This window comes from Entelurus aequoreus, linkage group LG26 (genome assembly GCF_033978785.1).
Source record: "Entelurus aequoreus isolate RoL-2023_Sb linkage group LG26, RoL_Eaeq_v1.1, whole genome shotgun sequence".
In the NCBI taxonomy this organism is placed as follows: Eukaryota; Metazoa; Chordata; class Actinopteri; order Syngnathiformes; family Syngnathidae; genus Entelurus; species Entelurus aequoreus.
In genome coordinates, this window is record NC_084756.1 from 6,735,028 (window position 1) to 6,803,515 (window position 68,488).

At 38.9% G+C, this 68,488-nt stretch overlaps 2 protein-coding genes across 2 annotated transcripts; one reads left to right on the top strand and one right to left on the bottom strand.

The window, feature by feature from the left end:
• Nucleotides 1–9,279: 9,279 nt before the first annotated feature.
• On the bottom strand, nt 9,280–11,078 carry LOC133643054 (potassium voltage-gated channel subfamily A member 3-like). Its single transcript, XM_062037463.1, has one exon. It carries the CDS (start codon nt 10,987–10,989, stop codon nt 9,649–9,651), a length of 1,341 nt encoding a protein of 446 aa, XP_061893447.1. The 5' UTR covers nt 10,990–11,078; the 3' UTR covers nt 9,280–9,648.
• Nucleotides 11,079–35,004: 23,926 nt separating this feature from the next.
• On the top strand, nt 35,005–58,746 carry LOC133643624 (potassium voltage-gated channel subfamily A member 2). The gene is made up of 2 exons (XM_062038292.1): nt 35,005–36,907; nt 56,527–58,746. The coding sequence occupies exon 1, from the start codon at nt 35,206–35,208 to the stop codon at nt 36,685–36,687; it is 1,482 nt and encodes a 493-aa protein (XP_061894276.1). The 5' UTR covers nt 35,005–35,205; the 3' UTR covers nt 36,688–36,907; nt 56,527–58,746.
• The last annotated feature ends 9,742 nt before the right edge of the window (nt 58,747–68,488 follow it).

The following is a 68,488-nucleotide window of genomic DNA, read 5'->3' on the forward strand; positions in this document are numbered from 1 at the left end:
TGCATTTATCACTTGTATTATTAATAATAACATGCATTTATCACTTATATTATTAATAATAACATGCATTTATCACTTATATTAATAATAATAACATGCATGTATCACTTATATTATTGAAAATAACATGCATTTATCACTTATATTATTAATAATAACATGCATTTAGCACTTATATTGATAATAATAACATGCATTTATCACTTATATTGTTAATAATAACATGCATTTATCACTTATTTTATTATTAATAGCATGCATTTATCACTTATATTATTACTAATAACATGCATTACTGGGCTCCATCTTGTTTGCTGCTAGATGACCTCCTGAAAGTCAGTCAATAATTCATATTTGATTTCAGGAAGGTAAATAAAACACTTATCAATTATATTATTATTAATAACATGCATTTAGCAATTATATTAATATTGATAACATGCATGTATCACTTATATTATTAATAATAACATGCATTCATCACTTATATTATTAATAATAACATGTATTTATCACTTATATTATTAATAATGCCATGCATTTATCACTTATATTAATAATAATAACATGCATTTATCACTTATATTATTAATAATAACATGCATTTATCACTTATATTGATGATAATATTAACATGCATTTATTACTTATATTATTAATAATAACATGCATTTATCACTTTTATTGATAATAATAACATGCATTTATTACTTATATTATTAATAATAACATGCATTTATCACTTATATTGATAATAATAACATACATTTATCACTTATATTATTAATAATAGCATGCATTTATCACTTATATTATTAATAATAACATGCATTTATCACTTATATCATTAATAATAACATGCATTTATCACTTATATTGTTAATAATAACATGCATTTATCACTTATTTTATTAATAATAGCATGCATTTATCACTTATATTATTAATAATAGCATGCAATTAGCACTTATATTATTGATAATAACATGCATTTATCACTTATATTAATAATAATAACATGCATTTATCAATTATATTATTAATAATAACATGCATTTATCACTTATATTAATAATGATAACATGCATTTATCACTTATATTATTAATAATAACATGCATTTAGCACTTATATTATTAATAATAACATGCATTTATCACTTATATTATTAATAATAACATGCATTTATCACTTATATTAATAATAATAACATGCATGTATCACTTATATTATTGAAAATAACATGCATTTATCACTTATATTATTAATAATAACATGCATTTAGCACTTATATTGATAATAATAACATGCATTTATCACTTATATTGTTAATAATAACATGCATTTATCACTTATTTTATTATTAATAGCATGCATTTATCACTTATATTATTACTAATAACATGCATTTATCACTTACATTAATAATAATAACATGCATGTATCACTTAAATTATTGATAATAACATGCATGTATCACTTATATTATGAATAATAACATGCATTTATCACTTATATTATTAATAATAACATGCATTTATCACTTATATTGTTAATAATAACATGCATTTATAACTTATATTAATAATAATAACATGCATTTATCACTTATATTATTAATAATAACATGCATTTATCACTTATATTAATAATTATAACATGCATTTATCACTTATATTATTAATAATAACATGCATTTATCACGTATATTATTAATAATAACATGCGTTTATCACTTATATTAATAATAATAACATGCATTTATCACTTATATTATTGATAATAACATGCATTTATCACTTTTATTATTAATAATAACATGCATTTAGCACTTATATTGATAATAATAACATGCATTTATCACTTATATTATTACCTTGCTCCTGATGGGTGCTGGTTAGTGCCTTGCATGGCAGCTCCCGCCATCAGTGTGTGAATGTGTGTGTGAATGGTTGAATGTGGAAATACTGTCAAAGCGCTTTGAGTACCTTGAAGGTAGAAAAGCGCTATACAAGTATAACCCATTTATCATGTATTTATTAATAACAACATGCATTCATCACTTATATTATTAATAATAACATGTATTTATCACTTATATTATTAATAATGCCATGCATTTATCACTTATATTAATAATAATAACATGCATTTATCACTTATATTATTAATAATAACATGCATTTATCACTTATATTGATGATAATATTAACATGCATTTATTACTTATATTATTAATAATAACATGCATTTATCACTTTTATTGATAATAATAACATGCATTTATTACTTATATTATTAATAATAACATGCATTTATCACTTATATTGATAATAATAACATACATTTATCACTTATATTATTAATAATAGCATGCATTTATCACTTATATTATTAATAATAACATGCATTTATCACTTATATCATTAATAATAACATGCATTTATCACTTATATTGTTAATAATAACATGCATTTATCACTTATTTTATTAATAATAGCATGCATTTATCACTTATATTATTAATAATGCCATGCATTTATCACTTATATTAATAATAATAACATGCATTTATCACTTATATTATTAATAATAACATGCATTTATCACTTATATTGATGATAATATTAACATGCATTTATTACTTATATTATTAATAATAACATGCATTTATCACTTTTATTGATAATAATAACATGCATTTATTACTTATATTATTAATAATAACATGCATTTATCACTTATATTGATAATAATAACATACATTTATCACTTATATTATTAATAATAGCATGCATTTATCACTTATATTATTAATAATAACATGCATTTATCACTTATATCATTAATAATAACATGCATTTATCACTTATATTGTTAATAATAACATGCATTTATCACTTATTTTATTAATAATAGCATGCATTTATCACTTATATTATTAATAATAGCATGCAATTAGCACTTATATTATTGATAATAACATGTATTTATCACTTATATTAATAATAATAACATGCATTTATCAATTATATTATTAATAATAACATGCATTTATCACTTATATTAATAATGATAACATGCATTTATCACTTATATTATTAATAATAACATGCATTTAGCACTTATATTATTAATAATAACATGCATTTATCACTTATATTATTAATAATAACATGCATTTATCACTTATATTAATAATAATAACATGCATGTATCACTTATATTATTGAAAATAACATGCATTTATCACTTATATTATTAATAATAACATGCATTTAGCACTTATATTGATAATAATAACATGCATTTATCACTTATATTGTTAATAATAACATGCATTTATCACTTATTTTATTATTAATAGCATGCATTTATCACTTATATTATTACTAATAACATGCATTTATCACTTACATTAATAATAATAACATGCATGTATCACTTAAATTATTGATAATAACATGCATGTATCACTTATATTATGAATAATAACATGCATTTATCACTTATATTATTAATAATAACATGCATTTATCACTTATATTGTTAATAATAACATGCATTTATAACTTATATTAATAATAATAACATGCATTTATCACTTATATTATTAATAATAACATGCATTTATCACTTATATTAATAATTATAACATGCATTTATCACTTATATTATTAATAATAACATGCATTTATCACGTATATTATTAATAATAACATGCGTTTATCACTTATATTAATAATAATAACATGCATTTATCACTTATATTATTGATAATAACATGCATTTATCACTTTTATTATTAATAATAACATGCATTTAGCACTTATATTGATAATAATAACATGCATTTATCACTTATATTATTACCTTGCTCCTGATGGGTGCTGGTTAGCGCCTTGCATGGCAGCTCCCGCCATCAGTGTGTGAATGTGTGTGTGAATGGTTGAATGTGGAAATACTGTCAAAGCGCTTTGAGTACCTTGAAGGTAGAAAAGCGCTATACAAGTATAACCCATTTATCATGTATTTATTAATAATAACATGCATTTATCACTTATATTATTAATAATAACATGCATTTATCACTTATATTATTAATAACATGCATTTATCACTTATATTATTAATAATAACATGCATTTATCATTTATATTATTAATAACATGCATTTATCACTTATATTATTACTAATAACATGCATTTATCACTTATATTGTTAATAACATGCATTTATCACTTATATTATTAATAATAACATGCATTTATCACTTATATTATTAATAACATGCATTTATCACTTATATTATTAATAATAACATGCATTTATCACTTATATTATTAATAACATGCATGTATCACTTATATTATTAATAATAACATGCATTTATCACTTATATTATTAATAACATGCATTTATCACTTATATTATTAATAATAACATGCATTTATCACTTATATTATTAATAATAACATGCATTTATCAGTACACATGTGTGTAATGATGTCATTACACAGGCGTGTCAACTGGGTTTAATATTTGTGATTATTTAAGTTCTTTATGGGTAAAAAGTGTTTGTGTTGTGTCATGATTGAGGTGGCAGGTGTCACAGTGTCACCTGTCCTAGTGTGCTCACCTGTGTGCTGAGTGGATGTGTTGAGTCACATGGTTGGCGTGACACTTGTGTTGGAAGTGACACATGTTGGTTCCTGGAAAGAGGCTAACGTGCCTCTGCTGCTATTTTGATCCTCTGACACTTGTGCTTCACTCTCCACTCTCCACTCTATTTATTTATTTCTTTATTTATTTCATTCTGACCAGCAGCAAAAGAGGTCAGGAGGTTTTTGGCGTCCCTTTAAGAGGATTTTCTCCCAGAGTGTTTGCTGCAGCAGCCTTTCTTCTTACTGCCATATGGAGATGAAGATGTTGCACAATGGACTTCTTTCAGTCCCCTGGGGACTCATTAATGTTGGTCACCATGACAACGCCTTTCATGCAACATCAAACAACATGTTGTGTTGGACTAAAGTGTTGCTGTGACGACAAGAAGTGGTGTGTTGTGTTGTGTTGCTGTGAGGACAAGAAGTGGTGTGTTGTGTTGGTGTGAGGACAAGAAGTGGTGTGTTGTGTTGGTGTGAGGACAAGAAGTGGTGTGTTGTGTTGGTGTGAGGACAAGAAGTGGGGTGTTGTGTTGCTGTGAGGACAAGAAGTGGTGTGTTGTGTTGGTGTGAGGACAAGAAGTGGTGTGTTGTGTTGGTGTGAGGACAAGAAGTGGTGTGTTGTGTTGCTGTGAGGACAAGAAGTGGTGTGTTGTGTTAGTGTGAGGACAAAAAGTGTTGTGTTGTGTTGGTGTGAGGACAATAAGTGGTGTGTTGTGTTGGTGTGAGGACAAGAAGTGGTGTGTTGTGTTGGTGTGAGAACAAGAAGTGTTGTGTTGTGTTGTGTTGGTGTGACGACAAGAAGTGGTGTGTTGTGTTGTGTTGGTGTGAGGACAAGAAGTGGTGTGTTGTGTTGGTGTGAGGACAAGAAGTGGTGTGTTGTGTTGTGTTGGTGTGACAACCATCATGTAGCCTTCAGCACCTTGGACAGCAGCGTGACAAGGAGGAGGAGGAGGAGGAGGAGGAGGACAAGGAGGAGGAGGACAAGGAGGAGGAGGAGGAGGAGAAGGAGGAGGAGTAGGAGGACAAGGAGGAGGAGGAGGAGGAGGAGAAGGAGGAGGAGAAGGAGGAGGAGGATGATGACACCATCTTGTCTTCTCACTTTTATCCCCCTACTGTCAGGTCACCTGCTACAGGTGTGACACTCAACGACCACACACTGTACGCCACACCCTCCTGTTTGCTAGGAACGAGGTTTGGCTGCACGCCACATCATCTTGATGTATATATGAACACACGCACACACACACACATATACAGTGTATGTGTATATATATATATATATATATATATATATATATATATAATATATATATATATATATATATATATATATATATATATATATATATATATATATATATATATATATATATATATATATATATATATATATATATATATACATACACTGTTTTTTCAATTATTTGGTGAAATAATCAATTCATTCATTAATTAGTCAGAGTGAATGGAATTGATTAGAGAACCTTTCAAAATAAAATCGTCTTGTGTTGTTGGAAAATTCCAGGAAATAAAAAAGTTAAATAGTTATTTTCTGTCAATTGTAACGCTAACTAAATTAACAAATTTAACTAATTGAAAATAATTGAGCATTTGTTTTTGTTTTAGGCGACTATGATGTCATGCCTCAGTGAATGTTTTCAATTCCATTTTCTGAAATGAGGTCACCCTGAAGTCTGCAGGTGTCAAACTGGTTTCATTGAGGATCATGTGACTTTAACAGACCATAATATTATCAAAAACACTAATATATGATTAAATACATTAATACATGATTAAATACACTAATGTATTATTAAATACATTAATATATGATTAAATACACTAATAAACAATTAAATACATTAATATATTGTTAAATACATCAATTATATTATTAATGACATTAATATAATTTTAAATACACTAATATATGATTAAACAACAATGTCAATACATTAATATATGCTTAAATACACTAATGTATGATTAAATACACTAATATGTTATGAAATACGCGAATATATGATTAAATACACTAATATATTATTAAATGCATTAATATATGCTTAAATACACTAATACATGATTAAATACACTAATATAATATTAAATACATTAATATATTGTTAAATACATCAATTATATTATTAATGACATTAATATAATATTAAATACACTAATATATGATTAAATACACTAATATATTATTAAATACATTAATGTATGCTTAAATACACTAATATATGATTAAATACACTAATATGTTATTAAATACACTAATATATGATTCAATACACTAATATTTATTAAATACACTAATATATTATTAAATACATTAATATATGCTTAAATACACTAATATATGATTGAATACACTAATGTATTATTAAATACAGTAATATATGATTAAATACAGTAATCTATGATTAAATACAGTAATATATGATTAAATACACTAATATATGATTAAATACAGTAATCTATGATGAAATACAGTAATATATGATTAATTACAGTAATATATGATTAAGTACAGTAATATATGATTAAATACACTAATCTATGATTAAATACAGTAATTAAGATTAAATACACTAATATATGATTAAATACAGTATGATTAAATACACTAATATATGATTAAGTACAGTAATATATGATTAAATACAGTAATATATGATTAAGTACAGTAATATATGATTAAATACACTAATCTATGATTAAATACACTAATATATGATTAAATACAGTAATTAAGATTAAATACAGTAATATATGATTAAATACACTAATATATGATTAAATACAGTAATCTATGATGAAATACAGTAATATATGATTAATTACAGTAATTTATGATTAAGTACAGTAATATATGATTAAATACACTAATCTATGATTAAATACACTAATATATGATTAAATACAGTAATTAAGATTAAATACAGTAATATATGATTAAATACACTAATATATGATTAAATACAGTAATCTATGATGAAATACAGTAATATATGATTAATTACAGTAATTTATGATTAAGTACAGTAATATATGATTAAATACACTAATCTATGATTAAATACAGTAATTAAGATTAAATACACTAATATATGATTAAATACAATATGATTAAATACACTAATATATGATTAATTACAGTAATATATGATTAAATACAGTAATATATGATTAAGTACAGTAATATATGATTAAATACACTAATCTATGATTAAATACACTAATATATGATTAAATACAGTAATTAAGATTAAATACAGTAATATATGATTAAATACACTAATATATGATTAAATACAGTAATCTATGATGAAATACAGTAATATATGATTAATTACAGTAATTTATGATTAAGTACAGTAATATATGATTAAATACACTAATCTATGATTAAATACACTAATATATGATTAAATACAGTAATTAAGATTAAATACAGTAATATATGATTAAATACACTAATATATGATTAAATACAGTAATCTATGATGAAATACAGTAATATATGATTAATTACAGTAATTTATGATTAAGTACAGTAATATATGATTAAATACACTAATCTATGATTAAATACAGTAATTAAGATTAAATACACTAATATATGATTAAATACAATATGATTAAATACACTAATATATGATTAATTACAGTAATATATGATTAAATACAGTAATATATGATTAAGTACAGTAATATATGATTAAATACACTAATCTATGATTAAATACACTAATATATGATTAAATACAGTAATTAAGATTAAATACAGTAATATATGATTAAATACACTAATATATGATTAATTACAGTAATATATGATTAAATACAGTAATATATGATTAAGTACAGTAATATATGATTAAATACACTAATCTATGATTAAATACACTAATATATGATTAAATACAGTAATTAAGATTAAATACAGTAATACATGATTAAATACACTAATATATGATTAATTACAGTAATATATGATTAAATACAGTAATATATGATTAAGTACAGTAATATATGATTAAATACACTAATATATGATTAAATACACTAATCTATGATTAAATACACTAATATATGATTAAATACAGTAATTAAGATTAAATACAGTACTATGTGATTAAATACACTAATATATGATTAAATACAGTAATATATGATTAAATACACTAATATATGATTAAACACAGTAATATATGATTAAATACACTAATATATGATTAAATACAGTAATATATAATTAAATACATGTGTGTACTCTACTGAAAACACAATCTGTAGATTTCACATTAAAAACTGATTAAAAAAAATGAAATGTCAAAATTCAGTGTTTAGTTTGTTTACAATTTAGGACTGAAATGGAAAAAAGTCCTGCTGTGTTTCTGTAACTATGGCAACTGTAACTATGGCAACTGAGCTGCCAGTTTTTGCCTGTAAGAATGTTGTACTGCTTCTACATTTACACGAATACACCATAAGAACGTTTCATTTCAACATAAAACTAATTCCAGCTCGGTAGTGTCAAAGAAATGTGACAGTGACAGTAATATTCTGTAAAAACAACTTTAATGTTGTCTTAAAATATATTGTCACAATCTGAGAAGATATTAAAGTATTTACTTTTATTTTGGAAAAAAAAGGAAAACATGTATTAACGAGTAAAATGTCCTTTGGTGCAGTACAAAAGTTTCCTGTCAAAAAGGAACATTTATAAAAAAGTGTTTCGGGGCCACATAAAAGGATGTGGCGGACCAGATTTGGCCCCCGGGTCCTGAGTTGGACACCCGTCATTTAGTGGCTGATTTCAGACTAAAATATCATTTAGTCTTATAAACTCCCTCCATATTTGTCCTGGGAAGGTTCCGGAACCATCAAAAAGGATTTTTAAAACGGATTCGTATAGTCACGTGACTAAAATAAACAAGTAACTAAGTGGACTACAAAATAAAGTCCTTGCTACATTTTACACGTCCGTGAAGACCTTGGGCACGCTGACGCAGTTGTGTGCGCGCACGTCGCCGGCCAAGTCCTCCTGGTTGGGGGCGCAGGGGGAGCGCGGCGGCGGCGGCTCCTCCTCCCCGGGCTCCCGAGCGCTGACGTCGGCTAGGCGAGTGAGCTCGTCGGCGTCCGTCTCGCGGTGGTAGAAGTAGTTGAAGTTGGAGACGATGACGGGCACCGGCAGGGCGATGGTCAGCACGCCGGCGATGGCGCACAGCGAGCCCACCACCTTGCCGCCGACGGTCACCGGGTGCATGTCGCCGTAGCCCACCGTCGTCATGGTGACCACCGCCCACCAGAAGGCGTCCGGGATGCTGCTGAAGCTGGAGGTGGGCTCGTCCGCCTCGGCGAAGTAGACCGCGCTGGAGAAGAGGATGACGCCGATGAAGAGGAAGAAGATGAGCAGGCCCAGTTCTCGCATGCTGGCCTTCAGGGTCTGGCCCAGGATCTGGAGACCCTTGGAGTGACGCGAGAGCTTGAAGATGCGGAAGACCCGCACCAGGCGGACGACCCTGAGGATGGCCAGAGACATGGCCTGCTGACCCCCGCCGCTCCCGGCCTCCGCCAGCTCGGTGGCCAGCGTGACGAAGTAGGGCACGATGGCCACCACGTCGATGACGTTCATCAAGTCCCTGCAGAAGCGCGTCTTGCTGGGGCAGGCCGAGAAGCGCACCAGCAGCTCCAAGGAGAACCAGACGACGCACAAGGTCTCGATGACGAAGAAGGGGTCCGTGAAGGGACTCGGCGCGTCCAGGGTTCCGCTGGCGTTCCGCGGGTCCCGCTCGTCGCGGAACTCCGGCAGGGTCTCCATGCAGAAGATGACGATGGAGATGAGGATGACCAGCACCGACACGATGGCGATGCCCCGGGCCGGACCCGAGCTCTCCGGGTACTCGAACAGGAGCCAGATCTGCCTCTGGAAGTCTCGGTCCGGCAGGACGCGCTCGTCCTCCCCGAGGAAACCTTCGTCCTGGCGGAATCTCTCCATGGCGTCCTGGCCCAGCTGGTAGAAGAGGATCTCCTCGGAGAAGACGTCGATGGGCACGTTGGCGGGTCTGCGGATGCGTCCCCCGGACTGGTAGTAGTGCAGGATGGCGTCGAAGCTGGCTCGGTTCCGGTCGAAGAAGTACTCGTTCCTCAGCGGGTCGAAGTAGCGCATCCTCCGGCCGGGGTCGCCCAGGAGCGTGTCCGGGAACAGGCTGAAGGTTCTCAGCTGCGTCTCGAAGCGCAAGCCCGAGATGTTGATGACGACGCGCTCGCAGCCGCCCGGCTGGTGCGGACCCGCGCGCACCTTCTCCGCCGTCATGGCGTCAGCAGCCCCGGGGCCGCGGGTGACAGGAGCGCGCCCGGGTGCGTACAGGTGCTCCCGCGGGGAGGCGGGGGTGGAGCCACGCCCCTTCCGGAGCCCAGGTCGACCCCCCCCCCCCCCCCCCCCGGCCCCCCCTCTCTCTGACGCGCGGGAAAAGACTTGGTGGCGGGTCAATACATTAGGGACACCTGCTTAAAAAACACCCGCCTTTATCTGCACGTTGGTAGCTTTTCTTTGGGGGCGTGGTCTGTGACGTAGTGTGACATAATCCTACAAGACCGCATGAAACATGTCTGACTATTAAATGTAGAGCTGAGCAAATATAAAACACACTAGTGACTACACCTCTTACTACACCTCTTACTACACCTTTTACTACACCTTTTACTACACCTCTTACTACACCTCTTACTACACCTTTTACTACACCTCTTACTACACCTCTTACTACACCTTTTACTACACCTCTTACTACACCTCTTACTACACCTCTTACTACACCTTTTACTACACCTTTTACTACACCTCTTACTACACCTCTTACTACACCTCTTACTACACCTTTTACTACACCTTTTACTACACCTCTTACTACACCTCTTACTACACCTCTTACTACACCTTTTACTACACCTTTTACTACACCTCTTACTACACCTCTTACTACACCTTTTACTACACCTCTTACTACACCTCTTACTACACCTCTTACTACACCTTTTACTACACCTTTTACTACACCTCTTACTACACCTCTTACTACACCTCTTACTACACCTTTTACTACACCTCTTACTACACCTCTTACTACACCTCTTACTACACCTTTTACTACACCTCTTACTACACCTCTTACTACACCTTTTACTACACCTCTTACTACACCTCTTTCATCACTGCTGTCAAAGTCAGGGCCCAGGGGCCACAACTGGCCCCCACCTCTTATCTCTTCTTATACTGCATACACTAATAAACTTTCATATTTATATACTTATACTGCATACACTAATAAACATGTATATTTATATACTTATACTGCATACACTAATAATGGGGGCGGCATGGCGTAGTGGGTAGAGCGCCCGTGTCAGAAAGCTGAGGGCTGCAGGTTCGCTCCCCGCCTCTTACCATGCCGTTGTGTCCTTGGGCAGGACACTTCACCCTTGCCCCCGGTGCCGCTCACACCGGTGAATGAATGTTGAATGAATGATAGGTGGTGGTCGGAGGGGCCGTAGGCGCAAATTGGCAGCCACGCTTCCGTCAGTCTACCCCAGGGCAGCTGTGGCTACGAAAGTAGCTTACCACCACCAGGTGTGAATGAATGATGGGTTTTTAACATGTAAAGCGACTTTGGGTACTTAGAAAAGCGCTATATAAATCTCAGGTATTATTATTATTATTATTATTAATAAAGATGAATATTTATATACTTATACTGCATACACTAATAAACATTTATATTGATATACTTATACTGCATACACTAATAAACATGTATATGTATATACTTAAACTGCATACACTAATAAACATGTATATTTATATACTTATACTGCATACACTAATAAACATGTATATTTATATACTTATACTGCATACACTAATAAACATGTGTTATGTATATACTTATACTGCATACACTAATAAACATGGATATGTATATACTTATACTGCATACACTAATAAACATGTATATTTACATAATTATACTACATACACTAATAAACATGTATATTTATATACTTATACTGCATACACTAATAAACATGTATATTTACATAATTATACTACATACACTAATAAACATGTATATTTATATACTTATACTGCATACACTAATAAACATGTATATTTACTGTATATACTTATACTGCATACACTAATACACCTTCATATTTATATACTTATACACTAATAATAAACATGTATATTTATATACTTATACTGCATACACTAATACACCTTCATATTTATATACTTATACTGCACACACTATTGCACTTTCATATGTATATACTTATACTGCATACACTAATAAACTTTCATATTTATATACTCATACTGCAAACACTAATAAACATGTATATTTATATACTTATACTGCATACACTAATAAACATGTATATTTATATACTTATACTGCATACACTAATAAACATGTATATTTATATACTTGTACTGCATACACTAATAAACATGTATATTTATATACTTGTACTGCATACACTAATAAACATGTATATCTATATACTTAGGGCAGCACGGTGGAAGAGGGGTTAGTGCATGTGCCTCACAATACGAAGGTCCTGAGTAGTCTTGGGTTCAATTCCGGGCTCGGGATCTTTATGTGTGGAGTTTGCATGTTCTCCCCGTGACTGCGTGGGTTACCTCCGGGTACTCCGGCTTCCTCCCACTTCCAAAGACATGCACCTTGGGATAGGCCCCTCCCACCTCCAAAGACATGCACCTTGGGATAGGCCCCTCCCACCTCCAAAGACATGCACCTGGGGATAGGCCCCTCCCACCTCCAAAGACATGCACCTTGGGATAGGCCCCTCCCACCTCCAAAGACATGCACCTTGGGATAGGCCCCTCCCACCTCCAAAGATATGCACCTGGGGATAGGCCCCTCCCACCTCCAAAGACATGCACCTTGGGATAGGCCCCTCCCACCTCCAAAGACATGCACCTGGGGATAGGCCCCTCCCACCTCCAAAGACATGCACCTGGGGATAGGCCCCTCCCACCTCCAAAGACATGCACCTGATGATAGGTTGATTGGCAACACTAAATGGTCCCTAGTGTGTGAATGTGAGTGTGAATGTTGTCTGTCTATCTGTGTTGGCCCTGCGATGAGGTGGCGACTTGTCCAGGGTGTACCCCGCCTTCCGCCCGATTGTAGCTGAGATAGGCTCCAGCACCCCCCGCGACCCCAAGAGGGAATAAGTAGAAAATGGATGGATGGATGGATGGATGGATGGATGGAGCTATATACTTATACAGCATACTATAATACACATGTATGTAACACTTATACATATTTTCAACTTTGATATTTCCTCCCATCCATCTTCTTCCACTTATCCGATCTCGGGTCACGGGGGCAGCAGCCAAAGCAGAGAAGCACAGACTTCTCTCTGACAAATTATAAAAATGTATTATATGATTATATATTTTTATAACTAAACAAATACAAGTTCATACAAGCATTGTTTTCTTAAAATAAAAAAGTTATATATATATATATATATATATATATATATATATATATATATATATATATATATATATATATATATATATATATATATATATATATATATATATATATATATATATATAATGCTAACATGTATATAATGCTAAAATGTGTATAATGCTAACATGTTTATAATGCTAATGTGTATAATACTAACAAGTGTTTCTATAGAGTGCACTGAGCTGTGTGAGAAATTTCAAGTCACTCCCTCCAGGGGATTGAATGACATGTGGTGTACAGGTGAGTGAAATAATAGGACAGGTGTGCAGGTGGAGACATGTGGTGTACAGGTGAGTGAAATAATAGGACAGGTGTGCAGGTGGAGACATGTGGTGTACAGGTGAGTAAAATAATAGGACAGGTGTGCAGGTGGAGACATGTTGTGTACAGGTTAATGAGATAATAGGACAGGTGTTCAGGTGGAGACATGTGGTGTACAGGTGAGAGAAATAATAGGACAGGTGTGCAGGTGGAGACATGTGGTGTACAGGTGAGAGAAATAATAGGGCAGGTGTGCAGGTGGAGACATGTGGTGTACAGGTGAGATAAATAATAGGACAGGTGTGCAGGTGGAGACACATTGTCAGGTGACTGAGAGTGTCTTGCATGCACAAATGTGGCGTGAAGGTGACTCCTCCCACAAAAACATTGTGATGACATCATTCATGCAGGCCCTCCCTCCTCTCTCCACTTCATGCTGTCTCCATGATGACGCTGGTTTCCCCGGCAACCTCCTCTTGCACTTCCTGGTTGTCATTTTAGGGGAGGAAATACAAACTGCTCCCATAATGCATCACTTCCTGCTGTCATGATGTCACATATCACACATCTTCTTTGAAGTCAGGTGAGCTCCCATAATGCATCACTTCCTGTAACCAACATGTGATTAAAACCCTTTAAGACTTTTTTGACTTAATCATAATTCATCCATTCATAGTACACTATAGTACATATCCATCCATTCATAGTACACTATTGTACATATTCATCCATTCATAGTAAACTATTGTACATATTCATCCATTCATAGTACATAATCATCCATTCATAGTACACTATAGTACATATCCATCCATTCATAGTACACTATAGTGCATAATCATCCATTCATAGTACAGTATAGTACATATCCATCCATTCATAGTACACTATTGTACATATTCATCCATTCATAGTAAACTATTGTACATATTCATCCATTCATAGTACATAATCATCCATTCATAGTACACTATAGTACATATCCATCCATTCATAGTACACTATAGTGCATAATCATCCATTCATAGTACAGTATAGTACATATTCATCTATTCATAGTACACTATTACATATTCATCCATTCATAGTACACTATAGTACATAATTATCAAGTCATATTACAGTATAGTATATATTCATCCATTCATAGTACACTCTAGTACATCCTAATTTATTCATAGTACACAATAGTACATAGTCATCCATTCATAGTACAGTATAGTAAATATTCATTCATTCATAGTACAGTAAAGTACATATTCATTCATTCATAGTACAGTATAAAACATAATCATCCATTCATAGTAGAGTATAGTACATACTCATCCATTCATGGTACAGTATAGTATATAACCATCCATTCATAGTACAGTATAGTACATAATCATTTATTCACAGTACAATATAGTACATACTCATCCATTCATGGTGCAGTATAGTACATAACCATCCATTCATAGTACAGTAAAGTACATAATAATTTATTCATAGTACTGTATAGTACAAAATCATCCATTCATTGTACAGTATAGTACATAATCATCCATGCATAGTATAGTATAGTACATAATCATTTATTTATAGTATAGTAAAGTACATAATCATCCATTCATAGTACAGTATAGTACATAATCATTTATTCATAGTAGAGTATAGTACATAATCATCCATTCATAGTACAGTATAGTACATAATCATTTAGTAATAGTACAGTATAGTACATAATCATTTATTCATAGTAGAGTATAGTACATAATCATTTATTCATAGTAGAGTATAGTACATAATCATCCATTCGTAGTAGAGTATAGTACATAATAATTTGTTCATAGTAGAGTATAGTACATAATCATTTATTCATAGTAGAGTATAGTACATTATCATCCATTCATAGTAGAGTATAGTACATAATCATTTTTTCATAGTGGAGTATAGTACAATGATAGTTGTCTTAAAAAAAAGAGTGCTTTAACCTTGTTGTTCTCCTGAGTTCTATGGATCTCAAGCAGCTCAGCACTGCCATCTAGTGGTCATTACATGACATTACAGTGTACTACACTTCATCACGTGACATTACAGTGTACTACACTTCATCACGTGACACTACAGTGTGCTACACTTCACCACGTGACATTACAGTGTACTACACTTCATCACGTGACACTACAGTGTACTACACTTCATCACGTGACATTACAGTGTGCTACACTTCATCACGTGACATTACAGTGTACTACACTTCATCACGGGACATTACAGTGTACTACACTTCATCACGTGACATTACAGTGTGCTACACTTCATCACGTGACAATACAGTGTACTACACTTCATCACGTGACAATACTGTGTACTACACTTCATCACGTGACATTACAGTGTGCTACACTTCATCACGTGACAATACAGTGTGCTACACTTCATCACGTGACATTACAGTGTGCTACACTTCATCACGTGACAATAAAGTGTGCTACACTTCATCACGTGACATTACAGTGTGCTACACTTCATCACGTGACAATACAGTGTGTTACACTTCATCACGTGACATTACAGTGTGCTACACATCATCACGTGACACTACAGTGTACTACACTTCATCACGTGACACTACAGTGTACTACACTTCATCACGTGACATTACAGTGTACTACACTTCATCACGTGACACTACAGTGTACTACACTTCATCACGTGACACTGCACTTTAAGACTTCAGGTGTGACGTCACCGTGTCTCTGCTGAGTGTGCACTTTAAAACTTTCGGTGTGACGTCGCCGTGTCTCTGCTGAGTGTGCACTTTAAGACTTCCGGTGTGACGTCACCGTGTCCCTGCTGAGTGTGCACTTTAAGACTTCCGGTGTTACGTCACAGTGTCTCTGCTGAGTGTGCACTTTAAGACTTCCGGTGTGACGTCACCGTGTCTCTGCTAAGTGTGCACTTTAAGACTTCCGGTGTGACGTCACCATGTCTCTGCTGAGTGTGCACTTTAAGACTTCCGGTGTGACGTCACAGTGTCTCTGCTGAGTGTGCACTTTAAGACTTCCGGTGTGACGTCACCGTGTCTCTGCTAAGTGTGCACTTTGACTTCCGGTGTGACGTCACTGTGTCTCTGCTAAGTGTGCACTTTAAGACTTCCGTTGTGACGTCACTGTGTCTCTGCTGAGTGTGCACTTTAAGATGTCCGGTGTGACGTCACCGTGTCTCTGCTGAGTGTGCACTTTAAGACTTCCGTTGTGACGTCACTGTGTCTCTGCTGAGTGTGCACTTTAAGATGTCCGGTGTGACGTCACCGTGTCTCTGCTGAGTGTGCACTTTAAGACTTCCGGTGTGACGTCACCGTGTCTCTGCTGAGTGTGCACTTTAAGACTTCCGGTGTGACGTCACCGTGTCTCTGCTGAGTGTGCACTTTAAGACTTCCGGTGTGACGTCACCGTGTCTCTGCTGAGTGTGCAATTTAAGACTTCCGGTGTGACGTCACCGTGTCTCTGCTGAGTGTGCACTTTAAGACTTCTGGTGTGACATCACCGTGTGTCTGCTTAATATGCACTTTGACTTCCGGTGTGGCGTCACCGTGTCTCTGCTGAGTCTGCACTTTAAGACTTCCGGTGTGACGTCACCGTGTCTCTGCTGAGTGTGCACTTTAAGACTTCCGGTGTGACGTCACCGTGTCTCTGCTGAGTGTACACTTTGACTTCCGGTGTGACGTCTCTGTGTCTCTGCTGAGTGTGCACTTTGACTTCCGGTGTGACATCACCGTGTCTCTGCTGAGTGTGCACTTTCACTTCCGGTGTGACGTCACCGTGTCTCTGCTGAGTGTGCACTTTAAGACTTCCGGTGTGACGTCACCGTGTCTCTGCTGAGTGTACACTTTGACTTCCGGTGTGACGTCTTTGTGTCTCTGCTGAGTGTGCACTTTGACTTCCGGTGTGACGTCACCGTGTCTCTGCTGAGTGTGCACTTTAAGACTTCCGGTGTGACGTCACTGTGTCTCTGTTGAGTGTGCACTTTGACTTCCGGTGTGACGTCTTTGTGTCTCTGCTGAGTGTGCACTTTGACTTCCGGTGTGACGTCACCGTGTCTCTGCTGAGTGTGCACTTTGACACGCCACATGAAACATCAGGAAGGTGCTGCTCCGCTTTTAGAATCCGCACACACCTTTGTTCCCTTCTCTGCGTGTCCACCATTTAATCATCCTCGTCTTCATCGTCCTTCACGCTCTGCACCATCTTTGAGACGGGAGCTCGGCCTTGTGGGAAATGTTTTACTCGTTTAAATACACACTTACAGTATATTCAAAAGATCTATTATATAAACTGTGCAATCATCTTAAACCACATTTGACCAAATATAGAGCACACCACTATAGAAGGCAACATTTGAGAAGAAAAAAGTATATTTCCTTATAGAGCACAAACAAAAGATGGCAACATAGCACATACAGAAGATGGCAACATAGCACAAACAATCAATCAATCAATCAATCAATGTTTATTTATATAGCCCTAAATCACAAGTGTCTCAAAGGGCTGCACAAGCCACAACGACATCCTCGCTACAGAGCCCACATACGGGCAAGGAAAAACTCACCCCAGTGGGACGTCGATGTGAATGACTATGAGAAACCTTGGAGAGGACCACATATGTGGGTAACCCCCTCACCCCCTCTAGGGGAGACCGAAAGCAATGGATGTCGAGTGGGTCTGACATAATATTGTGAAAGTCCAGTCCATAGTGGATCTAACATAATAGTGAGAGTCCAGTCCATTGTGGGGCCAGCAGGAAACCGTCCCGAGCGGAGACGGGTCAGCAGCGCAGAGATGTCCCCAACCGATGCACAGGCTAGCGGTCCACCCGGGGTCCCGACTCTGGACAACCACCACTTCATCCATGGCCACCGGACCTGTGCAACTCCCCCTCCCCAAGGGAGAGGGGAGCAGTGGAGAGAAGAAAAGAAGCGGCAGATCAACTGGTCTAAAAAGGGGGTTCTGTTTAAAGGCTAGAGTATACAAATGAGTTTTAAGATGGGACTTAAATGCTTCTACTGAGGTAGCATCTCTAACTTTTACCGGGAGGGCATTCCATAGTATTGGAGCCCGAATAGAAAACGCTCTATAGCCCGCAGACTTTTTTTGGGCTCTGGGAATCACTAATAAGCCGGAGTTCTTTGAACGCAGATTTCTTGCCGGGACATATGGTACAATACAATCAGCAAGATAGGCTGGAGCTAGACCGTGTAATATTTTATACGTAAGTAGTAAAACTTTAAAGTCACATCTTAAGTGCACAGGAAGCCAGTGCAGGTGAGCCAGTATAGGCGTAATATATATACAGGTATATACAGTATATATCAGGGGTGGGCAATTAATTTTTACCGGGGGCCGCATGAGCTACCCGAGCACTGCTGGAGGGCCACATCGACAATATTTCAATTAAATTTTGCTCAATATTATTTTTGATGTATACCGTAAGATAAATAATAATAATAATAATAGTAATACTTCAACATAGTGTGTGTAACAGCATTCCATGACTAATATATATAAATTAACATGAATAATAAATGACAGTAAAATAAGCACACGTATGACTGAGGAGTCATAGTGTAACTTTGTGTGGTGTTTGAGTTGTCCGACTTTTTGTGTGGCCTTAAACGCACCAGTGGTTTAGTGCTATGCGTGTTGGTGACAGATGACAAGTTGGTTTTGGCCTGGTTTGTACGGCAGAAAATGACTAGTTTTTCGAGATAGAATTGTTTTACTCATGTTTTTGGTGTGGTTATGTCCGAATATAAACAGTTTTGTTCAATAAAGTGATCGATATAATTCCTGTCCTCGAAGCATCTCGATAGACGTTACAATAATTGAACGGTGTTCAATTGAACGGTGTTGACGAACACCATTAGGGCCGCTTGTTGTCACTGTCACTCAAAGTTGCATTGCAAAATTCCATAGAATAAATATGTTTATTTTGTTTAGAATTCAGATGGGATTTGATTTGGTGCGCGGCATATACTTGCTGCGCGCAGCGGACGCTTGAGCAGTGCGCAATTGCGCAGGCACGCACCTTAGGTGAGGGGACGTTGCTTTGCAGTTCATGTGTTGTTGAAAACACGGCATTCCTCATCAACTTTTCTCTTTTTGGCGTCTCGGGTGTAAACCGTGCATCACTTGTCGCTGCATGTGCACCTTCACTCGCAGGTTACACACGGACACACGCCCATAAATAATACTTTTCAAAATAAAAGCAGCACAGTTGTATTGCACGCAGGACATAGATGTTTTTTCAACTTTATTTTGTAATTGCAGTTGTTCACATTCACTCACAATCACGCATACGTCCACACGGAAGTAATACAAATAACGATTTTCAAAACAAAAGCAGCACCGTTGTATTGCACACTCGACATAGATACTTTTTTAAATTTATTTTGTAATTTATAATTGGCCTCACGCGGGCCGGACAGGGACGCACAAAGGGCCGGATGCGGCCCGCGGGCCACAGAATGCCCAGGTCTGGTATATATATAGGTATATATGTATATAAAGGTATATACAGTATAGGCGTAATATGATCAAACTTTCTTGTTCTTGTCAAAAGTCTAGCAGCCGCATTTTGTACCAACTGTAATCTTTTAATGCTAGACATAGGGAGACCCAAAAATAATACGTTACAGTAATCGAGACGAGACGTAACGAACGCATGAATAATGATCTCAGCGTCGCTAGTGGACAAGATGGCGATATTAGCGATATTACGGAGATGAAAGAAGGCCGTTTTAGTAACACTCTTAATGTGTGACTCAAACGAGAGAGTTGGGTGGAAGATAATACCCAGATTCTTTACCGAGTCGCCTTGTGTAATTGTTTGGTTGTCAAATGTTTAGGTGGTATTATTAAATAGATGTCGGTGTTGAGCAGGACCGATAATCAGCATTTCTGTTTTCTTAGCGTTCAGTTGCAAAAAGTTAGCGGACATCCATTGTTTAATTTCATTAAGACACGCCTCCAGCTGACTACAATCCGGCGTGTTGGTCAGCTTTAGGGGCATGTAGAGTTGGGTGTCATCATCATAACAGTGAAAGCTAACACGTATGATGTCACCTAGCGGCAGCATGTAAATACTAAAGAGTGCAGGGCCAAGAACCGAACCCTGGGGGACTCCGCACGTTACCTTGACATAGTCCGAGGTCACATTGTTATGGGAGACGCACTGCATCCTGTCAGTAAGATAAGAGTTAAACCAAGACAAGCTAAGTCTGACATACCAACACGTGTTTTGATACGCTCTAATAAAATATTATGATGGACGGTATGGAAAGCAGCGCTAAGATCAAAAAGCAGCAACATAGATGACGCATCAGAATCCATCGTTAGCAATAGATCGATCATTAGTCATTTTTGCGAGGGCTGTCTCCGTAGAGTGATTTGCCCTGAAACCGGATTGAAAAGGTTCACAGAGATTGTTAGACACTAAGTGTTCATTTAGCTGCTGTGCAACTAGTTTTTCGAGGATTTTGGAAATAAACGGAAGGTGGGAGACCGGTCTGTAGTTTACCATGAGGTCAGGATCGAGGTTAGGTCTTTTGAGCAGAGGATGAATAACCACTTTTTTGAATGCTAGGGGAACAGTGCCGGAGGAAAGTGATAAGTTTATAATATTTAGCACTGATGGACCTAATATTACCAACAGTTCCTTGATAAGTTTCCCAGGAAGTGGGTCAAGTAAACATGTTGTTTGTTTTATCCCACTTACACTCCGTAATAATTCCCGTTATGTTATTTCATCAAAAATAGAGAGACTATTTCGGAGGGCAGTGTCCGTCGTATATACAGTCGTATCTGTGTTAATAGAACCCAGTTGTAGCTGGGATGCATTGTCTTTAATCTCCTTTCTAAAGACTTAAATGTTCTTATTAAATAAATTCATAAAGTCATCTGCCGAGTGGGTGGAGCTACTGGGAGGAGTCCCTTGTTGGGTTAGTGATGCTACTGTACTAAACAAAAATTTAGGATCGTTTTTGTTGAGGCGGATGAGATTTGAGTAATATTTAGCTTTAGCTAAGGTAAGCATGCGTTTATAAGTTATTAAACTATCACTCCATGCTTGATGGAAAACCTCAAGAATAGTCGCGCGCCATTTGCGTTACAGCTTTCTACATGATAATTTATGAGCTCTAGTTTTTTCTGTAAACCATGGGGTGCGCCTTTTAGGGGCCCTTTTTAGCTTTAGCGGTGCTATGCTATCAATGGTTTCACGCAGGGCATCATCAAAGTTGTTAGTGAGGTTATCAATAGAGCCCACATAATTTGGGAATGGTGCCATTACCGAAGGCAGTAGGTCAGCAAGAGTCATCGTTGTGGCATTAATGTTGCAGCTGCTATAGCAGTCATTATTATTATTAGCTTGTTGACAATGAGTCAGAACTTCAAATTTTATAAGGTAATGATCGGACATTACTTTAGTATACGGGAGTATCATAACTTTGGAGGTGGTGACACCCCTGACAAGCACTAGATCTATCGTATTACCGTTGCGATGCGTGGGTTCATTTATTATTTGTGTAAGACCACAGCTATTAATTATGGTCTGGAGCGCCACACACTGAGGGTCCGATGGGGTATTCATATGGGTATTAAAGTCCCCCATTATAATTATATTGTCGGCGTGCGTCACTAGATCTGCAACGAACTCTGAGAATTCACTGATAAAGTCCGAATAGGGCCCTGGGTGGCGGTAAATAACAGCCAGGTCAAGAGGCAGCGGTGTGACAGACCTCATAGTAAGCACCTTAAACGATTTATATTTATTATTTAGGTTAGGAGTAAGGTTAAAGTTTTCATTGTATATTAGTGTGACCCACCCACCCCTTTTAAGGGGACGGGCAATATGTGCATTCGTATAGTTAGGAGGAGATGCCTCATTTAGCGCAAACAAATTGTCTGGTTTGAGCCAGGTTTCGCTGAGACCAATGACGTTAAGATTGTTGTCTCTAATGACCTCATTAACTAATAACGTTTTGGGAGAAAATGATCTTATGTTTAAAAAGCCCATATTATAGGTAGTGGGCTGTTTTGAGGATTTTTTGTTAAAGTTATCTGTAGTAGCAATATTAACAATGTTGTGTTTATTTTGCGAAGTGCGCTTTAAATAATTTCAACCATATCCAGGAAATGATATGATGGGAATTTTCAGATTGTTTGCTTGGTGCTGCGATAAACTGGACACATCATAATTTGCCACCTCAGTAGAATGCATGTCCACCTCTGACACAGTCACTACAGAAAAAACATTATGTGAGTTGTGTATTATTCTAAGAGAATTGCTATGTGTGCAGGGATTATCCAGCCTGGCGCTGGCTAGTTCTAGTTTAACTGACTCCTCACCCAGACTAGCAGACTCTGTAATTGCCTGTGACCGGGCTTGCTCTAGTGTAGTTAGTCAAGTGAGACTATGTGAGTTATGTTTTTATTTACAGTAAACATAATAAGAATTATTATGTTTTATTTACAGTAAACATAATAAGTATTTTGTTTTAGTTACAGTAAACACAAAACTATTATTATGTTTGTTATTTACAGTAAACATAAGTATTATTATGTTTTTATTTACAGTAAACATAAGTATTATTTTGTTTGTTATGTACAGTAAACATAATAAGTATTATTATGTTTGTTATTTACAGTAAACATAATAAGAATGATTATGTTTTTATTTACAGTCAACATACTAGGTATTATTGTGTTTGTTATTTACAGTAATCACAATAAGTATTATTATGTTTGTTATTTACAGTAAACATAACTATAAGTATGTTTGTTTTTTAAAATAAACATAATAACTATTGTTTTGTTTGTTATTTACAGTAAACATAATACGTATTATTATGTTTGTTATTTACAATAAACATAATAAGTATTACTATGTTTGTTATTCACAATAAACATAATATTATTAATATTAAAAGAGGATTATTAGGAAAAATACTTTTTTATGTTTAGGGTTCACACATTTATAAAGTAAACAAGCAGGTGGTGCTGGACACACACACACACACACACGCACACACACACCAAACACACACACACACACACACACACACACACACGCACACACACACGCCAAACACACACACACACACACACACACACACACACGCACGCACACACACTATGATTGATAGATTGAGAAGTGTATTGACAGGTTAAAGAATATAATCCATGTAATGCTTTAAAAAGACAAATGGATGTCACAAAAAGCCAAAAAGTTTGTTTCCATTGTGCTCCATGAAATATTCATCACATTTCATACATTTAATAATAAAATATATATAACCTGTAACATGTATAGAAAAATTACCTTAAAAAAATGTATAAATTATGTACATATACACAGTATACATGTCAGCTGATTTGAAATGCAATATATACAAAAAATGAGGGGAGGGGGGCGGGGGGGGTATATATACAGTATGTACATGACACTATGTACATGTTGACTACAAGACTGTGCAAAACACAATGAGAAAATATATAAACACTATAACCACATATAAATATATATACACTATAACCACATATAAATATATATATACACTATAACCACATATAAATATATATACACTATAACCACATATAAATATATATACACTATAACCACATATAAATATATACACACTATAACCACATATACATATATATACACTATAACCACATATAAATATATATATACACTATAACCACATATAAATATATATACACTATAACCACATATAAATATATATACATTATAACCACATATAAATATATATACACTATAACCACATATAAATATATATACACTATAACCACATATAAATATATATAAACCATATATAGATATAGTGTGCTGGTAGTGCATTCCACTGTGTGCTGGTAGTGTATTCCACTGTGTGTTGGTAGTGCATTCCGCATTCCACTGTGTGCTGGTAGTGTATTCCACTGTGTGTTGGTAGTGCATTCCACTGTGTGCTGGTAGTGCATTCCACTGTGTGCTGGTAGTGCATTCCACTGTGTGCTGGTAGTGCATTCCACTGTGTGCTAGTAGTGCATTCCACTGTGTGCTGGTAGTGTATTCCACTGTGTGTTGGTAGTGCATTCCACTGTGTGCTGGTAGTGCATTCCACTGTGTGCATTCCACTGTGTGCTGGTAGTGTATTCCACTGTGTGTTGGTAGTGCATTCCACTGTGTGCTGGTAGTGCATTCCACTGTGTGCTGGTAGTGCATTCCACTGTGTGCTGGTAGTGTATTCCACTGTGTGTTGGTAGTGCATTCCACTGTGTGCTGGTAGTGCATTCCACTTTGTGCTGGTAGTGCATTCCACTGTGTGTTGGTAGTGCATTCCACTGTGTGCTGGTAGTGCATTCCACTGTGTGCTGGTAGTGTATTCCACTGTGTGTTGGTAGTGCATTCCACTGTGTGCTGGTAGTGCATTCCACTGTGTGCTGGTAGTGCATTCCACTGTAGGCTGGTAGTGCATTCCACTGTGTGTTGGTAGTGCATTCCACTGTGTGCTGGCAGTGCATTCCACTTTGTGCTGGTAGTGCATTTCACTGTGTGTTGGTAGTGCATTCCACTGTGTGTTGGTAGTGCATTCCACTGTGTGTTAGTAGTGCATTACACTGTGTGCTGGTAGTGCATCCCACTGTGTGTTGGTAGTGCATTCCACTGTGTGTTGGTAGTGTATTCCACTGTGTGCTGGTAGTGCATTCCACTGTGTGCTGGTAGTGCATTCCACTGTGTGTTGGTAGTGCATTCCACTGTGTGCTAGTAGTGCATTCCACTGCGTGCTGGTAGTGTATTCCACTGTGTGTTGGTAGTGCATTCCACTGTGTGCTGGTAGTGCATTCCACTGTGTGCTGGTAGTGCTTTCCACTGTGTGCTGGTAGTGCTTTCCACTGTGTGCTGGTAGTGCATTCCACTGTGTGCTGGTAGTGCATTCTACTGTGTGCTGGTAGTGCATTCCACTGTGTGTTGGTAGTGCATTCCACTGTGTGTTGGTAGTGCATTCCACTGTGTGCTGGTAGTGCATTCCACTGTGTGCTGGTAGTGCATTCCACTGTGTGTTGGTAGTGCATTCCACTGTGTGCTAGTAGTGCATTCCACTGCGTGCTGGTAGTGTATTCCACTGTGTGTTGGTAGTGCATTCCACTGTGTGCTGGTAGTGCATTCCACTGTGTGCTGGTAGTGCTTTCCACTGTGTGCTGGTAGTGCTTTCCACTGTGTGCTGGTAGTGCATTCCACTGTGTGCTGGTAGTGTATTCCACTGTGTGTTGGTAGTGCATTCCACTGTGTGCTGGTAGTGCATTCCACTGTGTGCTGGTAGTGCATTCCACTGTGTGCTGGTAGTGTATTCCACTGTGTGTTGGTAGTGCATTCCACTGTGTGCTGGTAGTGCATTCCACTTTGTGCTGGTAGTGCATTCCACTGTGTGTTGGTAGTGCATTCCACTGTGTGTTGGTAGTGCATTCCACTGTGTGTTAGTAGTGTATTCCACTGTGTGCTGGTAGTGCATTCCACTGTGTGTTGGTAGTGCATTCCACTGTGTGTTGGTAGTGCATTCCACTGTGTACTGGTAGTGCATTCCACTGTGTGCTGGTAGTGCATTCCACTGTGTGTTGGTAGTGCATTCCACTGTGTGCTGGTAGTGCAATCCACTGTGTGCTGGTAGTGCATTCCACTGTGTGCTGGTAGTACATTCCACTGTGTGCTGGTAGTGCATTCCACTGTGTGCTGGTAGTGCATTCCACTGTGTGTGCTGGTAGTGCTTTCCACTGTGTGTTGGTAGTGCATTCCACTGTGTGCTGGTAGTGCATTCCACTGTGTGCTGGTAGTGTATTCCACTGTGTGTTGGTAGTGCATTCCACTTTGTGCTGGTAGTGCATTCCACTGTGTGCTGGTAGTGCATTCCACTGTGTGTTGGTAGTGCATTCCACTGTGTGCTGGTAGTGCATTCCAATGTGTGCTGGTAGTGCATTCTACTGTGTGCTGGCAACATAGTAGAATGCATTTTTTCCCACGAGAGTCTTGAATTTTGGTCTGAGGAAGTCCCTCTGGTGTAGTACCTGTGATGTAATACCTCTGGTGTAGTACCTGTGATGTAATACCTCTGGTGTAGTACCTGTGAGCATCACTTACTCTGCTGAAATAGTTGGACAGGTACTTGGGGACACTTTCTCTGAGTATTTGGAATAGCAGGTGTCAGGTTCAAACACCGAGACAAGAAGCAAAGGAATTAGCTCATGAGGAGAGTGCCTGTGTGCCTGCACCCTCGAACAGCGTCAGAACACTGCTCTGACCAGGTAGTTCCATGCCTCCTCTTTTTCTGATTACATAGCATTACATTACATTACATTACATGACATAGCATTACATTACATTACATGACATAGCATTACATTACATTACATTACATTGCATTACATGACATAGCATTACATTACATTACATGACATAGCATTACATTACATTACATTACATAGCATCACATTACATAACATTACATTACATTACATGACATAGCATTACATTACATTACATTACATAGCATTACAATACATAACATTACATTACATTACATTACATTACATAGCATTACATTACATTACATTACATAGCATTACATGACGTAGCATTACATTACATTACATTACATAGCATTACATTACATAACATTACATTACATTACATTACATTACACAGCTGCTCCTAAGGGGAGGTGGTCATAAACTGCTGTTGCACTCGGTCATAAACAGTTCAAAGAAAAGGTGCCTGGAGCGGTGTCAGGTCCTGCTTCCTCTCCGCTTTGTAGATCTCGGGTCAGGACAAGGTCTTCCTGTGGCTGTCAATAGATCAAAGAAACCGACAGCTTCATGTCGCATCCCATGGCACATAGTGGAGTTTTACAAGCCTTTTGCTTGATAAGATGAAAGACAGTTTTTGTCCTGATCTAGTCACTTACGTACATGTCTATCCCTCTCCTGATCTAGTCACTTAGGTACATATCTATCTCTCTCCTGATCTAGTCACTTACGTACATGTCTATCTCTCGCCTGATCTAGTCACTTAGGTACATGTCTATCTCTCGCCTGATCTAGTCACTTAGGTACATGTCTATCTCTCGCCTGATCTAGTCACTTAGGTACATGTCTATCTCTCTCCTGATCTAGTCACTTAGGTACATATCTATCTCTCGCCTGATCTAGTCACTTAGGTACATATCTATCTCTCGCCTGATCTAGTCACTTAGGTACATGTCTATCTCTCGCCTGATCTAGTCACTTAGGTACATGTCTATCTCTCGCCTGATCTAGTCACTTAGGTACATGTCTATCTCTCTCCTGATCTAGTCACTTAGGTACATATCTATCTCTCGCCTGATCTAGTCACTTAGGTACATATCTATCTCTCTCCTGATCTAGTCACTTAGGTACATGTCTATCTCTCTCCTGATCTAGTCACTTAGGTACATGTCTATCTCTCTCCTGATCTAGTCACTTAGGTACATGTCTATCTCTCGCCTGATATAGTCACTTAGGTACATGTCTATCTCTCGCCTGATCTAGTCACTTAGGTACATGTCTATCTCTCTCCTGATCTAGTCACTTAGGTACATATCTATCTCTCTCCTGATCTAGTCACTTAGGTACATGTCTATCTCTCGCCTGATCTAGTCACTTAGGTACATATCTATCTCTCTCCTGATCTAGTCACTTAGGTACATGTCTATCTCTCGCCTGATCTAGTCACTTAGGTACATGTCTATCTCTCTCCTGTTCTAGTCACTTAGGTACATGTCTATCTCTCGCCTGATATAGTCACTTAGGTACATGTCTATCTCTCGCCTGATCTAGTCACTTAGGTACATGTCTATCTCTATCCTGATCTAGTCACTTAGGTACATGTCTATCTATTGATGGACTTGACCAGGACCTTGATGGACTCGACCAGGACATTAAAGGACTCGACCAGGACCTTGATGGACTCGACCAGGACCTTGATGGACTGGACCAGGGCCTTGATGGACTCGACCAGGACCTTAAAGGACTCGACCAGGACCTTGATGGACTCGACCAGGACCTTGATGGACTGGACCAGGGCCTTGATGGACTGGACCAGGACCTTGATGGACTGGACCAGGACCTTGATGGACTCGACCAGGACCTTGATGGACTGGACCAGGGCCTTGATGGACTCAACCAGGACCTTGATGGACTGGACCAGGGCCTTGATGGACTCGACCAGGACCTTGATGGACTGGACCAGGGCCTTGATGGACTGGACCAGGACCTTGATGGACTGGACCAGGACCTTGATGGACTCGACCAGGACCTTGATGGACTGGACCAGGGCCTTGATGGACTCGACCAGGACCTTGATGGACTCGACCAGGACCTTAAAGGACTCGACCAGGACCTAGATGGACTCGACCAGGACCTTGATGGACTGGACCAGGGCCTTGATGGACTCGACCAGGGCCTTGATGGACTCGACCAGGACCTTGATGGACTCAACCAGGACCTTAAAGGACTCGACCAGGACCTTGATGGACTCAACCAGGACCTTAAAGGACTCGACCAGGACCTTGATGGACTTGACCAGGACCTTGATGGACTGGACCAGGGCCTTGATGTACTCGACCAGGGCCTTGATGGACTCGACCAGGACTTTGATGGACTGGACCAGGGCCTTGATGTACTCGACCAGGACCTTGATGGACTCGACCAGGACCTTGATGGACTCGACCAGGGCCTTGATGGACTCGACCAGGACCTTGATGGACTCGACCAGGACCTCGATGGACTGGACCAGGGCCGTGATGGACTCGACCAGGACCTTGATGTACTCGACCAGGGCCTTGATGGACTCGACCAGGACCTCGATGGACTGGACCAGGGCCTTGATTGACTCGACCAGGACCTTGATGTACTCGACCAGGGCCTTGATGGACTCGACCAGGGCCTTGATGGACTCGACCAGGACCTTGATGGACTGGACCAGGGCCTTGATGGACTCGACCAGGACCTTGATGGACTCACCAGGACCTTGATGGACCCGACCAGGACCTTGGCCAAGGTTTCAGACACAAATCTGCCGCCCCTCCTCCTCTTCACGTGACACGGTGTTCCCGCTGACCTCTGAATGATTCCCAGGCGCGGCCACTGCTGCTGCTCACTGCTCCCCTCACCTCCCAGGGGGTGATCAAGGGTGATGGGTCAAATGCAGAGGGTAATTTCGCCACACCTAGTGTGTGTGTGTGTGTGTGTGTGTGTGTGTGTGTGTGTGTGTGTGTGTGTGTGTGTGTGTGTGTGTGTGTGTGTGTGTGTGTGTGTGTGTGTGTGTGTGTGTGTGTGTGTGACAATCATTGTTACTTTAACTTGAAGTTGAACCTCCCCTCCAAGGTCATGTGGGGCCACAGTTTCCTGCATGGTCACTTCCTGGAAGACGGAGGCCAGCATTGATCTGTTTTCTTCTTCTCTGGCTAAAAAAAGCAGCGTGATGAAAACGTTTCTATTTTAGTCTCCTTGGTTCCTATTTTAGTCTCCTTGGTTCCTTCGCCTTTGATGACTCAGTCAATAGTCAACTTTTTACATTTCATGTTCAGCACTTTCACAACAAGCCTGACATAGACACTTTTATTTACACTGCAAGAACAACTACTATATATATAATAATGTACATTATAAACACAAGAATAATTACATATAATTAGAAAGTGTACATTATAAACACAAGAATAATTACATCTAATTAGAAAGTGTACATTATAAACACAAGAATAATTACAAATAATATAACAATAAAGTGTACATTATAAACACAAGAAAAATTACATCTAATTAGAAAGTGTACATTATAAACACAATAATAATTACAAATAATATAACAATAAAGTGTACATTATAAACATGAGACTAATTACACATAATTAGAAAGTGTACATTATAAACACAAGAATAATTACATCTAATTAGAAAGTGTACATTATAAACACAATAATAATTACATCTAATTAGAAAGTGTACATTAAAAAAAAGAATAATTACATCTAATTAGAAAGTGTACATTATAAACACAAGAATAATTACATCTAATTAGAAAGTGTACATTATAAACACAATAATAACATCTAATTAGAAAGTGTAAACTATAAACAAGAATAATTGCATCTAATTAGAAAGTGTACATTAAAAAAAAGAATGATTACATCTAATTAGAAAGTGTACATTATAAACACAAGAATAATTACATCTAATTAGAAAGTGTACATTAAAAAAAGAATAATTACATCTAATTAGAAAGTGTACATTATAAACACAAGAATAATTACATCTAATTAGAAAGTGTACATTATAAACACAAGAATAACATCTAATTAGAAAGTGTAAACTATAAACAAGAATAATTGCATCTAATTAGAAAGTGTACATTATAAACACAATAATAACATCTAATTAGAAAGTGTAAATTATAAACAAGAATAATTACATCTAATTAGAAAGTGTACATTATAAACACAAGAATAATTACATCTAATTAGAAAGTGTACATTATAAACACAAGAATAACATCTAATTAGAAAGTGTAAACTATAAACAAGAATAATTGCATCTAATTAGAAAGTGTACATTATAAACACAATAATAACATCTAATTAGAAAGTGTAAATTATAAACAAGAATAATTGCATCTAATTAGAAAGTGTACATTATAAACACAATAATTACATCTAATTAGAAAGTGTACATTATAAACACAATAATAATTAACAGTGTGAGAGAAACAGTGTTCAGGGAGACAGACAGGAAATGGAACACACCTTCTTCCTGTCACACCTTGATGTCACAACGATGCAGTATTACTTTTGTGGTGAATACATGAAAAAAAACAAATGTTTAAAAATTTAACCTGGACTAAAAGGCGTGTGTACCACTTTAAATGTCAGGAGAAGGTGAGGACAGCAGTCATTTACCTCATCTTCTTTTTTTAATCATGGCTTACCTGCAGTCATTTCTCCACTACCTTTGGATGATATTACGGAGCGTAGATGGTGAAATCCCTAAATTCCTTGCAATAGCTGCTTGAGAAATGTTGTTCTTAAACTGTTCAACAATTTGCTCAGGCATTTGTTGACAAAGTGGTGACCCTCGCCCCATCCTTGTTTGTGAATGACTGAGCATTTCATGGAATCTACTTTTATACCCAATCATGGCACCCACCTGTTCCCAATTTGCCTGTTCACCTGTGGGATGTTCCAAATAAGTCTTTGATGAGCATTCCTCAACTTTCTCACTCTTTTTTGCCACTTGTGCCAGCTTTTTTGAAACATGTTGCAGGCATCAAATTACAAATGACCTAATATTTGCAAAAAATACCAAAGTTTCGCAGTGTGAACATGAAATATCTTGTCTTTGCAGTCTATTCAATTGAATATAAGTTGAAAAGGATTTGTTGTATTCTCTTTTTATTTACCATTTACACAACCTGACAACTTCACTGCTTTTGTACTTTGTATATATATATATATATATATATATATATATATATATATATATATATATATATATATATATATATATATATATATATATATATATATATATATATATATATATATATATATATATATATATATATATATATATATATATATATATATATATATATATAACAAGGCTATGTAGCAGCATTAAGTCATGTTGACTACAATCACAATCTGGTTTACTCAGTAAAGACGAGCCAAACTCTTTTTCCAGCCAAAAGTAGTGTGAAATATGGCCCAGATGCATGCTGGGTAATGGTGAGCAGGAGAGTCTGCTTGGCACCCCTCATATCAGCGCAGTCGCCAACAGAATAAAAGATGGCCGTCATCCCAGCATATTAGTTATTTAGAATATTATCAGCTTCAATCTTTTAGTGCGGACATCTTTTAGTCCATGTTGGGAACTACATCTCTTCTAAACACTCACTATTTGCTATTTACTTCTAAACACTCACTATTTGCTATTTACTTCTAAACACTCACTATTTGCTATTTACTTCTAAACAGCTGCATTTCTGGGTGTTGTTGATAAATGGCTTTGGCTTTGCATAGTAGAGTTTTAACTTGGCCTTACAGATGTAGCGACCAACTGTAGTTACTGACAGTGGTTTTCTGAAGTGTTCCTGAGCCCATGTGGTGATATCCTTTACACACTGATGTGGCTTTTTGATGCAATAGCGCCTGAGGGATCCAAGGTGCGTAATATCATGGCTAACGTGCAGTGATTTCTCCAGATTCTCTGAACCTTTTGATGATATTACGGAGCGTAGATGGTGAAATCCCTAAATTCCTTGCAATAGCTGCTTGAGAAATGTTGTCCTTAAACAATTTGCTCAGGCATTTGTTGACAAAGTGGTGACCCTCGCCCCGTCCTTGTTTGTGAATGACTGAGCATTTCATGGAAGCTGCTTTTATACCCAATCATGGCACCCACCTGTTCCCAATTTGCCTGTTCACCTGTGGGATGTTCCAAATAAGTCTTTGATGAGCATTCCTCAACTTTCTCACTCTTTTTTGCCACTTGTGCCAGCTTTTTTTAAACATGTTGCAGGCATCAAATTCCAAATGAGCTAATATTTGCAAAAAATACCAAAGTTTCTCAGTGTGAACATGAAATATCTTGTCTTTGCAGCCTATTCAATTGAATATAAGTTGAAAAGGATTTGTTGTATTCTCTTTTTATTTACCATTTACACAATTTGACAACTTTACTGCTTGTATATAGAAACACCTTCATGTTCCACAGTGTATATAGAAACACCTTCATGTTCCACAGTGTATATAAAAACACCTTCATGTTCCACAGTGGTCTCCTCCTCCAAAAAGCATCTCTCCATGACGATCTACCTTCATTGTGCTGATCTCAGCACCTTTTTGCAGCCTCCACCCCTTTTATTGTCTGATCCTCCTCCTCCTCCTCCTCCTCCTCCTCCTCCTCCCCTTCATCGCCATCATCATCATCATCAGCCCGTGCTGCCAGCAGGAAGGAGGGGGGCACAGCGAGGACACACCCGCCCGCGCACCGTGCCTGAAAGCGGTGCAAACGGCGCGGATGCGGCAGCCGGCGGACATCATGAGGTGATCCTGATCTTTTTCTATTTTTTTTTCTACTTGGCGAGGAGCTCCATGGCTGCAGGTACGTGTCTTCTTCCATCTGACGCATGTCTCCCTCAGCCGCCTCCTCAGCCTTCCTCCCCCAGCTGCTGTTTCCTTCGGCTCTTCAATTATTTACGTCTCGTTTTCAATATTTCAGCAACACAAGCGGCGCCTTTTGAAGGCGCAACGCTCATTGTTGTAAAGGTGTGGAGCCGCACTCCACGCTGCATGCCGGCTTCATGCATGGCTTCACCGCCAGGAAGGGGAAGCCTGTCCTTCATGTCCAGGAGTCCGCCGCAGTGGCGGCTGCAGTGAAGTCATTGGCATGCAGGGCAGCAGCGGAGATGTTCCTGCTTTTATTTCTCCTGCAGGAAGTGTCGAGTTGCCGCTCTCAAGTTGACCTGACCTACTTCTGTCCTATGCAGTCCCGCCCTGAGAGGACACCGGACCATCCTACGCCCCCGCCCTGCAGCACCCGGACTCCCCCGAAAGGTGCAGGCCCCGCCCCCGCAGCATGACCGTGGCCACGGGCGACCCCTCCGACGAAGCGGCGGCACACCCGCTGGACTACGACCCGGAGACCGACCACGAGTGCTGCGAGAGGGTGGTCATCAACATCTCGGGGCTGCGCTTCGAGACCCAGCTGAAGACCCTCTCGCAGTTCCCCGACACCCTGCTGGGGGACCCCAAAAAGAGGATGCGGTATTTCGACCCGCTGAGGAACGAGTACTTTTTCGACAGGAACAGACCCAGCTTCGACGCCATTTTGTATTACTACCAGTCCGGGGGCCGGCTGAGGCGGCCGGTCAACGTCACGCTGGACATCTTCTCGGAGGAGATCCGCTTCTACGAGCTGGGCGACGAGGCCATCGAGATGTTTCGGGAAGACGAGGGCTTCATCAAGGAGGAGGAGCGCCCTCTTCCCGACAACGAGTTCCAGAGACAGGTTTGGCTGCTTTTCGAGTACCCGGAGAGCTCCGGTCCGGCTAGGATTATCGCCATCATCTCCGTCATGGTCATCCTCATATCCATCGTCAGCTTCTGCCTGGAGACCCTCCCCGTCTTCCGCAACGATGAAGACGGGATGCACAAGTCTCACGCCGAGATCTTTTCCCCGGAGACCAACACCACCGTCATCAGATACACCTCCACCTACTTCACCGACCCTTTCTTCATCCTGGAGACGCTCTGCATCATCTGGTTCTCCTTTGAGTTCCTGGTGCGCTTCTTCGCCTGCCCCAGCAAAGCAGGCTTCTTTGGAAACCTCATGAACATCATCGACGTGGTGGCCATCATCCCGTACTTCATCACGCTGGGCACGGAGCTGGCCGACAGTCCGGACGACGGCCAAGCGGGTCAGCAGGCCATGTCTTTGGCCATCCTCAGGGTCATCCGCCTGGTGCGGGTGTTCCGCATTTTCAAACTCTCCCGTCACTCCAAGGGGCTTCAGATCCTGGGCCAGACCCTCAAAGCTAGCATGAGAGAGCTGGGCCTGCTCATCTTCTTCCTCTTCATCGGCGTCATCCTCTTCTCCAGCGCCGTGTTCTTCGCCGAGGCCGACGAGCCGCAGTCTCAGTTCGAGAGCATCCCGGAAGCCTTCTGGTGGGCCGTGGTGTCCATGACCACGGTGGGCTACGGGGACATGGTTCCCACCACCATCGGCGGCAAGATCGTGGGCTCCTTGTGCGCCATCGCCGGCGTGCTGACCATCGCCCTGCCCGTGCCCGTCATCGTGTCCAACTTCAACTACTTCTACCACCGCGAGACGGAGGGCGAGGAGCAGGCGCAGTACCTCAACGCACCCAAAGCCGACTCGTCCGAGGAGCTGAAGAAGAGCCGCAGCGGCTCCACCGTCAGCAAGTCGGACTACATGGAGATCCAGGAGGCCGTCAATAACAGCAACGAGGACCTCGGCGAGGAGAACCTGAAGACGGCCAACTGCACGCTGGCCAACACAAACTACGTCAACATCACCAAGATGCTGACGGACGTGTAGTCCTGGGCAAGAACCAGGCACAGGAACTCTGAAGGATCTTTGCATGGAGTTCATTTTTTCTAAGAAGAATATTCATGCCAATAATAATACTACTAATAATAATAATAGCGCACAAGAAAAGAAGAAAGAAGTCCGCACTTTAGTCGCTTCAGCCCTCACTTCCCAGGGTGCACTGCTCTGCACAACAACACACCCTCAGGTGCAAGTCCATCGGCACCAGGTGGTTCCACACCTTTCTCACCTTTCACTTAATGTTCACCACGGAGGACAACTTGAATGTTTCTTCTCTGGCACTTGGAGCCACAGACTCGTGATGCATGTTGGTAGTGCCGCCTACAGGCTCTATGCGGTACAACAAGCTGGGCACACGCATTCTAGAAAAGATAGTCTAGTGAAAATGTTTGGGCCAAAATCTATGCATGTTCAAAAAAAAAAAAAAAAAACACCAGATCTTTTTTTTTTTAACATATTTTTAATGTAAAAAATGTACTTGAAAATGATGTATGCAAATCTAGAAAAGTACTCACAAACTGCAAACCTCCAAGCCAAATCCTTTAAAACCGTCCTGAATCCAGACCCTTATCTTCTAGATCAGGGGTGTCCAAACTTCCACTTTCCACTGAGGGCCGCACACGAAAAAATTAAAGCACGTGGGGGACATTTTGATATTTTTCATTTTCAAACCATAACAAAATATATGCATTTTTTATTTATTTTACCTTTAGGGGTCCCGGGGACCATAAAGGGTCTCAGTCATTAAAATTATTTATTTTTTTAAATTATTTAACGCTTACAGTAAATCTCTATATCAACTTCAAGTTGATATGAAGTAATACAAATTAAAAAAAATGTTTTATGGCTTTTCTGTCAAAAAACAACTTAGTTTTTTTATAGTAAAACTGAAATATGCAGTATTTAGTAATTAGAGCCCTAAAAGATCAATAATGCAGGACACCATTGATTTTAATTATTTCATATTTTTGAGTAATCACAGTGAAAAGATAAATAAAAAATCACTAAATATATTTGGGATCCTAAAGGTGGCCCACTCATAAAGTGATACATTTTCATTAGGTTTTTCTTTTACTTTCAACACTTAAGTTACGAGATCAACTTCAGATATATCTGTCCATTTTATGCTGGAACTATTATTTTGTTTGTTTTATGCGCTTTTGTCAAAGAAAACTTTGATGTCTTTATATGGCTACCACACAATAAATGCAATATTTACCACATAAAACATTTTAAAGTGAAATATTTGAAGTAATTGGAGCCCTGAGAATAATTCATTATAACATGGTTTTTTGTCATTCTTTTTTTTTTTTTTGAGCAATGGCAAAAAAAGAAAAATGAAGAAAGACAAAAGAAGAAAAAAACAGCCTGCATGGCAGCTTTTGTGTCAACTTTTTCTCGTTAGATTTCACCTCATTCCACTTTTTTTAATGTTCTTTTTTATTCTTACAATAGTATACCAGAATGTGTGTTGGGCCGGTAAACAATTAGCTGTGGGCCGCAAATGGCCACCGGGCCGCACTTTGGACACCCCTGCTCTAGATCCTGTTTAATCCTACTTTGCCTGTGACTTTTTCAGTTATGTTGCTAGAAAAAGGCGGCTAAAGGGAACATGTCCCAGTTTTTGTCCCCTGCACTGTTTAACCTCATCCAATGTAGGCGAGTCAAACACTAGAGCCAGGCGGAAAAAACGCTTGTCAGGCCACGCTTGTCCCTTTAGCCCACAAGATCTGTGATTGGCTTTTTGGCGCCGCTGACTAGAGATTAGAGCGAGTCAGGAGCAAGTTAGCCAAATAAAAAAGAAGAAGAGCGTAGTGCTCCCACACTGCCTCCTACAGGTTCTACGCAGTACAACAAGCTGGGCACCCGCTGTACGCATTCTAGAAATGATAGAAAATGTTTGGGCCAAAATCTATGCATGTTAAAAGATCTGTTTTTTTAAGTGTAAAAAATGTACTTGAAAATAATGTATGCAAATCTAGAAAAGTACTCGCAAACTGCAAAAACAATCCAGACGGTCATCCAGATCAATTGTTGCCATTTCCTGTTTCCTCCTTCCTACTTTGCCTGGAACTTTCTGAGTTATGCTGCTAGAAAGGCTGCTAAAGTGCACCTTCGACAAGGGAACATGTCCCACTGGTTAACCTTATCCAATGGAGGCAAGTCAAACACTAGAGGCAGGCGGAAAACACCCTCTCAGGCCACGCTTGTCCCTTTGGACCGCCCACAGGATCTTTGATTGGCTTTTCGGCACCGCCGACTAGAGATTAGAGCCAGTCAGGAGCAAGTTAGACAAGTAAAAAAGAAGAAGAGTCTAGTGCTCCCACACTGCCGCCTACAGGCTGCTACACGCTACAACAATCTGGGTGCGTTCTAAAAAAGATAGTCTATTGAAAATGTTTGGGCCAAAATCTAACCTTGATGGGGAAATGTAGAATCCTTTTAGAGCTTTTATGACTGTTTTATGTGCATGGAGCTATAATGCAAACTAGCTGTGGTCGTCCACACATTTCTCTCTGTACTGTGTACTTTTTTAACGTACTCACTGTAGCACACACTGTAGTATACACTGTAGTACTCACTGTAGTACTCACTGTAGTACCCACTGTAGTACACACTGTAGTACTCACTGTAGTACACACTGTAGTACACACTGTAGTACTCACTGTAGTACACACTGTAGTACTCACTGTAGCACACACTGTAGTACACACTGTAGTACTCACTGTAGTACACACTGTAGTACACACTGTAGTACTCACTGTAGAACACACTGTAGTACACACTGTAGTAGTACTCACTGTAGTACACACTGTAGTACTCACTGTAGTACTCACTGTAGTACACACTGTAGCACACACTGTTGTACTCACTGTAGTACCCACTGTAGTACACACTGTAGTACTCACTGTAGTACACACTGTAGTACACACTGTAGTACTCACTGTAGTACACACTGTAGTACTCACTGTAGCACACACTGTAGTACACACTGTAGTACTCACTGTAGTACACACTGTAGTACACACTATAGTACTCACTGTAGAACATACTGTAGTACACACTGTAGTAGTACTCACTGTAGTACACACTGTAGTACTCACTGTAGTACTCACTGTAGTACACACTGTAGTACTCACTGTAGTACACACTGTAGCACACACTGTTGTACTCACTGTAGTACACAGTGTAGTACTCACTGTAGTACTCACTGTAGTACACACTGTAGTACTCACTGTAGAACACACTGTAGCACACACTGTAGTACTCACTGTAGTACACACTGTAGTACACACTGTAGTACACACTGTAGTACACAATGTAGCACACAGTGTAGTACACAATGTAGCACACAGTGTAGTACACACTGTAGTACACACTGTAGTACACACTGTAGTACACAGTGTAGTACAGGCCATATGTCCACATTGAATAACCAAACAATGAGGACACAAACGTTATTATAGCTCCATAGCTACATGCTAACGTAACACTCACATTTTAGCAGCATCATGCTAGGCCATTAACGTCAGATCCATACGTTGATATTACATTGATATTGCATTGATATTACATTGATATTGCATTGATATTACATTAATATTACATTGATATTGCATTGATATTACATTGATATTACATTGATATTGCATTGATAATACATTGATATTACATTTATGTTACATTGATATTACATTGATGTTACATTGATTTACATTGATGTTACATTGATGTTACATTGATATTACATTGATGTTACATTGATATTACATTGATGCTACATTTATATTACATTGATATTACATTGATGTTACATTGATATTACATTGATGTTACATTGATATTACATTGATGTTACATTGATTTACATTGATATTACATTGATATTACATTGATGTTACATTGATATTACATTGATGTTACATTGATATTACATTGATGTTACATTGATTTACATTGATGTTACATTGATATTACATTGATATTACATTGATGTTACATTGATATTACATTGATGTTACATTGATATTACATTGATGTTACATTGATTTACATTGATATTACATTGATATTACATTGATGTTACATTGATATTACATTGATGTTACATTGATATTACATTGATGTTACATTGATTTACATTGATGTTACATTGATATTACATTGATATTACATTGATATTGATATTACATTGATGTTACATTGATATTACATTGATATTACATTGATGTTACATTGATATTACATTGATGTTACATTGATATTACATTGATATTACATTGATATTACATTGATGTTACATTGATATTACATTGATATTACATTGATGTTACATTGATTTACATTGATATTACATTAATGTTACATTGATATTACATTGATATTACATTGATATTACATTGATGTTACATTGATATTACATTGATATTACATTGATGTTACATTGATATTACATTGATATTACATTGATGTTACATTGATATTACATTGATATTACATTGATGTTACATTGATATTACATTGATGTTACATTGATATTACATTGATATTACATTGATGTTACATTGATTTACATTGATGTTACATTGATATTACATTGATATTACGTTGATGTTACATTGATGTTACATTGATGTTACATTGATATTACATTGATGTTACATTGATATTACATTGATATTACATTGATGTTACATTGATTTACATTGATGTTACATTGATATTACATTGATATTACGTTGATGTTACATTGATGTTACATTGATGTTACATTGATATTACATTGATGTTACATTGATATTACATTGATATTACATTGATGTTACATTGATTTACATTGATATTACATTGATATTACATTGATATTACATTGATGTTACATTGATATTACATTGATATTACATTCTTCTTCTTTTTCTATATTTTATACACTTTTGCTCCAACAAAACCCTCAGAAGTCAAATATTTTTAAGTGAAGTAGTTGTAGTTGTAGTTGAAGTAGTTGGAAGTTGACAACAACATTGCTTTGGATTCAGTATCATTCTTTTGGGATTGACTGTTAAAAAAAAACGACATTAGAAAATCCTTGGATCATAAAAGTGTTAAAAGTAAGTCATACATGATTATTAGTTTTTATTGTTTTATTTCAATGCTTCAATCTATCAATTTCAGATCCATGCATTGATGTTACCTTTTTGTTGGGGTTTTTCATGTTTTTGTATGTGTGATACACTTTTGGTAAACAAAATCCTCATAAGTCAAATATTTCCTTAAAGGGGAAGTGCACTTTTTGGGGGGGAATTTGAGCTATTATTCATAATCTTTATGAGAGACAAGAACACATTTGTAGTTTTGATTTTATTTGATGTATTCCAACTTGTAATCAGCTCATTCTAGGAGGCTAGCAAGGGTGCTAAAGTGTTGCCTCAAAATCACTGGAGAAAGCAGCAACAATACTGAAGCTGAATATTAACTATGAGCAATGTTATTATTAGATGAGCTGATTAACTATGAGCAATATTGTTATTAGATGAGCTGAATATTAACTATGAGCAATATTGTTAGTAGATGAGCTGAATATTAACTATGAGCAATATTGTTAGTAGATGAGCTGAATATTAACTAAGAGCAATATTGTTAATAGATGAGCTGAATATTAACTATGAGCAATATTGTTATTACAAGTGCTGACGCAGACAAACTATTTTTAGCGTGGCTGTGACGACAGAGCGCTAACTAGCTTGCATCTTCATCACCTCTAATTGAATCATAGATTATAAATCATGCCTCTCACCTGGATAGTAGCAGTGAAAAGTTGTTCATCTGTGACATGCGACCGATGCTCGATGACGGCGAGAAAAGCCTTGAAAAGGATTATTATGAATTTATATGAGTTTGATGTAAAGGGGAAGATATAAACATCCCATCAGGCTTTATCCCAGTGAGAGCAGACATTGTACAGTAAGTGATGGTTGTATTTCTTCTCTCACAATAAGCAATACTTCAATAAGGAGATATAATGCATGTTAAAACATTGTGCTTGTCTCACATGAGATATAATTAATGTTAAAACATTGTGATTGTCTCACATGAGATATCATTCATGTTAAAGCATTGTGATTGTCTCACATGAGATATGATTAATGTTAAAACATTGTGATTGTCTCACATGAGATATAATTAATGTTAAAACATTGTGATTGTCTCACATGAGATACAAATAATGTTAAAACATTATGATTGTCTCACATGAGATATAATTCATGTTAAAACAATGTGATTGTCTCCCATGAGATATAATTCATGTTAAAACATTGTGATTGTCTCACATGAGATATAATTCATGTTAAAACATTGTGATTATCTCACATGAGATATAATTCATGTTAAAACATTGTGATTGTCTCACATGGGATATAATTCATGTTAAAACATTGTGATTGTCTCACATGAGATATAATTCATGTTAAAACATTGTGATTGTCTCACATGGGATATAATTCATGTTAAAACATTGTGATTGTCTCACATAAGATATAATTAATGTTCAAGCATTGTGATTGTCAAAGATAAACAACCTTTAGTTCCCCTTTAAACATTTTGAAGGGCATGAAAACAATTTGGAATCTTTTTTGTTGTTGTTGACATCTCTCAGATGTGCGTCCTGCAGCAACATGTCAACAACATGTGAGGTGTAAATGTTGAGCAGCTTTAAAGAAGTCAAAAGTCTCATCTCGTTCCATCAAAAATGCTTTTAAAGAGGTCTGTTTAAAAAAAAAAAGATTTGCGCAAAGAAAGTAAAAAAAGTTTTTAAAAGATGAAGGACTTGTTAAGATGTAACATGAACTTAGTGAAGTAGTAAAATGAACTTAGTGAAGATGTAACATGAACTTGGTGAAGATGTAACATGAACTTAGTGAAGATGAAACATGAATTCAGTGGAGATGTAACATGAACTTGGTGAAGATGTAACATGAACTTGGTGGAGATGTAATATGGACTTAGTGAAGATGTAACATGAACTTGGTGGAGATGTAACATGAACTTGGTGAAGATGTAACATGAACTTGGTGGAGATGTAACATAAACTTGGTGGAGATTTAAAATAAACTTAGTGAAGATGTAACATGAACTTGGTGGAGATGTAACATGAACTTGGTGAAGATGTAACATGAACTTGGTGGAAATGTAACATGAACTTAGTGAAGATGTAACATGAACTTAGTGAAGATGTAACATGAATTTGGTGGAGATGTAACACGAACTTGGTGAAGATGTAACATGAACTTGGTGGAGATGTAACATGAACTTAGTGAAGACGTAACATGAACTTGGTGGAGATGCAACATGAACTTGGTGAAGATGTAACATGAACTTAGTGAAGATGTAACATGAACTTGGTGGAGATGTAACATGAACTTGGTGAAGATGTAACATGAACTTGTTGGAGATGTAACATGAACTTAGTGAAGATGTAACATGATCTTAGTGAAGATGTAACATGAATTTGGTGGAGATGTAACATGAACTTGGTGAAGATGTAACATGAACTTGGTGGAGATGTAACATGAACTTAGTGAGGACGTAACATGAACTTGGTGGAGATGTAACATGAACTTGGTGAAGATGTAACATGAACTTGGTGGAGATGTAACATGAACTTGGTGGAGATTTAAAATTAACTTAGTGAAGATGTAACATAAACTTGGTGGAGATGTAACATGAACTTGGTGAAGATGTAACATGAACTTGGTGAAGATGGAACATGAACTTAGTGAAGATGTAACATGAATTTGGTGGAGATGTAACATGAACTTGGTGGGGATGTAACATGAACTTGGTGGAGATGTAACATGAACTTGGTGGAGATGTAACATGAACTTGGTGAAGATGTAACATGAACTTGGTGAAGATGTAACATGAACTTAGTGAAGATGTAACATGAACTTGGTGAAGATGTAACATGAACTTGGTGGAGATGTAACATGAACTTAGTGAAGACGTAACATGAACTTGGTGGAGATGTAACATGAACTTGGTGGAGATGTAACATGAACTTGGTGAAGATGTAACATGAACTTAGTGAAGATGTAACATGAACTTGGTGGAGATGTAACATGAACTTGGTGAAGATGTAACATGAACTTGGTGAAGATGTAACATGAACTTAGTGAAGATGTAACATGAATTTGGTGGAGATTTAACATGAACTTAGTGAAGACGTAACATGAACTTGGAGATGTAACATGAACTTAGTGAAGACGTAACATGAACTTGGTGGGGATGTAACATGAACTTGGTGGAGATGTAACATGAACTTGGTGAAGATGTAACATGAACTTGGTGGAGATGTAACATGAACTTAGTGAAGATGTAACATGAACTTAGTGAAGATGTAACATGAATTTGGTGGAGATGTAACATGAACTTGGTGAAGATGTAACATGAACTTGGTGGAGATGTAACATGAACTTAGTGAGGACGTAACATGAACTTGGTGGAGATGTAACATGAACTTGGTGAAGATGTAACATGAACTTGGTGGAGATGTAACATGAACTTGGTGAAGATGTAACATGAACTTAGTGAAGATGCAACGTAAACTTGGTGGAGATGTAACATGAACTTGGTGAAGATGTAACATGAACTTGGTGAAGATGTAACATGAACTTAGTGAAGATGTAACATGAATTTGGTGGAGATGTAACATGAACTTAGTGAAGACGTAACATGAACTTGGTGGAGATGTAACATGAACTTAGTGAAGACGTAACATGAACTTGGTGGGGATGTAACATGAACTTGGTGGAGATGTAACATGAACTTGGTGAAGATGTAACATGAACTTGGTGGAGATGTAACATGAACTTAGTGAAGATGTAACATGAACTTAGTGAAGATGTAACATGAACTTGGTGAAGATCTATTATGAACTTGGTGAAGATGTAACATGAACTTGGTGGAGATGTAAAATGAACTTAGTGAAGATGTAACATGAACTTGGTGGAGATGTAACATGAACTTGGTGAAGATGTAACATGAACTTGGTGGAGATGTAAAATGAACTTAGTGAAAATGTAAGATGTAACATGAACTTGGTGGAGATGTAACATGAACTTGGTGGAGATGTAAAATGAATTTAGTGAAGATGTAACATGAACTTAGTGAAGATGTAACATGAATTTGGTGGAGATGTAACATGAACTAGGTGAAGATGTAACATGAACTTGGTGGAGATGTAACATGAACTTAGTGAAGACGTAACATGAACTTGGTGGAGATGTAACATGAACTTGGTGAAGATGTAACATGAACTTGGTGGAGATGTAAAATGAACTTAGTGAAGATGTAACATGAACTTAGTAAAGATGTAACATGAACTTGGTGGAGATGTAACATGAACTTAGTGAAGATGTAACATGAACTTAGTAAAGATGTAACATGAACTTGGTGGAGATGTAACATGAACTTAGTGAAGATGTAACATGAACTTGGTGGAGATGTGAAATGAACTTAGTGAAAATGTAACATGAACTTGGTGGAGATGTAACATGAACTTGGTGGAGATGTAACATGAACTTGGTGAAGATGTAACATGAACTTGGTGAAGATGTAACATGAACAAGTCCTGGTGTGTCATAGAAGGAAAACAAGAATGTTGTGAGAGGACAGAAAAGTCAGCGTTTGTTCCCCTGAGGGTAAAGTAAGATGTGTAGCGAAGCCCAAGAAAGGAGGATGTGTAGTTAAAAACAAACACAAGTTAACAAGTGAGGGAGAAGATCCAGTTTGACTCGTCTTTAGGACTCAGATCCAGTTTGACTCCTCTTTAGGACTCAGATCAACTTGTCCAACATGTTTTATCACCATTAGCATTAGCATTAGCATTAGTTTTAGCATTCGCCACCACATGTCTTCAATTTGTTCTTATGTTTTTATGTTGAACAAGACTTGCAGGGGATGGTCTAGGACCGGACTAGGACTGGTTTAGGACGTGGTCTAAGACTGGGCTAGGACTGGTCTAAGACTGGGCTAAGACTGGGCTAGGACTGGTCTAAGCCTGGTTTAGAACTGGTCTAGGACTGGTTTAGGACTGGGCTAGGACGGGTCTAAGACTGGGCTAGGACTGGGCTAGGACTGGGCTAGGACTTGTCTAGGACTGGTCTAGGACCAAGCAGGAAGAGTTTCAGAGGTGCTTCAACTTCCCACTGAGCTCAAAGTATCCCTAGTTCAAATCCATGTTCCCTTTTTAAATGAAAATGTCATTAATCAGTGCATACACCCAAAAAACACCACGATTTTTTTTTTTTAAAGATATTTTTACATGTCAAAAATGTACTTGAAAATAATGTATGCAAATGTAGAAAAGTACTGTAAAACTGCAAACCTCTAGCAGGCCTAACCCTTTAAAACAATCCTGAATCCGGATCAGCCCCAAAATACATTGACTTGTTCCTAATCCAACGTTTGCCATGTCCTGTGTACTCTGTCCTACTTTGTGTACTCCTTCCTACTTTGTCTACTCTGTCCTACTTTGTGTACTCTGTCCTACTTTGTGTACTCTGTCCTACTTTGTGTACTCCTTCCTACTTTGTGTACTCTGTCCTACTTTGTGTACTCTGTCCTACTTTGTGTACTCCTTCCTACTTTGTGTACTCTGTCCTACTTTGTGTACTCTGTCCTACTTCGTGTACTCCTTCCTACTTTGTGTACTCTGTCCTACTTTGTGTACTCCTTCCTACTTTGTGTACTCTGTCCTACTTTGTGTACTCCGTCCTACTTTGTGTACTCTGTCCTACTTTGTGTACTCCGTCCTACTTTGTGTACTCTGTCCTACTTTGCCTGGAACTTCATATGGCCCCATTGGTCACGGTTTACCTGACACAGGAAACGTGACAAGTCAGGGGGGGGTGCACTACCCGCTTTAGCCGGCAGATGGCAGTAGAGTATTGAATATCTTGTCATGTGTTTTGACCACAGCTGCTATGTAGAGTGGTGCTTTCCATCATTTTCAGCAGACTGCATTGCAAAATGATTAACCCCACCCCCTTCCACTCATGCGTGACACATGTGGCCGCATGAACCCCTCCCCCAATCCCTGTCAGTTTTTATTGATCAACTTGTTCAATAGGCTAAAGGGTAGCATGGGGGTTAAAAGCGTTAGCATGGTGGTAAAAATGTTAGCTTGGTGATAAAAATGTTAGCATGGTGGTAAACATTTTAGCATGGTGGTAAAAAGGTTAGAATTGTGGTAAAAATGTTAGCTTGGTGATAAAAATTTTAGCATGGTGGTAAAAATTTTAGCATGGTGGTAAAAAGGTTAGAATTGTGGTAAAAATGTTAGCTTGGTGATAAAAAATTTAGCATGGTGGTAAAAAGGTTAGAATGGTGATAAAAATGTTAGCATGGCGGTAAAAATGTTAGCTTGGTGGTAAAAATGTTAGCATGGTGGTAAAAATGTTAGCTTGGTGATAAAAATGTTAGCATGGTGGTAAAAAGGTTAGAATGGTGATAAAAATGTTAGCATGGCGGTAAAAATGTTAGCATGGTGGTAAAAATGTTAGCTTGGTAATACAAATTTTAGCATGGTGGTAAAAAGGTTTGAATGGTGATAAAAATGTTAGCATGGCGGTAAAAATGTTAGCTTGGTGATAAAAATGTTAGCACGGTGATAAAAATGTTAGCTTGGTGATAAAAATTTTTAGCATGGTGGTAAAAAGGTTAGAATGGTGATAAAAATGTTAACATGGCGGTGAAAATGTTAGCATGGTGGTAAAAATGTGAGCATTATGGTAAAAAGGTTAGCATGGTGATAAAAAAGTTAGCATGGTGGTAAAAATGTTAGCATGGTGGTAAAAAGGTTAGCATTGTGGTAAAAAGGTTAGCATGGTGATAAAAATGTTAGCATGGTGGTTAAAAACTTTAGCATGGTGGTAAAAATGTTAGCATGGTGGTAAAAATGTTAGCATGGTGGTAAAAAGGTTAGCATTGTGGTAAAAAGGTTAGCACGGTGATAAAAATGTTAGCATGGTGGTTAAAACATTAGCATGGTGGTTAAAAGGTTAGCATGGTGATAAAAACGTTAGCATGGCGGTAAAAATGTTAGCTTGGGGATAAAAATGTTAACATGATGGTGAAAACGTTTGCATGGTGTTAAAAATGTTAGCATGGTAAAAAGGTAAGCACGGTGGTCAAAAGGTTCTGGACTGGTCCTTGTGCACCAGTGAAATACTGAACTGAGATGGTGGGTCAGTACAAGGTGGACTGGGATGAAGGTGGACTGGGATGGTGGGTCAGTAGAAGGTGGACTGTGATGGTGGGTCAGGAAAAGGTGGACTGGGATGGTGGGTCATGAGAAGATGGACTGGGATGGTGGGTCTGTACACATGGACTGGGATGGTGGGTCAGTAGAAGGTGGACTGGGATGGTGGGTCAGGAGAAGGTAGACTGGGAGGGTGGGTCAGTAGCTGATGGACTTGGATGGTGGGTCAGTATAAGGTGGACTGGGATAGGGGGTCAGTAGAAGGTGGACTGGGATGGTGGGTCAGTAGAAGGTGGACTGGGATGGTGGGTCACTAGATGATGGACTGGGATGGTGGGTCAGGAGAAGGTGGACTGGGATGGTGGGTCAGTAGAAGGTGGACTGGGATGGTGGGTCAGGAAAAGGTGGTCTGGGATGGTGGGTCAGTTGAAGGTGGACTTGGATGGTGGGTTAGTAGACGGTGGACTGGGATGGTGGGTCAGTAGTTGATGGACTGAGATGGTGGGTTAGTAGATGATGGACTGGGATGGTGGGTTAGTAGACGGTGGACTGGGATGGTGGGTTAGTAGACGGTGGACTGGGATGGTGGGTTAGTAGACGGTGGACTGAGATGGTGGGTTAGTAGATGATGGACTGGGATGGTGGGTTAGTAGACGGTGGACTGGGATGGTGGGTCAGTAGATGATGGACTGAGATGGTGGGTTAGTAGATGATGGACTGGGATGGTGGGTTAATAGACGGTGGACTGGGATGGTGGGTCAGTAGATGATGGACTGGGATGGTGGGTTAGTAGACGGTGGATTGGGATGGTGGGTTAGTAGAAGATGGACTGGGATGGTGGGTTAGTAGACGGTGGACTGGGATGGTAGGTTAGTAGATGATGGACTGGGATGGTGGGTTAGTAGAAGGTGGACTGGGATGAAGGTGGACTGGGATCAAGGTGGACTGGGATGGTGGACTGGGATGAAGTTAGACTGGGATGGTGTACTGGGATGAAGGTGGACTGGGATGAAGGTGGACTGGGATGGTGGACTGGGATGAAGGTGGATTGGGAGGATGGTGGACTGGGATGGTGTACTGGGATAAAGGTGGACTGGGATGGTGGACTGGGATGGTGGACTGGGATAAAGATGGACTGGGATGGTGGACTGGGATGAAGGTGGACTGGGATGAAGGTGGACTGGGATGGTGGACTGGGATGGTGGACTGGGATGGTGGGTCAGTAGATGATGGACTGAGATGGTGGGTTAGTAGATGATGGACTGGGATGGTGGGTTAATAGACGGTGGACTGGGATGGTGGGTCAGTAGATGATGGACTGGGATGGTGGGTTAGTAGACGGTGGATTGGGATGGTGGGTTAGTAGAAGATGGACTGGGATGGTGGGTTAGTAGACGGTGGACTGGGATGGTAGGTTAGTAGATGATGGACTGGGATGGTGGGTTAGTAGAAGGTGGACTGGGATGAAGGTGGACTGGGATCAAGGTGGACTGGGATGGTGGACTGGGATGAAGTTAGACTGGGATGGTGTACTGGGATGAAGGTGGACTGGGATGAAGGTGGACTGGGATGGTGGACTGGGATGAAGGTGGATTGGGAGGATGGTGGACTGGGATGGTGTACTGGGATAAAGGTGGACTGGGATGGTGGACTGGGATGGTGGACTGGGATAAAGATGGACTGGGATGGTGGACTGGGATGAAGGTGGACTGGGATGAAGGTGGACTGGGATGGTGGACTGGGATGGTGGACTGGGATGAAGGTGGATTGGGATGAAGGTGGACTGGGATGGTGGACTGGGATGGTGGACTGGGATGAAGGTGGATTGGGATTAAGGTGGACTGGGATAAAGGTGGACTGGGATAAAGGTGGACTGGGATAAAGGTGGACTGGGATGGTGGACTGGGATGGTGGACTGGGATGAAGGTGGATTGGGATTAAGGTGGACTGGGATAAAGGTGGCCTGGGATGGTGGACTGGGATAAAGGTGGCCTGGGATGGTGGACTGGGATGGTGGACTGGGATGCTACAGTGTGTGCTCAGCTTCAGGTTGTCCACAACTCACTAGAACAACAGAGTGTAATAATGCTGGCCAAATAGTGAGTGTTTAGAAGTAAATAGCAAATAGTGAGTGTTTAGAAGTAAATAGCAAATAGTGAGTGTTTAGAAGTAAATAGCAAATAGTGAGTGTTTAGAAGTAAATAGCAAATAGTGAGTGTTTAGAAGTAAATAGCAAATAGTGAGTGTTTAGAAGTAAATAGCAAATAGTGAGTGTTCAGAAGTAAATAGCAAATAGTGAGTGTTTAGAAGAGATGTAGTTCCCAACATGGACTAAAAGATGTCCGCACTAAAAGATTGAAGCTGATAATATTCTAAATAACTAATATGCTGGGATGACGGCCATCTTTTATTCTGTTGGCGACTGCGCTGATATGAGGGGTGCCAAGCAGACTCTCCTGCTCGCCATTACCCAGCATGCATCTGGGCCATATTTCACACTACTTTTGGCTGGAAAAAGAGTTTGGCTCGTCTTTACTGAGTAAACCAGATTGTGATTGTAGTCAACATGACTTAATGCTGCTACATAGCCTTGTTATATATATATATATATATATATATATATATATATATATATATATATATATATATATATATATATATATATATATATATATATATATATATATATATATATATATATATACACACAAAGTACAAAAGCAGTGAAGTTGTCAGGTTGTGTAAATGGTAAATAAAAAGAGAATACAACAAATCCTTTTCAATTTATATTCAATTGAATAGACTGCAAAGACAAGATATTTCATGTTCACACTCAGAAACTTCTTTTTTTTTGCAAATAATCATGAACTTAGAATTTAATGGCAGCAACACATTGCAAAAAAGGCATGTTTACCAGTGTGTTACATGGCCTTTCCCTTTATCAACACTCAGTAAAGGTTTGGGAACTGAGGAGGCACATTTTTGAAGTGGAATTATTTCCCATTCTTGCTTGATGTACAGCTTAAGTTGTTCAACAGTCTCCCTTCTCATATTTTAGCCTTCACACATTTTCAATGTCTGGACTACAGGCAGGCCAGTCTAGTACCCGCACTCTTTTACTATGAAGCCACGTTGATGTAACACGTGGCTTGGCATTGTCTTGCTGAAATAAGCAGGGGCGTCCATGATAACGTTGCTTGGATGGCAACATATGTTGCTCCAAAAGCTGTATGTACCTTTCAGCATTAATGGTGCCTTCACAGATGTGTAAGTTACCCATGTCTTGGGCACTAATACACCCCCATACCGTCACACATGCTGCCTTTTACACTTTCACCCTAGAACAGTCCGGATGGTTCTTTTCCTCTTTGGTCCGGAGGACACGACGTCCACAGTTTCCAAAATCAATTTGAAATGTAGACTCGTCAGACCACAGAACACTTTTCCACTTTGTATCAGTCCATGTTAGATGAGCTCAGGCCCAGCGAAGCCGACGGCGTTTCTGGGTGTTGTTGATAAACGTTTTTCGCCTTGCATAGGAGAGTTTTAACTTGCACTTACAGATGTAGCGACCAACTGTAGTTACTGACAGTGGGTTTCTGAAGTGTTCCTGAGCCCATGTGGTGATATCCTTTACACACTGATGTTGCTTGTTGATGCAGTACAGCCTGAGGGATGGAAGGTCACGGGCTTAGCTGCTTACGTGCAGTGATTTCTCCAGATTCTCTGAACCCTTTGATGATATTACGGAGCGTAGATGGTGAAATCCCTAAATTCCTTGCAATAGCTGGTTGAGAAAGGTTTTTCTTAAACTGTTCAACAATTTGCTCACGCATTTGTTGACAAAGTGGTGACCCTCGCCCCATCCTTGTTTGTGAATGACTGAGCATTTCATGGAATCTACTTTTATACCCAATCATGGCACCCACCTGTTCCCAATTTGCCTGTTCACCTGTGAGATGTTCCAAATAAGTGTTTGATGAGCATTCCTCAACTTTATCAGTATTTATTGCCAGCTTTCCCAACTTCTTTGTCACGTGTTGCTGGCAGCAAATTCTAAAGTTAATGATTATTTGCACACACAAAAATGTTTATCAGTTTGAACATCAAATATGTTGTCAGGGACGGCGTGGCGAAGTTGGTAGAGTGGCTGTGCCAGCAATCGGAGTGTTGCTGGTTACTGGGGTTCAATTCCCACCTTCTACCTTCCTAGTCACGTCCGTTGTGTCCTTGGGCAAGACACTTCACCCTTTGCCTCTGATGGCTGCTGGTTAGCGCCTTGCATGGCAGCTCCCTCCATCAGTGTGTGAAAGGGTAAATGTGGAAATACTGTCAAAGCGCTTTGAGTACCTTGAAGGTAGAAAAGCGCTATACAAGTATAACCCATTTATCATTTATTTATTTATCTTTGTAGCATATTCAACTGAATATGGGTTGAAAATGATTTGCAAATCATTGTATTCCGTTTATATTTACATCTAACACAATTTCCCAACTCATGTGGAAACGGGGTTTGTATATATATATATATATATATATATATATATATATATATATATATATATATATATATATATATATATATATAAAATTAAACATATAAGGCCCCCAAAAGTGCTGCCAAAAAATATGTTTGTCAGCTGTGGTCGGTGTAATAAACTTTTCCACCACTTGTGGCAGTAATGACAATATCAAACAAACAGAAGAAGTCTGTAGCCAAAGTCATGAATAAGTTTCTTGAGCGCAAAACATATGACTAAAGTGCTGAATCTGTATTTTAATTTGCACTTAAATTGTATTGTTTATCTGAGAAAGAACATCACTTACAAGAAAATGAATCATTTGAGGAAGTAACACAAGCTGACTCGTCAGTTACATCTACAACATCTGAGATGACAAGTTGTCATGTCAAGTCTTTTTGGGAAGTTTGTTGAAGAAAAATCACCATAAAAGACGTGGAAATGCTTTATCCGGTCACAATTGCACAGGAAACATCTAGAAACATCCCAGTTGTTAACCTTATCCAATGGAGGCAAGTCAAACACTAGTGCCAGGCGGAAAACAACATAGAAGCCGCTAAAAAAAACCTGTACATTTTGCCATGAAAATGCTTTATTTGGTCACAATTGCACAGGAAACGTCTGAAAATATCAGTTTTTTTAATGACATCTTACTAAATTCTCTTGTATAAATGTCCTCATGTATTTACACTTTAAAATATGTTTGGGGGGGGGGACAGTGAATTTTTTTTATTTATGAGTGTGAGAAAGGTGATCTCGTGGGAACAATAAAAAATAAAAAAAAGAGGCATTAAAATGAAAATGCTGAGTCCTGCACAAAGATGGCCGACAAGCCGGGCCAATAAAACAAAACATTCTGACATTTTAATGAAATCTTACTAATTCTCTCATACCTTCATTTGATCTTTGTTGTGTTTAAATGAGACATAACTTGGTTAACTATCTGCACCAAACACTAAATGCTTTCAGTCCTCACAACTAGGGTTCTATGCTATACCGGTTCTAGTATAGTATACTATACTGGTACTAGTATAGCATACCGGTATTAGTATAGTATACTGGTACTAGTATAGTATACCAGTACTAGTATAGTATACTGGTACTAGTATAGTATACCGGTACTAAGGAATCAAAAACGGTACTATAGAAGTACCGCTTCCCTATTTATTCATTTTTTTAACGGGCATGACGGTGCGTCTTCATGACATTGCTGGTTTTAGGAGCAGAGGAGCATGTTGGGCAGCGCACACACACAGAGTACTTACAAGCAGACACAGTGTGTAGACAGAAAAGGGAGAAAGGACGCATATTGGTGTTAAAAGTAAAGATAAAGTGTTTTAGCTCCTTCTAAATCACTAACCCTGGCCTCCATAGCGACAAATAAAGTATGTTTCCTACAAGTAGCATTATCACTGGAGGAGGAGGCTAAACATGCTTCACTACACACCGTAGCTCACCGGCGTCACAATGTAAACAAATGCCATGGGTGGATCCACACCTGACATCTACTGTAATGATACCAAGGTGTTTATGCATAATTCATGGTGCATATGTTTTTAACGGGGTAAAAAAACAGATTGAAAAAGGTTGACTATGCATGCAAACACTTTTCTTTAGAAGGATCTTTTCTAATTTAACACCTCGGCCAAATCGCTGTAGCAGGGATACAAAATGTTGACTGTTTTTTTTTTTTTTGTGCATCTTGTTTGTCATGGATCATTGTTGTTCAAGGAAAAACAAGGCCAGCAACACCCGCGTCCTAATAATCATTTGAATACTAACTACCAAACACAGGAAAATGTCTTCTGAGTGTGTGATTGTCAACAGGAAGTGAAAATGTGTGGGCAACCATTATAATAATTTGCTTTATTTTAGTTTTTTGTTTTTTTGTTTTTAAAGATCTATAATAAATAAAACAATTAAAAAATGGGTGGGCAACCATTACAATAAAAAATGTGTATTGCTTAATTTTTTATTTTTTTTTAATAAAAAATATATATAATAAATAAAGCAATAAAAAATGAAAAATGTGTGGGCAACCAGTATAATAAAATCATTGTATTGCTTTATTTGTTGTTGTTGTTGTTGTTGTTGTTGTTGTTGTTGTTGTTGTTGTTGTTGTTGTTGTTGTTGTTGTTGTTGTTGTTGTTTTAAATATACATTTAAAAAAATACATATAATAAATAAAGCAATTTTTTTTTTAAAAGGGGTGTGGGCAACCATTTTTTAAATCTATGTATGTATCTTTAAAAATAAATAAATAGATAAATAGAATAAATAAAGCAATACAAAAATGTAAGAAATGTGTGGGTGGCAACCATTATAATAAAAACATTTTATTGCTTTATTTATGTGGTTTTTTGGGTTTTTTTTAAATAAAAATAAATAAATTCATGTCATAAATAAAGCAATAAAAAAAATTTAAAAAAATGTGTGGGCAACCATTATAATACATGTTTTATTGCTTTACTTATTCATTTATTATTAAATAAAAATTAAAATAAATAAATAAAGCAATAAAAATAAAATGTGTGGGCAACCATTATACTATTTTTTATTGCTTTATTTATTTTTTAAAATAAATGAATAAAATAAAAAATAAAGCAATAAAAAATATTATAACTGTTGCCCACACATTTTTTTATGTTGTTAATGCTTTATTTATTTTCCTATGATACTGTATTGAGCCTTTGATTTATTTTGTACAATTTTCCCTTTTGTCTATTATTTGTGCACTTTCATTGTTGATTTAATGTTATGTCAGTTGATTGACCACAGCTGTGACCATTTAAGGGCATCACTTCCTGTCATCTGTGTTGGGTAGTTTGTATTCAAGTTATCAGACGGTAGTTTGTGTTAAAATGATCAGAGGACACGGGTGTTGCTGGCCTCGCTTTGTCCTGAAGTGCACCTCTTTGTTTTTGTTTTACGAAGTTGTTTGGAGAGTGCGTCTTTTTCCTGTATTTTGATTATTGTTTTCCTTTTTGTTGGGATTGAATAACAACATCATGATAATAATAATAATAATAACAACATCATGGCCACCAGCAAAGGAACTCAGTGAGGAGGAACATCTATGCATCGCTATGTGAGAGACTATTAAACTTCACAACAACAACAATGGAACATATTTACTGTGCACGAATGACAACAACAACAATGACAACAATAACAACAATGGAGTATATTTACTGTGCACAAAGGACAACAACAACAATGACAACAATAACAACAATGGAGTATATTTACTGTGCATAAAGGACAACAACAACAATGACAACAATAACAACAATGGAGTATATTTACTGTGCACAAAGGACAACAACAACAATGACAACAATAACAACAATGGAGTATATTTACTGTGCACAAAGGACAACAATAACAACAATAACAAAAATGGAGTACAGTTACTGTGCACAAAGGACAACAACAACAATGACAACAATAACAACAATGGAGTATATTTACTGTGCACAAAGGACAACAACAACAATGACAACAATAACAACAATGGAGTATATTTACTGTGCACAAAGGACAACAACAATGACACAATAGCAACAATGGAGTATATTTACTGTGCACAAAGGACAACAATGACAACAATAACAACAATGGAGTATATTTACTGTGTACAAAAGACAACAACAACAATGACAACAATAATGACAATGGAGTATATTTACTGTGCACAAAGGACAACAACAACAATGACAACAATAACAACAATGGAGTATATTTACTGTGCACAAAGGACAACAACAACAATGACAATAATAACAACAATGGAGTATATTTACTGTGCACAAAGGACAACAACAACCATGACACAATAGCAACAATGGAGTATATTTACTGTGCACAAAGGACAACAACAATAATGACAACAATAACAACAATGGAGCATATTTACTGTGCACAAAGGACAACAACAACAATGACAACAATAACAACAATGGAGTATATTTACTGTGCACAAAGGACAACAAGAACAATGACTACAATAACAACAATGGAGCATATTTACTGTGCACAAAGGACAACAACAACAATGACAACAATAACAACAATGGAGCATATTTACAGTGCACAAAGGACAACAATGACAACAATAACAACAATGGAGCATATTTACTGTGGACTAAGGACAACAACAACAATGACAACAATAACAACAATGGAGTATATTTACTGTGCACAAAGGACAACCAGAACAATGACTACAATAACAACAATGGAGCATATTTACTGTGCACAAAGGACAACAACAACAATGACAACAACAATGACAACAATAACAACAATGGAGCATATTTACTGTGCACAAAGGACAACAACAACAATGACAATAATAACAACAATGGAGCACATTTACTGTGCACTAAGGACAACAACAACAATGACAACAATAACAACAATGGAGTATAAAAGGACAACAACAACAATGGAACACAACGGTGGTGTGACATCTGAAACAAAGCTGGAAGAAGAAAGAGTTAGCAATATTGAATGTAAAGTTGTGTTAGATTGACGTGCATGCCGACACTGCAGGGGACAATATGCAATATGTATGCATGCAGAAAGAATGTGTGATCATGTGACCTTCACTGAAACTCAATGTCACCTCACTGAGACGCCTCCATCAGTCATGATGGCCTTGTTCTTTCTGTGAAATGAAGATGTGTACATACAGTATGCTGTAGGAGGGGAGCAGATGTAGTATTTGACTCTCCATGTAGTCTTACCTGCACTTTACAAGGACAATCTATGGACCTGCAAGGACTTGGCATGTTTGCTTCCGTTAAAAGGAACCGCTGTGTGTCTTTTAGTGAGGAGCACCACATGAGCACCACCATGTTGTATGAGATAACATGTTGTATGAGATAGCAATGTTTTATGAGATAACATGTTGTATGAGATAGCAATGTTATATGAGATAACATGTTGTATGAGATAACAATGTTATATGTTATATGAGATAACATGTTGTATGAGATAACAATGTTGTTTGTTATATGAGATAACATGTTGTATGAGATAACAATGTTATATGTTATATGAGATAACATGTTGTATGAGATAACAATGCTATATGAGATGACATGTTGTATGAGATAACAATGTTATATGAGATAACATGTTGTATGAGATAACAATGTTATATGAGATAACATGTTGTATGAGATAACATGTTGTATGAGATAACAATGTTATATGTTATATGAGATAACATGTTGTATGAGATAACAATCACGCCAATAATCATCCAAGTCAAACTCTTCTTTGTCATTTCTTGACTCCTTGCATGGCAGCTTGTTTGCATCACCTCCACCATTCATCTGAATGCTAACATTAGCACAAAGGTGGTGAATGCTAACATTAGCACAAAGGTGGTGAATGCTAACATTAGCACAAAGGTGGTCAATGCTAACATTAGCACAAAGGTGGTGAATGCTAAAATTTGCACAAAGGTGCTGAATGAATGCTAACATTAGCACAAATGTGGTGAATGCTAACATTAGCACAAATGTGGTGAATGCTAACATTAGCACAAAGGTGGTGAATGCTAACATTAGCACAAAGGTGGTGAATGCTAGCATTAGCACAAAGGTGCTGAATGAAGGCTAACATTAGCACAAAGGTGCTGAATGAATGCTAACATTAGCACAAAGGTGCTGAATGCTAACATTAGCACAAAGGTGGTGAATGAAGGCTAACATTAGCACAAAGGTGGTGAATGCTAACATTAGCACAAAGGTGCTGAATGAATGCTAACATTAGCACAAAGGTGGTGAATGAATGCTAACATTAGCACAAAGGAGCTGAATGCTAACATTAGCACAAAGGTGGTGAATGCTAACATTAGCACAAAGGTGCTGAATGAATGCTAACATTAGCACAAAGGTGGTGAATGAAGGCTAACATTAGCACAAAGGTGGTGAATGCTAACATTAGCACACAAGTGCTGAATGAATGCTAACATTAGCACAAAGGTGCTGAATGCTAACATTAGCACAAAGGTGGTGAATGAAGGCTAACATTAGCACAAAGGTGGTGAATGCTAACATTAGCACAAAGGTGCTGAATGAATGCTAACATTAGCACAAAGGTGGTGAATGCTAACATTAGCACAAAGGTGCTGAATGAAGGCTAAGATTAGCACAAAGGTGGTGAATGCTAACATTAGCACAAAGGTGCTGAATGAAGGCTAACATTAGCACAAAGGTGGTGGATGCTAACATTAGCACAAAGGTGCTGAATGAAGGCTAACATTAGCACAAAGGTGCTGAATGAAGGCTAACATTAGCACAAAGGTGGTGAATGCTAACGTTAGCACAAAGGTGGTGAATGCTAGGCTGACCATATTCTGAAATCCCAAAAAGAGGACACATATATGCGTGCCAAGGCGGACAGCACGCCAAGGCCGGGGCTAGGTGAAAATTTGCCAATGATACTTGAACTTGCTTTATAAATAATATATTTATTTAAATAAAGCATTTTTTTCTCCTCCGTTGACAATATAACAAAATAAGTCACACTTATATTCTGTAACATTCACAGTTTTAGAAAAAGTACAGAGGTAGCAATATTCAAAATAACCTCTTGTATATAATATAAACATAAATAATGCCTCAAAACAGGTTAATTATATTTAAACAAAAAACGGGTAACAGCCCATTCTTTAAAATGTCTCTTCTCAGTCTAGTGGACCATTCTAATGTAAAAAAATATAAATAATGCCTCAAAACTTTTGAAACAAAAACAGATGTTTTCAGAGAATACACCATAGGTGAAGAGTATTTCACAAATCACTTAAAACAACAAAAACAGAGGTACATTTCTGAGCCAATTATTTTAGGCTTCTGTAAAAAAAATTTAAAAAATAATGCAGAGTCAACATTTAAAACAAAAAAAAAAGGAGAAGTGGTGTATTGCGTTTCTTCTTATTTAGTCGTCTTGGCCTTATCTCCTTGGTTTTCCTCCTCATCTCCTGGGTCTTCATCCTCGTCTCCCTGGCCTTCCTTGTTTGCCCATGCATATTTAGCTGAAGAGCTTATTTTCCCCAGCAGTTTCCGGTTGCTCATCAAATAAGCATGTAAGTCCGTGCAGGATGTTTCTTTGAAGTTGTATTGTACAAATAGAAGCCCTTTCAATGACTCAACAGACAACCTTCTCTTTTCCTTGGTCCACTGGCTCTGCATCAGTGAGAAAACCCTCTCAACATTTGCATTGTGAGAAGGAAGGGCAAAGACAAACTGTGCAATCTTCAGCAGCTCTGAGTAACATGCAATGCTTTTGGCCTTCTCAAAATATTTGCACCACTTCTGGTGCACTTGCAGGCCATTGAACTCTCCATCACTGTTGCTACTCTCAGTGAATTTCTTGAGATTGGTGACCTGATCAAAACACTTGGCATCATCAATTGGCACCCCCTTTTCTCCAAGGTACTTGATGCAGGCTTCCACATCATTCCAACTAGGTGTCTGACTCAGATCCATCCACATGAGTGGGGTGAATTCTTCCATGGGTGTCATCCACTTCTGGAGATACTGCAGGCATGCACTGTAGAGACCCTGCACATCAGCATAGAACTGTCCACATTCTTTTCCATGCCCATCTGTGCGCTTCTGTGCCAGGAGTCCCTTAACTTTCAGGGACATGAAGTTGTTTTTCTGCCGTTCCTCAAGTGTTGTGTGGACTCTCTGCAAGATGTTACGCACTTCAACAATGGAATTACTTTCCTTTTCCATTTCTTTAATGGGTGAGTGGAACACACACATGAGTGAATGCATGTGCCAGAGGTAAATTTCACTGAATTCATTTTCAAAAAACCTCTTGATCATTACAGGTGTTTTTTCCTGGGACATAAAATATCCCTTTAATGCTGGAAACATCTGCAGCAGCCTCTCGATTCCAGGGAATAATGACAGCCATCGTGTCTTTCTGTATTCAACATCTACAAAGTCACAGTACTTCTTCAAACTCTCCGTGCGCACAGTGTAAATGTGGAAGTACTGGTAGATTTTGAACATGATATTCTCAATTTCAATATCAAGTGTGTCTGCACCATGATGGACAGGGCCGGCCCGTGGCATAGGCCGTATAGGCAAATGCTAAGGGCGCCGTCCATCAGGGGGCGCCACGCCAGTGCCACAAATGTTGGAGGAAAAAAATAAAAAAAGTTGGTACTATTATTTCTAAATACATCAAATAATCCCACGTTAATTAAAATGCAAAGTAAAGCCTATTTAATAGAAATATTATTTGTTACAACAATACACCCCCCTCCCCCCGCACGGTGCGCCCCCTCCCTTCCCGTATCATGACTCTTTTTGGACGTCACCACATAAAAAAAATCAACACAAGATGTCAAAACGGCCAAAACTGTCAGGTGCCCAGGGAAGAAAAAATAGAAAAGAAGAGGAGGAGAAACGAGAAAAAGACAGAGGTAGCAGGTAGGTAACGTTAGCCTACATGAAATTATTTGTCTGTTACAGAATGTGATAGTAACCTTTAGCATTAAGCTAATGTTACATGATTCGGCAATTCCTAATCAATAAATAGCTAGTTCTGTTTTAACTTCGGGTTAATATTGTGGAGGGGGCTAAATTGTTATGGAAAATAATAATGTAACGTTAGGTAATTACAGTACTCCCTGGTGTACAGTAATTTGTAAGTCATTCTAGTTAATGCAATATTAAAAAGCACAAATAGAGAACTCTGTTGGATCCCCTTTTTTTGTAATATAGTTGTTAAAGTCATACTGGTTTGATATCTTGTTTTGTGCAGTGCCTTATTTATATTGTATTTTTTATTTATTTTATGCAACTTGTTGACACGTTTTATTTTGTGTTTATATATGTAAAAAATATTGTATTTCATATATTCATTTTTTATTTTTTGTATTCATTTATTTATCCATAGTTTTTTTATCTTGTTAACAATTCTGATTGTTAATTTGCTTTCTTTAAGTACAAAAAAGGTCAAAGACAAAGCTATTCGATTTCTTGTGAGTATATACACTTCACTGCCGATGTGGGGGGGCGCCACCTAAAATCTTGCCTAGGGCGCCAGATTGGTTAGGGCCGGGCCTGATGATGGACACAATTGTTCATTATGTGTGCTGGGCAACCCACACCGATCAGCGTCTTATTCTGGAGCAGCTTCTTCAAATTTGCATACACATTCTTCCCCCCTTCATCACGTCTGATTCCTCCCATGTTTGTGTTGCAGTTGTCACCAGTAAATGCTATACATTTTTCTGACAAATTATTTTTTCTCAGTGTTTCAATCAAGTAGTTTGCAATGGTGTCCGCTGTCTTATTAGGTGTGCCTTTGACCTCAAGCAATGTTGATTGTACACCACCTTTCTTCCAGTCAAAATACTGGATTATGATTGGGAATATTTTCACTGCACCATGGTTACTCCCATCTGTAGCGATGCCACAGTACTTTATTTCTTTGAGCGCCTCTAGCACAATGTCGATGCTGTGGGGCGCTATAACACTGTTGACAATCGCCTCTGTTTTGGTGCGTGCACTTGAAAACTTTTTTGCCGTGTCTGAGTCTGGGAATGCTTTTTTCAGCAAAGCACTGGTGCAATCCATCGACCTGTAACTGTTATGGTGTTTGACTGTGTAGAATGCTAAAACACCCTCTGCTGCGTTTACAACGTCTTCTCCTTTTCCAGGTCGCACAAAATACTCTGTCAATTTAGCAGACGAGCTCTCGCCCTGCACAGCTGTTTTGTGCTTTTTAGTGTCAATATGGGCTTGTAGATCTTTAGCCCCTTTATTTGCCACAGATACGTACGTTCCTGCTTTGCACACGGTGCATTCTGCTTCCCATGTGTCACGGCCAGGACGAAAACACGAATACTTTTTCCGCAAATCATCCGTGAAATTGCATTTACGTTTTGGCATGTTTGTCTGTCTCTTGTCTGCCGGGAGATTATCGGGAGAGGCGCTGAATACCGGGAGTCTTCCGCTAAAAACGGGAGGGTTGGCAAGTATGGTCTCTTCACTCACTAGCTCTCTCGCGCTGTGTCTCTGCCCCTCCCTCACAAATTTTTCTGCGTGCGCACACCTTCAGTTTGTTTTGTTTAACCCTGTTGTAGTTGGACTAAGGGAGGTGACGGCTCAGACACCAGAGGGCAGTATATACAAAGATTTATTATGTAGGCAGCTCCTTCATTACAGGCAAGTGTGCCGATTGCCGGTAAATGATTGCAGCTGGTGGCAGCTGCAGGGCGGAGACGCGCGTCCCTGGACGTGCGCCGCGGCCGTGGGCGTGTCCCGAGGTGCGTTCGTCAGGACGAACAGATGAGGGCGCATTGGAATGCGCCCTGGCCGTGACAAACCCCTTCGTAACTTAACCCTGGACGTACGTTGAAAATACACGCAACCCTAATTCAAAATGCCGGACATTTGAGGCAAATAGGAAACCCCGCCCGGACACCCCGGACACCCCCGCAAAAGAGGACATGTCCGAGGAAAAGAGGACGTATGGTCAGCCTAGTGAATGCTAACATTAGCACAAAGGTGCTGAATGAAGGCTAACATTAGCACAAATGTGCTGAATGAATGCTAACATTAGCACAAAGGTGCTGAATGCTAACATTAGCACAAAGGTGGTGAATGAAGGCTAACATTAGCACAAAGGTGGTGAATGCTAACATTAGCACAAAGGTGCTGAATGAATGTTAACATTAGCACAAAGGTGCTGAATGAATGCTAACATTAGCACGAAGGTGCTGAATGCTAACATTAGCACAAAGGTGCTGAATGAAGGCTAACATTAGCACAAAGGTGGTGAATGCTAACATTAGCACAAAGGTGTTGAATGAATGCTAACATTAGCACAAAGGTGGTGAATGCTAACATTAGCACAAAGGTGGTGCCTCCATCAAAGGTGTCTTCGCTGCTATTCCGAGCTCCTCCTGAGTCTTTGCACCCGCCTCATGAGGACATGTTGAAAGGCCTCCTGGTGTCTCCAGCATCTTCTGCTGGCTCAGAGAAGAAACAGTCTGCACTTTGAAGGAGAAAGTCTATTTTTAGCCTATCTGTTGGAGAAAGACAGCAGAGGAGGAGGAGAGAGAAGAAGGAAGACAAAAATAGTTCAAAGAAACATCAATGAGACAATTATGCTTGATGGATGTGATGAGGTGGCGACTTGTCCAGGGTGTACCCCGCCTTCTGCCCCAATGCAGCTGAGATAGGCTCCAGCACCCCCCGCCACCCCGAACGGGACAAGCGGTAGAAAAATGGATGGATGGATTTAGTAGATAACATTATCCAAACAAGACTTTTTTGGGTGGGTGGACACCAGAACTAACCAGTGGGTGGACACCAGAACTAACCAGTGGGTGGGTGGACCCCAGAACTAACCAGTGGGTGAGTGGACACCAGAACTAACCAGTGGGTGGGTGGACACTAGAACTAACCAGTGGGTGGGTGGACCCCAGAACTAACCAGTGGGTGAGTGGGTGGACACTAGAACTAACCAGTGGGTGGGTGGACCCCAGAACTAACTAACAGTGGGTGGACACCAGAACTAACCAGTGGGTTGGTGGAAGCCAGAAAGGATGTCAGGGGCTCAAAGGCAGGAGTTTCCTGCTCCAAGACTCTGGAGACCAATAGAAGACCTCAATAAACCTGATTTGTTTTCATGAGTAAGTAACTCAGCTACTAAGTTACTTACTTCACTAAGCAACCAACCATCATGTTTGTATAATTTATTATTGTTGTTTTGATGAGCTTTTTATATAATAAATAAAGAACCAACTATCCATCCATCCATTTTCTACCGCTTGTCCCTTTTGGGGTCGCACGGGGTGCTGGAGCCTATCTCAGCTGCATTCAGGCAGAAGGCGGGGTACACCCTGGACAAGTCACCACCTCATCACAGGGCCAACACAGATAGACAGACAACATTCACACTCACATTCAAACACTAGGGCCAACCTAGGGTCAACCTATCCCCAGGTGCATGTCTTTGGAGGTGGGAGGGGCATATCCCCAGGTGCATGTCTTTGGAGGTGGGAGGAAGCCAGAGTACCCGGAGGGAACCCACGCAGTCACGGGGAGGACATGCAAACTCCATACAAAAAGATCCCGAGCCCGGGATTGAACTCAGGACTACTCAGGACCTTTATGTGTGTTTATGCATATATTTATGTGTGTTTATACGCAGCTGAGATAGGCTCCAGCCCCCCCGCGAACCCAAAAGGGACAAGCGGTAGAAAATGGATGGCAGGATAAACATATATGTTGGTCCTTCGCTTTGGAAGATGACCAGGTGACTTCACGTTGACTTGTGTGTGCAAAGATGGCTGATGAGGCCAATCCTTGCGCGGAATGAGCGGCTGCAGTGAGGGCAGATTATGGCTGGCTGAGAGGGAGGAACTGTCTCTGGTCTTGCGGCGCTGTCGCTTCTGTTCGGCTTCATGGATATTTTTTTCCTCGAAGTCTGCTACGCCATGCCAGACTGCAGAGCGCCAGTCGGAACGATGTCGGGTATCGGCTTCCCAGGTCTCTGGGTCCAGACCACAGCCCCTGAGACTGGCCTTTAGGGTGTCCTTAAAGCGTTTCCTCTGTCCGCCGCGTGAGCACTTTCCATGGTGCAGTTCATCGTACAGGAGCCTTTTTGGTAGGCGTTCGTCTGACATGCGGCAGACATGGTCAGCCCATCTCAGCTGGGAGCGCTTGAGGATGGCATAGATGCTCTCCATCTCAGCCCTGTGGAGGACCTTAGTGTCTGGGATCTTGTCCTGCCACCTGATCTTAAGCAGCCTCCAGAGGGATCTCATGTGGAAGGCGTTAAGCTGTTTAGCATGCCGGCTGTATACAGTCTAGGTCTCACAGGCATACAGCAGGGCGGGTAGGACAACAGCACGGTAGACCTTAAGTTTGGTCCGTAGGCAAAGCCCTCTGCGCTCCCAGACAGAACTGCGGAGTCTGTTCTGTCATCGACCTCCTCGTCGATGTTGCCCACGCGTGACAAGGTGCTACCCAGGTAGACAAACTTTTCAGCAGCTTTGAGGTCTTCACCATTCGCTGACGAGGGGCTCAGTGTACGGGTCTCCAGGAGCAGGTTGATGCATCACCTCTGTTTTCTTTGTACTGATGGTGAGTCCAAAGTCTGAGCATGCTGTGGCGAAGTTGTTCATGCTCAGTTGCATTTCCAGCTCATTGGAAGCGTTCAGGGCACAGTCGTCCGCAAAGAGGAAGTCGCGAACCTTGGTGGTCTGTACTTTCGTCTTTGCCTGGAGTCTTTGCAGATTGAACAGCTTGCCATCAGTGCAGTAGCGCAGGTCTATCCCCATGTCCCCAGACCAGAAAGCATCTGTCAGCATGGCTGAGAACATCATGCTGAACAGGGTTGGTGCCAGAACACAGCCTTGTTTGACTCTGTTTTCCACATGGAAAGGCTCAGATGAAGCGTCATTGTCCTGGACTTGTGCCTGCATTCCATCATGGAATTTGCGGATGTTGATGAAGATGTTAGAGCAGCCAAACTTGGCCATGATCTGACAGTGTCGAAGGCCTTCGTCTGATCTACAAAAGTGGAGAATAGACTTACGTTCTGTTCTCGGCACTTCTCTTGTAGTTGGCGAGCGGCAAAGAACATGTCGACTGTACCACGACCTTGCCTGAAACCGCATTGGCTCTCTGGTAGGAGGTCTTCGTGTTCGAGATGTTCCGTCAGGCGGTTTAGCAGAATTCTGGCCAGGATTTTTCCTGCTACAGACAGCAGAGCAATGCCGCGGTGGATGATGCAGTCCCGCCTGTTGCCCTTGCGTTTGTATAGGTGAACGATGTAGGCATCTTTGAACTCCTGTCGCAAGTTCCCTTGGTTCCACATGGTGCAGAATAGGTCTACCAGTTGTTTGGTCAGAGGTGGTCCACCAGCTGTGTAGATTTCTGCTGGAATTGCATCAGGACCAGGTGCTTTGCCATTTGGAAGTCCTCTGATGGCTTTGATGACCTCAGCTTCCGTTGGTGGTTCGTCAAGGGAGGTGTTGACTGGGACTTGAGGGAGGCGTGCAATGGCTTCGTAATTGATGGCTGAGGGGCGGTTGAGGACACCGTGGAAGTGCTCAGCCCAGCGCTCAAGGATCTTCTCTATGTCTGTGACCAGTGTGCTGCCATCAGCACTGAGGAGAGGGGGAGGTCCTGATGTTGTGGGGACGTAGATGGCCTTGAGGGGACTGTAGAACTTCTTGTTGTCATTCTGGTCTGCATAGGACTAGATGTCGTCAGATTTTCTGCAGAGCTAGTCGTCCTGCATCCGACGCAGCTCCCGCTGGATGGTTGCTTTGATGTTCTTGAGGGCAGACTGTTTTTGAGAGGAGGTTGGATAACTGAGGTGGGCTTTGTGCAGACAATGTTTCTCCTGGAGAAGTTCTCTGATGTGATCATTGTTCTCATCAAACCAGTCCTGTTGCCTGCGGGCTGTAGATCCTAAACATATACAGTATCTACTTTATAAACCATACATACATGTATGTATATATAGTGTATGTGTGTGTGTGTGTGTGTGTATATATATATATATATATATATATATATATATATATATATATATATATATATATATATATATATATATATATATACACAAATGTTGGCCCTGCGATGAGGTGGCGACTTGTCCAGGGTGTACCCCGCCTTCCGCCCGAATGCAGCTGAGAGTTCAAACCCCGGCCGAGTCATACCAAAGACTATAAAAAATGGGAGCCATTACCTCTCTGTTTGGCACTCAGCATCAAGGGTTGGAATTGGGGGTTGAATCACCAAAAATGATTTCCGGGCGCAGCCCACTGCTCCCCTCACCTCCCAGGGGGTGATCAAGGGTGATGGGTCAAATGCAGAGAATAATTTCGCCACACCTAGTGTGTGTGTGACAATCATTGGTACTTTAACTTGAACATTTGAGTGTAATACTAGTTCAGAGTTAGTATTACAGTCTGTAGTGGAACATTTGGTCCCCAAGTTTAACAGGTTAA

Coding starts and splice junctions, on each gene's coding strand:
- LOC133643054 (XM_062037463.1), bottom strand. CDS start 10,989: ATGACGGCGGAGAAGGTGCGCGCGGGTCCGCACCAGCCGGGCGGCTGC.
- LOC133643624 (XM_062038292.1), top strand. CDS start 35,206: ATGACCGTGGCCACGGGCGACCCCTCCGACGAAGCGGCGGCACACCCG.